General features: G+C 45.0%; 1 protein-coding gene across 1 annotated transcript; it reads left to right on the plus strand.

Moving 5' to 3' along the window:
* The first annotated feature begins 11632 nt into the window (after positions 1–11632).
* LOC120998763 (neuroblast differentiation-associated protein AHNAK-like) lies at positions 11633–48437 on the plus strand. Its single transcript, XM_040429585.1, has 5 exons — positions 11633–11722; positions 32388–32439; positions 35430–35582; positions 44963–45129; positions 45212–48437. The coding sequence occupies exons 3-5, from the start codon at positions 35510–35512 to the stop codon at positions 47159–47161; spliced, it is 2190 nt and encodes a 729-aa protein (XP_040285519.1). The 5' UTR covers positions 11633–11722; positions 32388–32439; positions 35430–35509; the 3' UTR covers positions 47162–48437.
* Positions 48438–72089: the final 23652 nt, after the last annotated feature.

The raw sequence follows: 72089 nt of genomic DNA on the forward strand, positions 1-72089 counted from the left end.
TTCAATAAAGCCTTCCTATTTTCTCTTATCTCTTGTTGTACGTCTGGTTCATGGTTCCGTGACATTAGGACCAAGCCATGAATTCTGACGGTACAGGGCCATCCTCGCTACCCACGCTGGTTGCCAGACTTGATCAGCAGGATCACCTGTTGGGTCGGTTCGCTGTGGCGTTGCAAACCCTGCTTGAACGCACGGCTCATTTCGCTCCCGTTGCCGATGGGTCGGTTGTCGCTCCTGGGCTCGCTCCTACTGCCGCTCCGGTTGTTGCGCCAGAGTCTACCCCGACACCTGTTGTTGCGCCTGCGGTGATTCGGGGTATGACCGGTTCTGCCCCTCTTCCACAGCGCTTTGGGGGAGAGCCAACTCAGTGCCGAGGTTTCCTTAACCAGGTGGGCATTTATTTCGAGTTGCTGCCACATGCCTTTCCCACTGAGAGATCAAAGGTGGGCTTCTTGATCTCGCTGCTCTCGGACAAGGCCTTGGCCTGGGCCAGCCCTTTATGGGAGAACAACAATCCGGTGGTTGCCGAGTTTTCCGGTTTTGTTGCTTCTCTTCGGAAGGTATTCGATGTGCCGGCTCGTGCTGCCTCTGCTGCGAAGCTCCTTATGTCTATCAGACAGGGTTCACGATCCGTAGCTGAATACGCCATTGAGTTTCGTACCCTGGCAGCAGAGGTGGGCTGGAATAATGAGGCTCTGGTCGCTGCTTTCTCTCATGGTCTCTCGGATGCCTTGAAGGATGAGGTTGCAGCTAAGGACCTACCAGTTGAGCTCGAGTCTCTTATTTCTTTCCTGATTTTGATTGACACCAGACTCAGGGAGAGACCTTCCTTTAAGGAGAACCTGCGGAGGTCTTCTAACAGATTGGTGCCTACGTTTGCTGTCCCACCCGTGCCTCCCTCTCCTCCCACGCCTCCTGGGGATGACTTGTCTGGGGGTGAACCCATGCAGCTGGGGTTTGCTCGCCTGTCCGAGGGGGAGAGGGCACTCCGGCGACGCGAGGGCCGATGCATGTACTGTGGTCTCGGTGGGCATTTTCGGTTGGCATGTCCGAATCGTCCGGGAAACGCTCGTACCCTGAAATCCTGTCGGGGGCAGATCTTGGGTGGAGTCTCCTCGTCCCCGGTTTCCCGTGTTGACAAACCACTGATCACTGTTGTCCTCTCCTGGGTCGGGGGCTCGGTGACGACCCAGGCGTTGGTGGACTCTGGTGCTGGTGGTTTGTTCATTGATAGTGTGTTCGCTGCCGCCAATTCCATTCCTCTGCAGGCTCGAGGTTCCCCACTGGCTCTTGAGGCGATAGACGGCAGACCCCTTCTGCCGCCACACGTGACTCATGAGACCCTTCCAGTGGGGATAGCCATTGGTGCCGTTCACAGAGAGTCGGTCTGCCTCCAGGTTATTTCGTCTCCACACTACTCGGTGGTCTTGGGGTACCCCTGGCTCCAGAAGCATAATCCGACTTTCAATTGGAGATCGGTCGAGATCCTCTCGTGGTCACCGCAGTGTGGGGCTAGTTGCATCCATGGGTCTGTCAAGTTGCTGTGTACTTTCTCGGACTCTCTGTTGCCTCCTGAATACGAGGAGTACCGGGATGTATTCGATAAGGTGCGCGCGGTTGCCCTACCTCCGCACCGCCCATACGATTGTGCCATAGAGTTACAATCTGGTGCCGTTCCTCCTCGTGGCAAAGTCTATCCACTGTCGGGAGCGGAGAATGAGGCCATGGAGGAGTACGTGAGGGAGGCGCTTTCACGCGGACACATTCGCAAATCTTCGTCCCCGGCAGGGGCTGGATTTTTCTTTGTGAAAAAGAAGGGCGGTGAGTTGAGGCCTTGCATCGATTACAGGGGTCTCAATCGCATCACGATCAAGAACGCTTACCCGATACCCTTGATTTCCGAGCTGTTCGATCGCCTTAAAGGGGCCACGGTCTTTACCAAACTCGACCTGAGGGCGGCATATAACCTGGTAAGGATCAAGGCGGGCGATGAGTGGAAGACCGCGTTTAACACCAGGACCGGTCATTACGAATCCTTGGTGATGCCCTTTGGGTTGTGCAATGCGCCCGCAGTCTTTCAGGAATTCATCAACGATGTTTTCCGTGACCTGTTGCAGCAGTGTGTGGTAGTCTATTTGGATGACATCTTGGTATATTCTGAATCCATGGAGGCCCACATTCTGGATGTCAGACGAGTGTTGCAACGGTTACGAGAGAACAAGCTGTTCGGTAAGCTTGAGAAATGCGAATTTCACCGATCCCAGGTAACCTTCTTAGGTTACATCATTTCCGCTGAGGGGTTCTCCATGGATCCTGAGAAGGTTTCGGCTGTCTTACAGTGGCCCCAGCCCAGTGGTCTTCGTTCCCTGCAGCGCTTTTTGGGCTTCGCCAATTATTATCGGAAGTTCATCAGGGACTTTTCCATGCTGGCCAAGCCACTCACGGATCTGACCAGGAAGGGCAGTAATTCCCAGGTCTGGCCGCTCGAGGCCATCCGAGCTTTTGAGGCCCTAAAGTCCGCCTTTGTGTCGGCTCCGATTCTGTCGCATCCCAACCCTGGGTTGCCCTTTGTCCTCGAGGTGGACGCGTCTGAGACGGGAGTAGGCGCCCTTCTGTCTCAGCGTAGAACACCAGAGGGTCCTCTGCTTCCTTGTGGGTTTTACTCCCGGAAACTGTCTTCCGCGGAGTGCAACTATCAGATTGGTGACAGGGAGTTATTGGCCATCGTGCAGGCCCTTAAAGAATGGAGGCACTTGCTCGAGGGTTCGGTGGTTCCGGTTCTCATCCTGACGGACCACAAGAATCTGACCTACCTTTCTGAGGCCAAGAGATTGACACCACGTCAGGCCAGAAGGGCTCTGTTCTTGTCACGTTTTAATTACGTGGTCTCCTACCTACCCGGTTCCAAGAACATCAGGGCGGATGCCTTATCACGGCAGTACTCCGAGCTGTCCAGGGAGGAGTCGATTCCGACTTCGGTCATACCTCCGAATCAGATCCTGGCCGCCATTCGCACCAGCCTGACCTCTCCCCTGGGTGAGAAGATTTTGGCGGCTCAATCTGGTGCTCCCTCTGGGAGACCCAACGGCAGATGTTTTGTGCCTGAGGAGTTGCGCACTCGGTTGTTGCGAACCTACCATAACTCCAAGACCGCGGGGCATCCTGGAAAGAATCAGCTGTCCTGGGCTGTTTCACGTCTGTTCTGGTGGCCTTCCCTACGTTCCGACATCGCCGCATATGTAGCGGCATGCTCCGTTTGTGCCCAGAGTAAGTCCCCTCGGCACCTCCCGTTGGGCCTTCTGCAACCCATAGCCACCGGGGAGCGCCCATGGTCACACCTGGGGATGGATTTCATTGTGGACCTCCCATCATCCCGAGGCCATACGGTCATTCTCATGATTGTGGATCGGTTTTCCAAAATGTGCCACTGTGTTCCTCTCAAGAAGTTACCCTCTGCACAAGAGTTGGCCACGATTTTTGCCAGGGAGGTCTTCCGGTTGCACGGTTTGCCTAAGGAGATTGTGTCGGATCGGGGGAGTCAGTTTGTGTCCAGGTTCTGGCGCGCCTTTTGCTCCCAGTTGGGGATTCATCTCTCCTTCTCCTCGGCCTACCACCCTCAGTCCAATGGGGCCGCAGAACGATCCAATCAGGCCTTGGAGCAATTCCTTCGTTGCTATGTCTCCGATCACCAAGACAATTGGGTTGACCTCCTGCCTTGGGCTGAGTTTGCCAGGAACACGGCGGTGAACTCTTCCTCTGGGACGTCTCCCTTCATGGCCAATTATGGGTTCCAACCTGCCGTGTTGCCGGAGGTATTCTCTCCCCAGGATATTCCGGCTGTGGAGGATCACCTTTCCGTCCTACGTGCTTCTTGGGTACAGATCCAGAAGTCCCTTGAGGTCTCTGCGCAGCGCCAGAGACTCCAGGCTGATCGCAGACGAGCGCCTGCTCCTTCCTACCAGGTCGGAGACCGTGTATGGTTGTCCACCCGCAACCTCAACCTTCGAGTGCCCACTCCCAAGCTGGCGCCTCGCTTTGTTGGTCCCTTCCGAGTGCTTCGCAGGGTAAACCCGGTAGCCTATGCCCTTGCGCTTCCTCCTGGCATGCGGATCTCCAACGTGTTTCATGTCTCCCTGTTGAAGCCACTGGTGTGTAATCGTTTCACTTCCTCGGTTCCTCGGCCTCGTCCGGTCCAAGTGGGCAATCGTGAGGAATATGAGGTGAGCAATATCCTGGACTCACGCCTGGTCCGCGGTCGGTTGCAGTTTTTGGTCCATTGGCGTGGTTATGGTCCAGAGGAGCGTTCCTGGGTTCCCTCCGCAGATGTCCATGCTCCTGCCTTGCTCCGAGCCTTCCACGCACGCTTCCCTCAGAAACCGTTTTGTGCTCCGCGGAGGAGGGGCCCTTGAGGGGGAGGTACTGTCATGGTCTTACCTGCTTGCTGCTCTCCTTCTTTGACATGTGCTGGCGGCCATCTTGGTTTCTGGGTTTCTTGTAGCCTTCCACCCTGCGGCTCCTCCTTCCCCTAGGAGGAGCTGGATGCCTAGCTCATATATATAGGAGGTCTGTGGCTTCAGTTCCTTGCTTGGTCCTCTTGTGTTCACATGCTTCTAAGACTGCTGCTGCTTCTGGTTCCTGATCCTGGCTTCGTCTGACTACCCTGCTGGTTCCTGATCCTGGCTTCGTCTGACTACCCTGCTGGTTCCTGATCCTGGCTTCGTCTGACTACCCTGCTGGTTCCTGATCCTGGCTTCGTCTGACTACCCTTCTGGTTCCTGACCTCTGGCTTCGCAAAGACTCTGCTCGGTTTCACCATCCGTTTGGACTTTTGCTTTACAGCTTTATTTTCAATAAAGCCTTCCTATTTTCTCTTATCTCTTGTTGTACGTCTGGTTCATGGTTCCGTGACACTGGCATATTATTGGGTGGCACTATGGGGGCACTTCTTACTGGCACATTATTGGGGGCATCTACTGAGGCTACAAAGGAGTATTTTATATGGGGGCTCTATATAGGGACATTTTATACTGGGACACATTATGGTGGGTATTATGGAGAAGGGGGGAAAGGAGTACTATGGGGTCATCTACGTGAGTACTAAGAAGGGGTATTTTATACTTGCAAATTATGGGGGAAACAGGGCATCTACTGGGGCACTATAAATGGGGCATTTTATACTTTATTACTACTGTGGGTCTAGGGGGAACATGATTACAAGTATGGGCACTATGGAAGCATTATTACTTCTGGGGCACAGTGGTGACATGTTGTGGGCACTGTAGAAGCACTATTACTACCATGTGTGCTCTAGCAGATTCCTATTGGTGGGACTTTTGGGAGCACTATTACTGTGGGGGCACCTTGGCACAGTATCCGCTTACCACAATTATTTTAGGGGGACGTTATGTTTACACTATTAGTGTCAGGGGCATTATTTGTGGGGGCACAGTTATTTTAGGGCACTGTGTGCCAATAATTATTGAAGGGCACTATCTGCATGGTACTAGTATTATTACCAGGGGGTTTATCTGTTTCTGCAGTATAATATTGGGGAGCACAGCAGGCAGAGTATTGGGGATGGTAGGATGATTTGTCCAGAAGATGGGAGGATGATGAAAAAGTAGTAAACTATGATTTTTTTTTTGTCAAACGAGATGAGAAATGGCTGAAAAATGGTGGTCTGCTCTGAAGGTCTGAATGGAGAAAATGAGGGAAAAGGGAAGGAATATCTACATCAAAGGAGACATCACTGGATGTAAGAGGTATGGGGCGCTGTATTACCCTGTATGTTCTGTAGTGATGGGAGGGTGGATATAGAATTTGGCCCACACTGTAGCAGCCTGGCCCCAGACTTCAAGTCACACTGTGCGTGTTCTGAAATCTGGGGCCTCACACCCATCTACTACATTATCTGTACACAGAGAGATATCACTGTGTTATCTGTGGTGTTACATAGGACTGCAGGTGATGTCTACTACATTATCTGTAAAAAGGGGCCTGGCCACAGGTGGGGGGGCGCAATACTTGGCTTGCCCCGGGTGCTGGCAACCCACGCTACGCTTCTGGATTATACATATAGGGCAGCGCCCCATTTTTGGTTTAATCCTTGTATGAATAAAACATTTTTTGTTTTCTTTTATATCATCCTTTTCAGGCAGTATTTAGGACTTGTCCTAAAGTAGCGTAATTCTGGTATCGTATAACCCTCCTAATTTTGAAGGCAACCAACTCGCTTCCTAGCCCCCTGTTGTTCTGGTAGCAGAAAAGCCCTCTGGTTATACTAATAAAATCCATATAAAATCAAATTCCAGCCATTTATGACTGCTTGCATCCAACTTGCAACTACACAGTAAGTGGAAATCTTGGTATTGTTATCTTGGTATTGATGACCTGTTTCCTAATGCCCTGCGAGGTGATAGTTTGGTGTTTTGTGCCTACATTTTATTTCTTTTTTCTCAAGAATTATTTTTTTACCTAAAATACCATATGGTAATTTAGTGCAAGTGAATAGCATAAAAGTTACATGGCACACTAGTTTACCAGATTCTCGTGGTTTTCGTACTTTTGATGTCAGACACAAGGTAAAACTGACAAATAAAATAAAGACAAAATAGCTCATAAGGCTGGGAAGCAGCGGCATAACTTCCATCACAACCAGGGGTGGACTGGCCATAGACCCTACAGGGAAAATACCTGGTAGGGGCGATGACCAGGGGTTCACTCAAGGCCTCCTCATGGCCGCACATTACTATACAAATTGAACACTAGGAGGTGCCATTATTATGAAAGGAATATCTTGAAAATGGAGCATTTTTTTAATGGAAAGAAACTTATAAAAGTAATTAGGTTTTCATGTTGAATTATTTTAAAATAATATATATTTAATGCTGGGATAACCCCTTTAGAAGCCTAGATATGGGCCAATAGTTGTTTATGAGCTCATAAACACTATACTGAACTAACAATATCATTTTTTTAATGTTATATGATTTCTAAAATGTATCTAATATAATTGATATAAAATCCTAGGGCCATAATTGAAAAAAAATTCAGAAATTAAAAGTCAGGGATGATTACGGCAGAATTCTGACATCTCATAAATTTTGCAATCTACAGGCAGTATCTTATAGAACAGGAGGAGCTGAGCAGATTGATTTATAGTTTTGTGTGAAATGATTCAGAAAAACTATTTATACATTCAAATCTCTGCTCTTTCTGAGCTCAGTTGTACATGGGGGAGATGACAGATATGATTCTCTGTGTAATATTCTACATATACATATCTATCATAGCTATCAATCACTGATATCCTCCTCTTGGAAGATGACTATCCAACACTCACGTGGTGGAGAGAAGTATATTGTGGTTTTACGTTCCTATGTTTTTTCATTTTATGGCACATATGGAAGTCCTGCTTAGTAAGAAGAGCTGTAATTACACTGCACCGCCTCTACAATGGAGATGGTATGCTGGGGATACATCGCTCCCACAATCACCTCAGCCCCTTCAAACAACTGATCAGTATGGGTGCAGGGAATTGGATATTGATGACTTATCCTGAGGATACAGTAGATCATCAATATCTGTAGACTGGACAACAAGGTCTTTTCAATTCTTAAAGAGAACCTTTCAGCTCTCTTTAGATGTCTGTTTCAATACTTGTACATGTGTACCGTATGTATGAATAAAGTATCAATTGGGTGTTAACATTGGCCTTATCAATAAGGTGTGTCCCTACGCTTGAGTAAAAATTAGCAATGTTGGTGTGCCAGGCAACTGTCATGCAGGCCCTTCAATATTGTTTATTTTAGAGATAACATAATGATTAGAGATGAACGAATTTCTAAAAAACTTGATTCGGCCGGTTTGCCGAATTTTCTGAAAAAATTTGCTTTGATACGAATATATTCGCAACGAATCGCGATAAAAAAACGGCTATTTCCAGGCTCCATAGAGCCTTTATATGGGTGTAGAACACTGTGCCTTGCAGTAACACGCATAGGGAGACTGCTGTGGTAGTGAAATAATACTGTCAGTCAGTATTACATGCAGATGACAGGTGTCGCTATTATTTTTCACTGCACACTTCACGTATTTGGGCAGTCATGGGGCCAAAACTGACCAAATAACTCAAGTATTAACTCAGCCTTACAGGTCCATGTTAGCGACAAGAAGAAGCACACTCCTTTTACACCATTGTCAGCTGATTGCACATAGATGTTATCAGAACCTGTTCTATTAAACGCTTATACAAGTAGAGCCCCCCGACAGAGTGGAGAGGGTGTCAGCAGTAAGTTTGTGTTGAAGTCATTGATTATTTTGCCCTTCCTCTGATCCATCAGAACAATAACTCACAAAAAAAGGATCCTGTCTGGGGAGCATCCGCCTTCACTCGGTCAGCATTTTCTCAGTAATCCATGAGTATTGGTAATGGCAAAAAAAAAAAAAGAGTGGATCTAAAACAGAGATGACACGTGAAGGTAATATTTGCATGTCTTCTGTGTTTTGTACCCACTCCTACTTTTGTGTACCAAATCATAAGCCAATTCTGATGCGACCATACAGGCCTCACAGCTCCTACACAGACAGGATCCGTTGTGCGTGTAATTTTTCCTTCCTGCTGACCGATCAGAAGAAAGGTCAAATAAATGGTGATTTCAAGAAGGCCAAACAAGGACAATAGTGACCCCGTCATAGAGCGGGGAAGGTGGTAACAGCATGAGAAGTCCACAGAGTGGCCCTATGACATAGTGTTGAGGTGGAAGCAGTGTTGACATAGTGTTGAGGAGACCACCAAGTGGCACAATGACAGGGTCTGGAGGTGGCGGCAGCATCAGGCGGCCACAGAGTGGCACAATGACAAAGTGTGAAGGTGACAGCAGCAGTATGATTAGGCCACAGAGTGGCACGGTGACATAGTGTGGAGATGTCAGCAACAGCAGCAGCATGATACCACAGAGTGGCAAGGTGACATAGTGTGGACATGGTAGCATCAGGAGGCCACAAAGTGGCAAGGTGACATAGTGTGGAGATGGCAGCACCAGGAGGCCACAGAGTGGCATGGTGACATAGTGTGGACATGGCAGCAACAGCAGCAGCAGCATGATACCACAGAGTGGCATGGTGACAGTGTGGAGATGGATGATCTAATCTGATGCATCAGGCATTGGTGGGTGAAAATCCTGGCTGATCCACGACTGATTCATCTTGACAAAAGTAAGTCTCTACACATTTTGGGTGGACAGGCGAGTTCTGCTTGGGGTAACTATGGCTCCCGCCGCACTAAACACCCGCTCTGATGCCATACTACTGGCCGGGAAGGACAGCTTTTCCAGGGCAAACTCGGCAAGTTGCGGCCACAAATCCAGTTTGGCTGCCCAGTAGTCCAGCGGAACTTCTATCATGGCTAGCAGGGTGCTGTCAAAGTATGCCACCACCTGCTAGTTCAGGTCCTGCTCCAGGTCTACCTGCTGCTGCTGGTGAGTAGTTTCTTCACTATGCGGGTGAAGAAAGCTGCTCATCAGCGACTCTAGACTCAGGCTGCTGGTGCTGCTGTAAAGTCGAAGATCCAGTCAACCAATCAAGAACCGCTGGGTTGCTGGTCAAGACACGACCGCTAGCTGACATGTGGTCCTGAGGCCTCGGGAAGAAACCCCTGCTGCCACGCCCCCTTACTCCCGGAATCATTTACGCCTCTGACACTCCCCTGTGCAGGGCCTGGCACTTCTCTGTCTGGCATGCTTTTAGCTGAACAAAATAAATTAAAAGCAAATTAAAACACCCCTAAAAGCACCAAATATATATTTCTTTTTTTACTGAGATAGGCAACTAAAGGATTTGAAATTGACAACGAAACGATTTCAGCGTAAATAACAGCAACAGTGAACTGTGTATATATTTCTCGTGTTGGACTAAAATATGCCACTAAACGATTTCTAAGTAAATAACAGAAAAAGTGAACTGCGAATATTTTTCTCTTTTCCTCTAGAAATATGTCAATAAATGCTTTCAGCGCAAATAACACCAAATGTGAACTGCGTCTAATTTTCTCGTATTGTAGTGAAATATGACAAGAAACGCTTTTAGCGCAAATAACACCAAATGTGAACTGCGTCTATTTTTCTCATATTGTAGTGAAATACAAGAAGAAATGCTTTTAGCGCAAATAACAGCAAATATGAACTTAGTCTATTTTTCTGTTTTTTTCTAGAAATATGGCAATACATGCTTTTAGCACAAATAACAACAAAAGTGACCTGCGTAAATATTTCTCGTATTGTATTGAAATAGGCCACTAAATGATATCAGCGCCGTTAACAGCAAAAGTGACCTGCATATATATTTATCCTTTTCCTGCACTAGTAAATCTCTTCTTTCCTTTTTTTTTAACAATTCGTTTTTCTTTCACTCTCCCATGCGCCTGCATACACGTCTGTCCCTGAACAAAGTACGATAGTGAATGGCAGACTCTAAGATGGCCGCCGTATTTATAGGGCTGTGACATCACCGGGTTGGCTGGCTGCTAAGTGGCTGCATGCATGGCATTATGGGTCATCCCGCCTTCCCAGAGTTCCTTGCCCCATGTCCTCACATGTGTAGCCGTCATTTTAGCCCCCATTGTAGCCGGCTAGCCGGCATGTTAGGAAAAACCGTGTTTCGTTACCACAAAGCGCGAGGAAATTTGCGTTTGTTCAGAATCAAATTTTTCCTGAAATTCGGAACGAATTTGACTTCGATTCACTCATCTCTAATAATGATCTTTAGACTAACTTGCTATTTATTATATGTATGCTAAGAAAGCATTCTTCAAATGTTATTAATTTGGTGGCTTTCTCTTTACAGCACTATTGCACCTAACATGTATCCAACAATCTACAGCTCAAAGTAAGGGTATAGGTATATTACGGTGCTTTCACACAAATGGAACCATCTTTCTGCTGTGCGCCCAAATATCACATGGCATTTTACAGTGAATTTTCACAGGCTCTTATTGAATGAAACAACGGTAAAGCACTTGTTTTATGCATAGAAACCATGTTGCCAGAAACCACACCCTTATAGTCAGACCGTGTATCTGCTATGGAACCTTTGGAGAAGATGGTGGCAGCATTTCACGTTGATCTGCCCTTGGCTATAGGTAGTGTGAACCTATGCAGGACCTCCACATTTGCCTCAGAACTGATTTGTGAAAAAAGTGATATGAAAATCACAATATTCTTCTCTTCTCTTCACAATATGAAGTGTTGGGTTCTTCTGTTCCATGAATGGGAAAAGAAGTGTCGTATGCCAGCACCACCATATTGACTTTGGATAGGACCTGAATCTCTTCTGTGTAGCAGAAGGCTAAAGTTGTGACATTAAGTCTTATTAATAGTTGCCAAACCCAATCATAAATTAAGAAACGTTCACGGGATAATCCATAGGCTGATTAGTACAGTTGAAGGGAAAGGTGCATCTCATTGGTGACGCCTTTGTAACTTTTGTAGTTTCGCTGTTCACATCTCCTGCGTTTGCATGTGTTCCTGATGTAATTTACTGGGGAGCTACTTCACATTTTCCTGGCCCATCCCTTTATGTCACAAAGTTGTATCCACCCAGCATATTTCAACTTGCAATACTTGTTTGGCTTCTTCAAAGTATAGTCCAAATTGTGACAAGTTTCAAGAGCTCATTTCCCTTGAGTCAGGATCACCAGAGACTTCACCTTGGGCATCTTGTAAAGGTAAATATACATACACATATATTCCCACTTTGCAACTTAAACTATTTCAATTTTATTAATTTAACTTTTGATTAGCTAGCAAAGGATAATTACATCACCAGAAGTATTTAGATATATAACTGAATATCATGTGCAAACATTCTACGGTCATGTGTTTAAGAATTTTTACCACCTTGCAAATGGTTGGTGGCACTTTTTAAAAACATGCTGTACAAGTGGAACAGTTACCAAGTGGGACTCTCTGTGCTCTATGCTCTGCAATGCATTGTTACCACCATTTTATCCAAAAGAAAACCTAAATTATGAGAATACCACTCTGTAAACTTAAGAATAAGAAGATATATGCCTACATGTATAAGACATATTTTCTTTTTTGCATTTAAGATAGCCCTTATCTGCCGTATCTTCCAAAGGTCTTGCGGAAGATGCTCCACATGATAAATGCAATTTATTTCTATTTTTATAGGTGAGGGTAGGATGGTGTTCTTCTTTTGTGTTTTGTGTATAATCTTGGTGTCAGAGACTATGGTTTCCATAAACATATTAGTCTAAAGTTGAACAACCTAAAGAGCATTTGTGTTTTGTGTTTTATCTTGGTGTCAGGGATTACGGTGCCCATATAGATATTAGTCTAAAGTCTGACAACCTAAAGCATGTTCATCAAGTCAATATTAACAGCCTAAAATTATTTTAGCCAAATAATGACACCATCATCCATCATCTGGAATGAAGTCAGTGGTGTTGGAAATTTTCGCCCAATAGATGGACAAGGTTTCCTACATTGTCATGAAGTTCTTTTATCTAATAATTATCTTTCTTTGAATGAACGTTCCCATAAAGATCGTTCCTTTAAAAGTTGGTCAACAATCCACCTACTTCTATCTAAGTGTAGCAAGTTTTCTGGATAAGGTAGGCAGTTGTCTGCGTTATTATTACGATCTGCCTTGCGTGACCAACCCATCGGGTGACAAGCTAACAGTGGACAATTGCATAGGACAACTTTCTTTTTATTGTCCCATCATATGGATTGAAGGTCAGTTTCCCTGTGTTATAATGTTCTGGAGAGTCTGAATCAGGGGATTATATACCATATATCCAACCTGTGCCCACTGCCACCCTAAAATCAGCTGCCTGCTGCCTCCTGTCTATTAGATTGCATGCAAAGGAGAGAGCTAATTAATTTTAAGGCACAGTTAATAGTAGATTGTTAGAGAGAAATAATTAGGTGCACTATAATAAGTGACCGGAGAGCATGGGGCCCATATATTGTTTTTGCACAGGAACCCTATGTTGTCTGTTAGCCCCTATTCCAGATATGTATGGAGAGAATGTCAGAAGCTAGAAGCCTAAACTCTACATCACCCCTCCCTTCACTACACACCACTGTGGGACCTACAGCATTTGCTTCCAATAATACAGTACATAGCAGAAGATCCAAAATTATATACTGACCCATTCCATTGTATTCCTTTTGGGTGACAGAGCTATGTTTTTCTCCAAATCCACTTGTTTCCTTCACAGAGATATATAAAATTTTGACTCCCTTGCTGCCTATGCTGCCCAAAAGGTACCCTTACAAATTAGTCTAAAGATGAACAAAATTAACAATTTTGACCAAAATGATCATTCGTTGGGTGACATTCAACAATGAACAATTGTTTTAGCCAACGATGAAAGGCTGTCATCGTCTGAAAATAAGTTGTTTGCCGTTTTTTAAGACTTTCACACAAAAGATCTTTCATTTTAAGAACATTCCAGAAAAGTTATTTCATCCTTCAGTTATTTGTCACAAGCAGAAGATCCCGGCTTCGCACGGGTATATTTAATCTATTTCATTTAATGTTTGTGTGTGTCGTTAAAAGATATCGACAGTATCCACTATAACAGTGACCTCTACAGCACCCCGCCCCTTTAACAGTAAACTCCACAGTCCCCCACCCCTTAACACTGACCCCCTCCACAGTGCCCCGCCACTTTAAAATGGGACCTCTACAGCAGCCCATCCCCTTAACTTTGACTTTCACAGCAGCCCACCCCTTTAACAGTGAGTTTCACGGCACCCCACCCTTGACAGTGACCTCCTAAGGGGTCCTCCCCCTTAACAGTGATCTCCACAGTACCCTTCTGCCTTAACAGTGACCTCCACAGCATTTGCCCCTTTAATAGTGGCCCTGCCCCCTTAACTGTTGTGTGTTTTGCGGTCCGCATATCGCGGATCTGCAAAACACGGATGGCGTCCATGTGCGTGGAATGGCACGGACAGCCTTTAATATAACTGCCTATTCTTGTCTGCAATGCGCGGACAAGAATAGGACAGGTTATATTTTTTTTACGGAGCAACGGATGCGGGATGCGGGCAGCACACGGAGTGCTGTCCGCATCTTTTGCGGCCCCATTGAAGTAAATGGGTCCGCATCCGAGCCGCCAAAACTGCGGCTCGGATGTGGACCAAAACAACGGCCGTGTGCATGAGGCCTATAACATATAAAAACTGGCAGAAGGAAAGAAACTGTGGCAAAATCCATAGGACTCTGTATGTATGAGGCATTGCTTCTAGGGTAAAATATTTCCATGTGAAAAACAGCATGGCACAAGTGACAAAATGTCATCCTCCTATCAGGTTGTTTTATTTCTCAGCTACCCCTCTATAACCTGCTGCCAGCATATCACACTGCATTTTGTGCTGACAGATCCTCTTTAACTGTTAAATGGGTGTTCCAGCCCATGAAATCTTTTGCAAACAGCTAACAGTGGTATCAAATACCACAAAAAGGAATACTTTACCATACCAGTCACCTGCTGCTCCCCACCGACACCACCGACACATGACTGCCGTGCAGCCAGTCACTGACTGTAGTGGTGATGTATCGATACCACTGAGGTCAGCTCTGTAGCCAATGACTGTCTACACATGTACAGATGACACAACCTTGCTGGAGCAGGTTACACAGTGACCGGCAGTGGGACCAGGGAACATCAGCATAGGAGTGGTAAAGGATTAGTAATGTGAGTATTAGTCTTTTCGTTATTTACCGTAACACCATTGTCAGCTGTTTGTAAAAGATTTCAGGGGTACCGACTAGATCAATGGAGTTAATTAAGACTGGGGCTACACAGCAACATTAACCGTAAAACATGTACAGCGTCCAAAAATCGCAGCATTGCAATGCTGCTGTATTGTACATTGCATTGTAATCAAAGTGAATGGGGTCACGTTGCAAGTTGTAGAGGTGCCATGAAAGCAGGTTTCGATTTCTTGTAATTATTGGGTCGTGGCAACTTGAAAGTGCAACCCCATTCACTTTCATTATTCTGCAGTGTACAGTATAGCAGGGGCGTTGCTAGGGTCTGAAAACATCCGAGGCACAAGCCCACTGTGTTGAAATCCCCCAACCCCCTTGTACTTGTTCCGCTGATCCACTACTTGCGGACTGCGCAGGCATAAGTTCAGTCATTTCAGTGCGCAATCCCGTCCTGCGGCGCGTGATCCTGCGAGACCCGTGACCTCCCTCGGCGGGTCTCGCTGGGTCACGCACCACAGGACGGGATTGCGCACCGAAGTGACTGAACTCATGCCCGGCCAGCCCGCAAGTAGAGGATCAGCGGAACAAGTACAAGGGGGGTTGGGGATGATCTGTGGGGTTGCCCAGGTCCAATCAATATTAAAGGGCCCTGGAATAGCCAAATAAAAATAAAATGCTGCCTACTAGCAGAACATTCGGGCCACTGGACAAAACATCCGGGGCTCAAGCCCCGAATGTTTTGACCTAACAAAGCCCCTGCAGTATAGTATCATTGTGATGTTGCGATGCCTTAAAAGGGAGCTGTCACGTCTCCTGACATGGCTGTTGTAGTAACTACTTGCATTCCCCATGTAATAAAAATTCTGGAGCATCTTTTCTTATGACTCTATGTTGTACCATTCCTCTATTATTTCTACTAGCAGTTATGAATGGTCAGCAGCTTGCAGTAAAGGTACGGCTGGGTGTTGCCAGCTGGGGGTGTGTCCCTGCACAGTCTGACACCAGCAGCACTGATTGGACAGAGTCAGACACAGCAGCTACTGGTGTTACCCAGCTGTACCTTTACTGTAGACTTGTGATGAGCAAACTGTCTTCATGCTGCTGAGGACTAACCCTGTTCATTCAGCTATATAGCTCATATTTCTGCCCGATCTCTAGCTCCATACATGCCTATAATGTATTGCCTAAAATGAGACTTTTTAAAGATGGCGGCAGGTAACACGAGACCAGTAGTCTTATGCATGCGCCGTTACTGTGAGTAGCAGCTCATGCATTAATGTACATACATTACGGAATCTGACCTGGGTTCGTTAATGATTATGGCGCGCATCCATGATCCCGGGTTCGGATTCTTAATGTATAATATTAACACTAGCGTTGCCACTTACAGTAACTTTGCATGCACGAGACTACTGAAGTCTCATGTTAAGAACTTCATAGGAGGCAATACATTACAGGCATGTACGGCGCTACGGGTCAGGAAGGAATATGAGTTATGTAGATGAATGAACCGGGTTCGTTCACAGCAGCACGAAAACTGTTTGTTCATCACTACTGCAGACTGCTGGCAATTTATTTGCAAACTTCTAGCAGGAATAGTACAGGAACGGCACAACATAGAGCCATAAGAATAGATGCTCCAGAATTGTTATTACATGGGGAATGAATTGATGAGATTAATGCAAGTCTTACTAAAACAGACATGTCAGGGGAGGTGACAGGTCCTCTTTAAACATAGACTAAGGGGGGGGGGGGGGGGGGCTTGGAAAGTCAACTAACTGTTGTGAAGCAATGTGAAGTATTCCGAATTTCCATGTTAGGTGTGACAGATATAGGTATGCCTGATATGTCCAGGATGACATGAAATATGGGTCCTATGTGGGTATCGCTGATTAACAAGTGTTGGTTAGACCTCAAGTATGTGATCAATGCATGAGACAAAGGGAGTAAAAAGTGTGAAAGTATGTGTGTCACTGAAGAACCACTGCGAGGACTGACTAGTGGAGTGAGGGAGAGGTTAGACGTGAAGATGTCAGGAATGTTGCCGGGCGAGTCCACAGCAGAAAATCCTGGTATAGTGTATGTAAACAATAAAGGGTTAAATTTATGCAACTTGCGCTAAGGGTACTTTCACACTTGCGGCAGAGGATTCCGGCAGGCAGTTCAGTCGCAATCCAGACGCAAACTGATGGCATTTGTCAGACGGATCCGGATGTGGATCAGTCTGAGAAATGCATTGCAATACCAGATCCGTCTCTCCGGTGTTATCCGGAAAAACGGATCCGGTATTAAATCTTTTTTGGCATTTTTAAAGGTCTGCACATGCGGATCCGTTTTGCCGGAACACTTAATGCCCTTTAATGTAATTAAGGCCGGATCCGGCATTCCGGCAAGTGTTCAGTATTTTTGGCCGAGATAAGACTGCAGCATGTCTGCGGTTTTTCTCCGTCCACAAAACGTAAAAGGGACTAAACTGATGCATCCTGGTGCATTCTGACGGAATTCTCTCCATTCAGAATGCATTAGGATAAACGGATTAGCTTTTTTTACGGTATTGAGCTCCTAGGACGGAACGCAATACCGGAAAACAAAAACGCTAGTGTGAAAGTACCCTAATACTGCTAGATTGCTATACTGCAACATAGTTTACTACAAGCTGAGGTACATCTGCTGGATACAATTTAGGCTGAGTACACATCACTGTTTAGCTTTCCGTTCTTCTGATCCGTCAAAAGGAGAGAGAGAAAACAAAACAAAAAACAGGATCATGTAAAAAAACAGATGCATGCAGTACTCTCTCTTCTTCTGACAGATCAGAGGAACGGAAAGCTAAACGGTGATGTGAACTCAGCCTAAGGCCTCTTGCACGTTGTGTGCCCATGGCCATATACACGGATCCGCAATACACGGGCACCGGCCCATGTGCACTCCGTATCATGGAATGGGTCCGCAATCACGGCGATGCGGAACAGAAGCACAGATCGGAAACCCACGGAAGCACTACAGAGCGCTTCCGTGGTGTTTCTCTCCGTGCCTCCGCACCGCAAAAAAAATAGAACTCAAGTTGAATGGGGCTCAATCCGTTTCAGCCGCATCATGGACGTTGCCCGTGCATTGGGGTCCCCAATGCACGGAGTTGATGCATAACAGAAACGGCAACACGTGATCAGATTCACTGCAACTGTCAACCAAGGGATCTGATTGAAGATGGGGACAATGGGGTCCTTCTGCTTCTGGTCCTCCAAAGGATACTTTGTTTTGAAGGGAAAAATTGTGCTACATGTAGCAGTCTGCAACGGTCACTCCAAAGTGAGCTGCTGATGTGAACGAAGCCTAACTATTTCATGAGCTTAGCACAGCCATTTGGATAACACTAGACTACGAACGGATTTACAATTTCTTTCTCAGAGAGTATCAATAACTACTTCACTAATAGACCTTATGGAATATTTTATGCAAAATTTCGAAAATTTGCTAATTACTCGATTTTCATGAATTTTGTTGACCTCAAATATTACCTATAATGAAGCGGATGTGAATCGGTTCTTTCACTTGAAAAGATTTGGCTTGGGGGTACTCCTAAGGGTGCGTTCACGTCACCGTTTATTTTTTCATTCTTCTGATCCGTCAGAAGAACTAAGAAAATAAAGAAAAAAGCGGATCCTGTAAGAAAACGAATCCTGAGCATCCATCGTGCACATTTGGCATTTGTTTGAGCCATTTCCGTCTGAGATCCGTTATTTTAGATGGAAAAAAAATCCTACATGCATGCAGGACTTTTTTCAGTTTAAAATAATGGATTTCAGATGGAAATGGTTAAAACGGATGTAAAATGTGAATGATGGATGCCTAAAATACAGGATCTGTTTTTTTTTTTTTTTTTTTTTTCTGAACCCAGCCTAAGGGTATTATCTAATTATCCCCCTTCCCCCTGAGTCTTCAACATTTGCATGCAGCAATCTCCTCCACAGTATGGGGAGGAACGATCACTAATGCCAACGTTCATCCCCATACAGACTTGTTTGTTGGCAGAAGAGGCTGTTTACACAGTATACTCTGCTGCCGGCAAACGATGATTTAGGTGCCTATACAAACGATCCAATTATCTGATGAACGAGTGTTGTTTCACTTGTTAAGTAGGTAATTGGCGGCACCTTTACACCTCCATATAATTGCTAACGACTGTTCCTATGAACGCACATTAGCGATTATCTGGCGGATTCTCAGCCCGTGTAAAGGGCCCTTTATACAGATCAGGCAAAACCATAGTGGGGGACAGGCCAAGGTTAGGGCAGGCTGAGTTCATGCAATCCAGTAAACAATCTGAAGTCAGGGCAGTACAGATCTATCCAAGACACAATGGAAATTGTACTGTATTGGATGATGATGACAAGTGACCTATCTGAAAGAATTTGACAGCTTGGAAAATGCTGTGATTTTATCAAGTTTATATACACTATGGGGGTCATTTATTAAGACCGGTGTTCTAGACTCCGGTCTTAATAAAGCCCTGCACTGGCGGTGGATCCGCTGGAGTTATGTAGAGGCGTCGGCCTGTACATAACTTTGGCGGATCCACCGCCTGCTTCTAAATGTAAGACAGCTTCCTAGCCAGCCCGTCCCGTTACCCACCCATGTCAAACCAAATTTTTTAGACCTGACGTGAGCAGGGAGAAGTTGCAGATTGTGGTGCAAAGGACCTTTGCGCCGCAATCTGCACCAGAAATACACCTAATTTATGCATATTTCTGTTTAATAAATGACCCTCTATGAGTCACTAAGTCCTTTATATCAGCTAGTAGCAGACACTTCATAAATTCCTCCTTTTTGTACAGCCTCATCTGGTATGTACAATTTATAATACACGTCTAATAGCTCTAATCTGAATGAGTTTGTATCTGTTTTTACTTTGCCCCTTATATTATGTACCCGTTATGCTGTATTCTCTTAACAAGTATCTTGGCATGTGGAACATTTGGCTTCATTTTTAGTGAAAGCAGTCTGTCTGGTTTGACTGCATTTCAGGTGGGGTGCGCCTGTGATTTCTTTTGATCAATTTTTTCCTATAGAATGTACAAGGAATCTTTTTTTCAGACTGCTGCCAACACTGGTCTGTTTCACGGTATGTTTGCTCGAGTACGTAGCTATGAGCATGACCATAAGTGTTCAAACTGCGGATCTGCAAAACACGGATAGCGGCCATGTGCACGCCACATCACGGTGCGGACCCATTGACTTCAGTGGGTTCGTGGACCGCATGTTCCGGCGAAGTATAGGACATGTCCTAATATTTGCGGCGCAGCCATACGGATGCGGAAGCATGTGGAAGGGCTTCTGTGTGCCTCCCCATCTGTGCGACCGCACTGTGTTGTGCATGTCCTATGCTTCGCCACAACATGCGGACGCATTAAAGTCAATGGGTCCGCACTGTGATGCTGGTATCTGTGTTTTGCGGATCCGTGGTCTGAAGACAGCAAAACACTTACGGTGGTGTGCATGAAGCCTAACACTTTGAATAGGTCGTATCTGTACCCATGTTTATATTCATTTTGGATCCATTTAAAGAGGACCTGTCACCCAAAAAATGCAATGCAATTTTGAAAGCAGTATGTTATAGAGCATGAGAAGCTGGGCAGATTGGTATATATTTGTGGGAAAAGATTCAGTAAAACTTGTAATTTTTACATTTACATCTGCAGCTCTGTGAAGTGCTATCGGTACAGGAGGGAGGAGTGACTGACCGCTATCTCTGTATACACACAATGCTATCAATCACTGATAACACCTCCCCCTGTACCAATAGCTGTTCACAGGAGGTAGAAAAAAAAGCAGAGATATAAATGTATAAATTACAAGTTTTACTGAATGTTTTCCCACAAAAATATACATCAATCTGCTTGGCTTCTCCTGGTGCTGACAGATTGGTGACAAGTCCTCTTTAAGCTAAATATTGTGAAACTAAACCATCAGTAATTTCCTAATAAAATTCTCTTATTTTTATCATTCCTGATGATGGGGGGATATTTAATTGATCAGAGAAGAACAGTGGGGAAATCAAACTCAGTGTAGAATACAGGTGCGGTGCGGAGCAGACTGTAATCAGTGAAGGTGCTAGTACAAAGGGCATTTCACTACCATTAACCACCTTGCCCATAAAGGTTTTCATTGAATATCAGTTTCTAACGTTGTGCCCCCTCAACCTGTAGATATCTATCTGTTGTGACACTACAACACCCAGCATTCCTGTGCATTATGCTAGAAGGTGTAGTTTTGCAACAGCTGGAGAACCACAGGTTGGAGACCATTTCTCTAAGATACAACTGAAATTGACCGCCAGGTTAAAGGGGTTATCCAGAGTCCTGATATTGATGATCTATCCTCAGGATAGGTCATTAATATCCTATGGATGACTGTTTGACACTCCACACCCCCACTGATCAGCTGTTCCCTGCAGCCGCCGGACCTAGAACTAGTACTTGGAATGGAACAGGAACTGACCATCCCTTATGGTATAAGAGGAGGAGAATTTAAGGTAGTAGAGAAGAGCACCAACAGGGAAATCAAATTCAATACATAATACAGGTACAGTAGAGTAATCTGTGAATGATCGGTTAGGGTCCGACACCCTGCACCCCCACTGATGAACTGTTCCCTACAGCTAGAACTAGTAGTTAGAAAGGAACAGGAAGCACAATGACCATGCTGGGTTACTGCATCTCAGCTACCATTGAAGTGAATGGGAGCTGAGCTGTAGTAAGTTAGCATGGCCATTACAGCATGCTTCCTGTTCCATTCAGAGGACTAGTTCCGCTGCCAGAGGCTGCAGGGAACAGCTGATCGGTGGGGGGTGCATGGCAGAGCTGCAATCAGGAATTTCAGGGCCCCATACAGGCACATTTTGTGTGGCCCTTCTGTGCCCCCGCCCCGGCTTCACCCCTCGACCTGTGGGGTGGTCACCTCAGGGATGTGGGGGGGGTCTCCTCTTGGAGATGGGGGGGAAGTGCATGTTGTGGGGGTCACTGCATGTTGTAGGGGTCACCTCAGGGATGTGGGTGGCACTGTACGTTGTGGGAGTCACCTGAGGCATGTTGTCGCTGTCTCCCCCTTTTTCCAGGAAGCCCAGGGCGGGAAGCCGCTCTCCACTCTGCACGGCAGCTTCTCCTGAAACATCAGCAGGCCCCCGAATGACAGGAAGCTGTCCTCCCAGCCCAGGCTGGCGTCTAAAAGCTAATTTGACTTCCACAACCCGCAGTCCTGGCTCTGCCGCCTCACACATCTGTCATTTCTCACCTTTCTCACGACATGCCCAATGACTTCATGACTCGTCCATTTAGAGCTGCAGCTGCTGTCGCCTGTTCCGTTACCATGGAGATAGGGATGTCAATAGCTTTGTGTTGTCCAGCGTCCTCTCTTGGAGACGTGTGGCAGTGTAGCGTCTCATGCATGTGCGGCCCCTCACTTAGTAATAGTGATAGTAATCCAACCAGGGGCTTAGCTAAAGGCTCATGGGCCCTGGTGCAAGAGTTCAGCTTTTGGGCCCCCCCCCCCCCCCCAACCCTTCCCTCCGTGCTATGGGGCAGGGGTGCACCTAGCCTTTTTGCTGCCGGAGCTAAAAATTGAAACAGCCCCCCCACGCCAAATTTTCAACATAACCCCTTCCCTCCTGTACTCCTACTGTTAAAGGGGTTGTCCTCTTTTTACTACAGATCATCAATATCAGATTGGCGGGGGTCCTACTCCTGGCACCCCCGCCGATCAGCTGTTTGAAGAGAAGGCAGTGTTCATATGAGATATGCTTTCTCTGCTCTGTTTACCTGCCCCATTTATTTCTATGGGACTGCTCCTTCTGTTCAAGTGAATACCACAGAACCATCCTATAAAAATGAACTGCTGCCTTATCTTCAAACAGCTGATCGGAAGGGGTGCAGAGTTTCTGATCCCCGCCAATCTCATATTGATGACCTATCCAGGCTGGACTTTTTTGGAGTTTCTACTCTAGGGGTGCATCAGGGGGGCTTCAAATGGGACATGGTGTCAAAAAAAACAGTCCAGCAAAATCTGCCTTCCAAAAACCGTATGGCATTCCTTTCCTTCTGCACCCTGCCGTGTGCCCGTACAGCTGTTTACGACCACATATGGGGTGTTTCTGTAAACTACAGAATCAGGGCCATAAATATTGAGTTTTGTTTGGCTGTTAACCCTTGCTTTGTTACTGGGACAATTGGATTAAAATGGAAAATCTGCCAAAAAAGTGAAATTTTGAAATTGTATCTCTATTTTCCATTAATTCTTGTGGAACACTAAACGGTTAACGACGTTTGTAAAAATCAGTTTTGAATACCTTGAAGGATGTAGTTTCTTAGATGGGGTCACTTTTATGGAGTTTCTACTCTAGGGGTGCATCGGGGGGCTTCCAATTGGACATGGTGTAAAAAATAAAAACAGTCCAGCAAAACCTGCCTTCCAAAAACCGTATGGCATTCCTTTCCTTCTGCGCCCTGCCGTGTGCCTGTACAGCGGTTTACGACCACATATGGGGTGTTTCTGTAAACTACAGAATCAGGGCCATAAATATTGAGTTTGGTTTGGCTGTTAACCCTTGATTTGTAACTGGAAAAAAATTGAGTACTTGTAGTGTAATAGTTACATAAAGGTAAAACACATTTTTCTATAATTACATAGTATTACATTTTTCTACTTTTAAACACACTTAGTCATTGGCTTTAATTAGAAGAATATAGGTTATGATCTAGGTTGTATCTGAGTTAAAGTGTATCTCCATATTTGTCACAATAGGACATATACAGACATAGACCTATACAGAGTGTTATGGATCAGTGGTTGTAGAACCACTGTGCCAAGTAACCGGTTTGATGCTGGGCTAAACCCTAAGGCCCCTTTCACACGGGCGAGTATTCCGCGCGGATGCGATGCGTGAGTTGAATGCATTGCACCCGCACTGAATCCCGACCCATTCATTTCTATGGGGCTGTTCACATGAGCGGTGATTTTCACGCATCACTTGTGCGTTGCGTGAAAATCGCAGCATGCTCTATTTTGTGCATTTTTCACGTAACGCAGGCCCCATAGAAATGAATGGGGTTGCGTGAAAATCGGAAGCATCCGCAAGCAAGTGCGGATGCAGTGCGATTTTCACGCATGGTTGCTAGGAGACGATCGGGATGGAGACCCGATCATCATTATTTTCCCTTATAACATGGTTATAAGGGAAAATAATACAATCTACAGAACACCGATCCCAAACATGCCGATTTTTCTCACGCGAGTGCAAAACGCATTACAATGTTTTTCACTCGCACAGAAAAATCGTGCATGTTCCTGCAACGCACCCGCACATTTTCCCGCAACGCCCGTATGAAAGAGGCCTAAGGGTGATATTACGGCACTCCCCTAGTTTTCACCCTTTAACCCTATACAGGCATGTGGGGTTCGCTGCAGGGAGCAACTGAATGTCTACCTCCTGGGATGGTCCCAGTGTACTTGGCAGCTGACTCCCCAGAATCAGGAACTCTGGTGCAAGCAACAGGAGGCTCAGGAACTAGAAAACGCACCAAAACTTAAGACATGGTCTGAACAGGCACAAAGACTATAATACAGGGCCCTGGGATCCAGATACAGATTTGACAAAAAAACTAGCAGGCTTTAAACACCAGACTAGACAACTAAAACACAAACTGAACTAAACTGAGGCCAGATGAGCAGAATAACATAGACTGAATACAGCAGGAACCCAGGGAGGATTATATAACACATGGTCTGAACAGGCAGAAAGACTAGAATGCAGGTTTCTGGACCAGATAGCGCACAAACACAAGCAGGCTGGAAACTGCAGAATGGACAACTACGTAAAACACAAACAGAATTAAACTGAGGCCAAATGAGCAGGGTAACATAGACTGAATACAGCAGGAACCCAGGCAGGATCATGTCAGACATGACAACGGACACAGATCAGAGGTACAGGAGGTCATTTATTAACAACAACCATGCCAATTTTTGGCTTAAATAAGTCATTTGCAGCCACTTTGGAGTGGTGAGGGAGAGGCAGGGGTGGATCGGGGCTGGGACATCAGCCCAGCAAATTTACTTAAAGGGTATCTGTCATATATTTTTTTATTTGCTAGGCATATATACCTGAGTTAGTCACTCAAAGATTGTCAAAAGATCTGGAATGACCTTATAATAACAGCTTTCATTAATGTCCTCTGTCCCTTTCCATTGCTCCCTTAAAAGACTGTTGCTATGGCTTGTCTGTCTTCCCTGTAGTATAAACAGAAGACAGAGGGGAGGTCCTTCACATTGCATTCCATGCATTAGGCTTCAGAATGAGGAGGCGTGTCTTTGATTGGCTTGCAGGGAGCAGCAAGTGTGTATGGGAAGTGAAGTAAAGCAGTTTTGGCCCCAGAACTGGCAGAGGAGCCATCTTGAGAAGATCCTCATATTGTAAATGTTTAAACAGTCGTAACTAAGGGAAAAACTCAAGGAAAACAGTGGTATGTGAAGAAACTAAAGATTGCTTTATGCATAATGCTGTTGCAGCAGTAACATTCCCTAAAATTGATTTTTTGATGAAAACCTGACAGTTACCCTTTAAATTTAAACCTGAAAACAGGCGTAACAGAGGAGTGAAAACTACCCCAGGAACTGGCATCGTTTTCACTCCAGGTGCACAAACTGCCTGAGGTGCACCTAATTTATAACGAGGCCTGTGCCAGTCTTTGACAAAGTCCCCGCCAAAGGCTGGCAAGAACTGGACAGGCGAACAGAACAGAAGCACATACTGTTACTGATGCTGTTGCTTAGCTAAGGGGTGGGATAGACAGAGTTTTTACTGGATGGCTCTGGATGGAATAGTGTAGTCAACTATGCTATTCCATATAGTTTAAAATAAGGTATACCACTGTATACTGACATGACACATGCCAAATAGACACTCTTTTGGCATCTGACAAGTGGATGGAGCCCCATGCATATATTCATCAAATGAATAGGGTGAACAGATCATTATCTCAACTACAATTATTACCTTTCAGCAACCTCTACTGTAGTGGGCAGGCATGAGCAATCATTTCATGCAGTTATTGATGTGTCTGTCAGTAGCGGACATCACATTCAAGCTATAACTCTGCCCTACTTTTCCCTGATTCCAGCATGAGGGCGAGCTTGGGCACTAGAGGGAGGCGTGCCTGGGCTCCTTCCTGCAAGAATGATGCCCCTCTGGGCACCTTACTGACTCATTTGCATACCAAATAAACTGGATTTTCAGAAGATAGAAAACATCTATTGCTGAAACAAAGGCACATCTAGAAATTAGGTACTAAGTGCTATTAGGGGCCATGGCTTTACTTCAATAGCGATTATTCTGGTGACAGATTTCCTTTAAAGGAATTTTCCATGACTTTAACACTGATAGGCCAATAATACTTGATCAGTGGTAGCCTGACCTCCTGGGCCTCTATCTGCACAATGAAGGAGTGCAGCTCTGGTACTGCACCTAGTCCCTTTCTAGTGGTGATACAAGCTTTATTACTAGGAATAACCACTCATAAGGATGAGCCTCTGTGCCTACACTGGGCTGATTGGTGGGGGTCCAAGAGATCAGACCCCCACTGATCAAAAATTGATGGCCACTAAAGCCAATACTGTACACAAATTATTAAAGGGCCAACAACCCCTGGGGTCCTAACCTTTGCCCCAACAACCCCTTTACACCTCGACTTGATTTAGTCAATAGAAGAAAATAAGGTTGACATTTATGTTGCTCCACTGTCTTACCATTATTTATTCAGGACTGAATATGTCATATATTTTGTGTCATATATGTCATATATTTTGTAGGAGCTGCACTCCTTCATTGTGCAGATAGAGGCCCAAGAGGTCAGGCTACCACTGATCAAGTATTATTGGTAATAATTGTAGTTGAGATAATGATCTGTTCACCCTATTCATTTGATGAATATATGCATGGGGCTCCATCCACTTGTCAGATGCCAAAAGAGTGTCCATTTGGCATGTGTCATGTCAAGAAATAGCACCAAATAGCACCACTAATCCCTTAGTATTTGTAATGTAAAATACATAGTAATAAAATCATAGGACTTAATGTAAAGTAGATACTTGATGGCATCTTGCAATAAAACAAAGTTATTGCGTCACAGACTAAAACTGGATTCCTGGTGAATTACTGGATCTTTAATAACACTCTGGTCCTGAATATTCATTCTGCTTTCATCATAATACAATTTTTATTCTGAATGAGAATAAATTAAGAATGTATTGTCTGACATACTTATATTACTTATATTCTACCTTGACTATCTATCTATCTATCTATCTATCTATCTATCTATCTATCTATCTATCTATCTATCTATCTATCTATCTACAGTACCCCAGACTTGGGGGAACTGCAAAGGTTTGTAATGTAACGCTTTTGTAATGTTCATGTTGTGTCACACTTCATGCTATACACTTTGTACACTAGCAGATGTAGTACAGTTGGCAGTGGTTGGCAAAAGGAATGGGACTTACTATCCCATTTCTTCCCTCTTAGTAGGAGTGAGTTGGTCCAACTTCCTACCAAGAGAGGGGCAGAGAAAGTTTGGGGAAAGTGTGGAAGAGAGTGGGGAGTGAGGGAGCATGCGATCCAGCTGCCACTCCTCTGGGCCGTGAGAACCACAGAGTCAGCTCACCTGGGAAGACGACTACTCCAGAGAGCCTGCAGGGTTCTAGGCTACAGAAGATCTGTAAAATATGGCATATTATTGTCAGCAGAGTCATCAAGCAATCAAGTTATACAGATTCTGATGCAAGGTGAGGGGAAACACATTAAGACACCACCACAACAGTTCAGGACAGTCATAGCTAGAAGCTGGCATCATACAGTGGACACCCACAGCCACAGGTGCCAGAGTACAGCTGGAAGGCAATAAGGAGAGAAATATTGTCAGCTAGCAAACCTCTGAGTATCATTTTCTGCCACATTTCCAGCATACCCCATTATATTTGAGGAGAAATTGCACTTTGTATGAACTGCTACTGGATGTGCTGCTTTTTTGTTTTTGCACTCAGTAAAAGAAAGGTGTTCATTGCACTATAATCTTTGCCTGGTTCCTTGACATGACTTATTTACTGCACCAAACCCCAGGGAGTGACGGAATGAGGGAGTGTCCAGTGACACAACACATCATCTCATCAGGGCCACTAGAGCTCCCATCCTCCTCAGCGGCTTGCTACATATCTATCTATCTATCTATCTATCTATTGAATGTAAAGTACACCCCATCTGATATCTCTAAGCATAAGCCAAATTAATGGTACCAAGCTTTTGACTCCAGGGGCCACTGTGTCTTCTGTACCGCTCAGCCCCAGCAGAAGCAAGCTGTCTGAAATTATTGCTTCGGGACTGAGTGTGTTCATGTTTTTTTAATCACAGGTTGACATTTTGTGAAGCTTCAGGAATGTGGTTGTGTTACATTTTTGCACAGGCTTTACTTTATGTGTACAAGCTGGGAGAGAAATGTCCTCAAGTTAAGGTGTATCTTATACTTCAAGTAATAAAGAATGTAATGTGTCAGAGCACAGAGCTTTAAAAATAAAACCAGAATATATTTTTAGAAACTCATCATGCATTGCAAACGTACAGTACAGTAGACCACAATGGTGGAACTTAAAGCTCCTGGCCCTAGTGCAGAATCTGCAACAGGGCCCCCACCTACCATGTGCCATTTATGACACTGATGTCTTCTTTTGTGACAGATGGGCCTTTGCACCCCCTCAGGCACCATTCCCTAGGTATGACTTCTGCCTCTGCATCCCCTATAGCTTTTGTCCTGGTAAAATATCAGCTATCCAGTGATGGAGAGGAAGTTAAAACAATCATGTTGGTTGTACTGATTGTCCCAGCGTCAGACTGAATTTCCTTGGGTGCACCAGAGGAAATTATTCTTAGGGCCCACCCTCTGTGTATACAGGGCATATGCACAATCACTTTTAAGGCATTTTTGTCATCATTGCACATTCAGGACCTATCATAAATACGGTTATTGATCATTAAGATATCTGGTGGTTATTGGTTCCAAGGTCAACTCCAAATTATGTTCTGCCAGAGCCTAGGTACCATGTTTTATAAGGGGCTCATTATTGTGTCAGAGCTTAGACCCACCCAAGGTTTCATTGGCCAGCCCAACCCTCCATTGTTCTTCAACTTCACATTTTAGACTCATATCCATAAAATTGTAGGCCAGACAATTATTAATTTGAAATATCACCTCTTCCTCTGCCCCAGTAGGGAAACTACATGGCTTTGACTTGAAATAGGCATAACGAGTGTTTGAAGAGGATTTGAAAGAGTATTCTCATCCTGACCTTTCATGGCCGAGAAAGGACTAACCTGTGTAAGGTCCGGCTGGGGATGCCCAGAGTTGCGGAAACATCCAAGTTGGCTGTGTTCTTCTGTTTCCATAACTCCCACAGCAGTGAATAGGAGCTATGCAAATAGCATAGCACAGCAAGTTACACTATTTCCGGTAAAAGGAGTGTATTTGTTGAGCTACTCCTATGGGAGTTACGGAAGCAGCAGCGCACAGCTGGTTCAAATGTTTCCAAAACTCTGCCCTCCCTGCCCTGAGCTTACTCTGGTTATACGCATCTAAGCCATGAGAGGTCAATATGGGAGTACCCCTTTAATAGAAATATGAGATTGTTTCTGAGAGCAAGCATAAAAAAGGGCCTTCATTTTGTCCAGAAATTGTGCTAGTGCTAGTTTGTCTATGTATTACAGCTCTGCTCCATTTACTTACACATCACATGGCGCTATTTTTTTTAAATAAAGCAGACCCTTTAAAGGGGTTTTCCAACTGTTTTATCTGACCAGTGCTTGAGGAGGCAACAGCACTCCAGTGAGTGCCATGGCCTTCTCGTGTGGCCTGGGTGCAGCTCAGTCCCATTCAAGTGAAAGGGGCTGAGCTGTGATACCAAGCACAGGCACTATAAAATGTATGGCACTGTGCTTGGGGAGCAGAGAGAAGGCTGCAGTGCCTGCTCAAACAGCTGAATGGCGGGGGTACCGAGTGTCAGACCCCCGCCGATCAGATACTGATGACGGATAGGTTAGGCTAGGGTTCACATCACGGTTTTGTCTTATGTTTAATGTATAGAAAAAAGCGTATACGTTAAATGGATGCTTTGACGGGTGCCATACATGGCATCTGTCACCATGGAGTTGCATTGTAAAAAAAAGTATACTTTTTCTTTTACTGGACTCTGCGGGATGAAAAAACGTAGTGTACTATGTTTTGGATCCTTTTTTTTTTTCTAAATGTAGGGCAGAAATGTGATGTCAACCCAGCCTTATTAGTATAAAACACTCAGAAAACCCCTTTAAGGTGATCAAATATAACCCCTTTAAAGGTGAAGACCTTCTTTGAGCAAGACAATGTATTTGAATTATGGACTTGCAATTATTTTGACAGTCAGACATAGGAGATGGATGGTGGGACTAGTCATAGATTTTAGGGATCGGCAAATATCTGCTAGATGATTGATATTAAGTAAAATATAGAAAGTATGATGTAGGTTCAATGGCTAGACAATATGATGAGTGGGCTATATAGTATTCTTGTGGGTCACAGTTATGTGATTTTTGAGTAGTGGAACAACTGTTTTATAATATAGTTGACAAATAATGAGCAATATCCTCCTAAAACTGCTTTGACAATCTAAAATCAAGTTAGAGCAGGAGGTAAGTGTGCTATTTCATCTTGGAGGGATAAGATACAAGTATTCCCAACACCCTATTATTCAGAGTTTAAAAGACGCCTTTTGTCATAAGGACACCAATTACATTTGTTATGAGACAATAACATCACAAAGATCACAGTGTTTGAACTTTGACAAAGTATAGTGGTCATTTTACAGATTACCGCTTTCAAGTTGTCACCAAGATTATAGTCTGAAAGATGTGCTTCCATAAATCAGCTTTATTTTATAAGGTTCATATAGTGCTAATAAAAAAAAGAGGAAAACTAAGTCAGGAGTGTAACGGTCACGTACACACACACACACAGGGGGGAGGATAGTGACCACTGTGCTCCACCCTCACCCCTGGCCCTGCCTACTTGCCTGACGAGTCCTGATGACGGGACAACTGGATGGCAGTCCCTAACTTAGGATACGTGCGGGAAGGACAGACAAGACAGATAACGGATAGTGAACGGACCGGGTCAAAACCAAGAGGACAACACAGTACAGGGGGATAAGCAAAGAATGGTCAGGAGAAGCCGGGATCATAAATACCAGGAGAGTCCAGAAGTACCAAAGGAGTCCGCAAAGAATAGTCAGATGGAAGCCGAGGTCAAAATATCAGGAGGGATGCTCAGTACAGGAGGAGCAGGCAAAGGATTGTCAGGGAACAGGATCAGGTAAGTATACAGGTATCCAACAAACGCCAGGAACCTAAAATTAACAGGCAACCTGTGGCCAGCAGGCTGCCTGTATTTATAGTGTGGAGTGAGGGTCATGTGACGTGGCCAGCGTCACATGACCGACAGACCGACCAGTCGAGCACCGAGTGATCAGCTCGGTGCTCAAGGCAGACCTAGGAGCAGGGAGCCTCCCAGCTAGCAAAGCCACCCTGGGAACGAGGTCAAACGCAGATCCTCGCTCCCGAAGCTAAGCAGCAGGTCTGCGGCTGATGGGAGACCGAGTGTGCCTTCGGCACCCCGTTACAAGGAGGACATTTTAGACCAGCTCAGGAATGAATATTACCCTGTGATGTGACTGTAATGCAATGTTTACATGGGCCCCATGCAAGTTCAGCTTGCACTTCTACCAACCCAGTAAGTAAAGGGTATAATGTCAGTAAAACTGGTGGGCCTGGTGGTCTAAGCCAGTGAAGGGGTTAATGTCAGTATTAGGGATGAGCGAATTTCATATTTTGAAGTTCGTGTTCGGGTTGTGGTATTTACTGAATTGCGTTATGGATTCCGTTACCACGGACCCTAACGCAATTCCTTGACGGAATGCATAACAGAATGCCTTTAGAGGCATTCCGTTATTTATTCCGTCATAATAGAAGTCTATGGCCTGCATAATGGATCCTTCCGGTTTACGTTATGCTGGAGTCCTCTCCGCAGTGAAACTTTTTTTGTTCCTATATAGGTCTATTTAAAAAAAAAAAAGATGTGGCATGAAACCACCCTTAGGCCTATTTCACACGGTCAATATTTGTAAGTCAAAAACAAAAGTGGGGACCTACAAAGGTATAATAGAAATACTAGAGAAATAAGAAACTTATTTTGGCTTGCAAATAGTGATGCAGAAATACTGACCAAATACTGACTGTGTGAAAGATGCCTTAGGGTGGGTTAATACATAGGTTTTTAAAGGTGTTTTCATGTTCTTTAATGGCATTTTTACCACTACATAAAAATGCTGCTAAAACACAAACCAGCATGCACAGTGGTCCATGGCTTTCACCTACTTCACTGCTTGCTACATTTGCAGACCTAACTGTCGGGGGGCTGCATATTTCACAGTGTGTGCTGCTACATTGTATCATGACATTTAAGTCTGTGTTTATCTGATAATTTGATCTAAGGAATTTACCTTTGTTTTGATAGATATGTGAGAAGATCCTGCATAGCATGAAAGTGTGACATTGTATGCAAAATGGTGAGTACTGTATATATACATAGTTTAAGGTAACTGCTATGTTATGCTAGATGCTTAAGTTTGACACATCACGCACATACCTTTTTCTGTGATTATATCTCAAAATATGCTGTTGCTTCATATGACAACTGTGTAAAACCTTAGCGACAAGTCACAGGTAGCTACTTTCACACTTGCGTTTGGGGTTCCGCTTGTTAGCTCCGTTTGAGGGCTCTCACAAGCGGCCCCGAACTGATCCGTTCATTCCCAATGCATTCTGAATGGATAAGGATCTGTTCAGAATGCATCAGTTTGGCTCCGTTCCACCTCCATTCCGCTCTGGAGGCGGACACCAAAACGCAGCTTGCAGTGTTTTGGTGTCCGCCTGGCCGTGCGGAGCCAAACGGATCCGTCCTGACTTACAATGCAAGTCAGTGGGGACGGATCCGTTTGACGTTGACACAATATGGTGCAATTGCAAACGGATCCGTCCCCCATTGACTTTCAATGTAAAGTCAGGAGTCCCTATTAATATACCATCGGTTCAGAGTTTTCTCCAATCCGATGGTATATTTTAACTTGAAGCATCCCCATCACCATGGGAACGCCTCTAGGTTAGAATATACCATCGGATTTGAGTTAGATCGTGAAAACTCAGATCCGACAGTATATTCTAACACAGAGGCGTTCCCATAGTGATCGGGATGCTTCAAGTTAGAATATACTGAGTACTGTGTACATAACTGCCCCCTGCTGCCTGGCAGCACCCGATCTCTTACAGGGGGCTGTGATCCGCACAATAAACCCCTCAGGTGCCGCAAAAGCTGCTGTGGCCAAAATTACAGAGTAGCAGTGATCCCATACAAATCAATGGGATCGGAACGTGAGTCGCAAATAATCCAGCAGTGACCAGTGTCGCCAAGTAGACCTAGCCTTAAGTATTCCTCTGAGACCAGGAACTCCTTTTTTCATATGTGCCAGTAGAGTGCAAGGATTAAAAAAAATAGACTCACCTGTCACCAGTGCTCTGGTTCCAGCACCAAACTCCCTTCTCTTCCGCGTCTGGTCCCTGCTGGACCAAAACTGTGACATGCCATCTACATGTTCGTCACTGCTGCCAGACAATCAATGATGCCATTGATTGGTCTATATGGGTGACATGCGTGTAGACAGCACTTCTGGAGAATGGAGCTCAGCGCTGGAGTGCTGGTGTTAAGTGTCGAAAGGGTTCCGGTCTCAAAGATCCCCTTTATTGTCCTTCAATAGGGTGTCTACCCCCATTCCATGTACCTAGTTCTAAATGTATTCAAAATAATTTTCATACATATTTTTGATTGCTACTAGTAGTTCTTTACATTTATACATGATAAACAAGATTTACTAATGTGTCTGTGCCAAAAATCTGTTTAAAAAGGTAGTTCAGGTTGGTGCATCTAGGGTCCTACACTTTTTCCCTACACACTCAACAAACGGGGTGGGGTTTAGCAGAAAGCAGGTATGGCTTCACAGGAAAGCGATAGGGTCTAAGATGTGCCATTTTGCACCAAAATTGTGCAACAATTCTGGCATAAAAATCTGTCTCTGAGAAAGCCAACCAATAATTAGTATTAGTTAGTTAGTTAGTGCCTATCCTTGCACCAAATTTAAAATCCAGCGTGAGTCCCTGTGATCCATCTGGTGCAGGTGTAGACAGCCAGTCTAAACTAACGCTATCTTTATGATTAGATAATCTAGGCCCATCTGCTTTGGGTTTTTTCCTACACGCTCAACAAAGGGGGTGGGGTTTATCAGAAAGCAGGTGTGGCTTCACTAGAAAGGGATGGGGTTAGGGTTATGTTGTGCCATTTTGCACCAAAATTATGCCATAATTCTGGCGTAAAAATCTGTCTCCAAGTAAGCCAACCAATAGTTAGTATTAGTTAGTGGTAGTACCTCTCGCTGCACCAGATTTATCACCCAGCTTGAACCCCCGTGAACCAGCTGGTGCAGGTCTTGACAGCCAGTCTAAACGGAACACTAACTTTATGATTAGTTGATCCTAGGCCCATCTGCTTTGGATTGAGATTGTTGTCAATTATTAAGAGTGCACAATAAATTTCACCCTTTGTTCTTTAGGTGTGACCCATACACCAGCCTGACACTGGTAGGTGAGGATTTGCAATGTTCTTGTCACCTTTTAACTATTGATTTGATTAGGTTCCCTTTTTGCTCTGTGAGTGATGTCAACTAATGAAAAAAATCACATTTGCTTGCATCAATTTAGTCTGTCACCTGCTGATTAAACAGAATAAGATCATACTACTGATCTGATAGTTGATACAAGACTGGTACACATTGGCATCCACTAGTTCAGGGATCAGCAACCTTCGGCACTCCAGCTGTGGTGAAACTACGACTCCCAGCATGCACACTTGCTTAGCTATTTTCAGGACTCCCATAAAAGTGAATGGAGCATGCTGGGAGTCGTAGTTTCAACACATCTGGAGTGCCGAAGGTTGCTGACTGCTGCACTAGTTGATTCCCATAGAAAGGAACAGAATTTGTTGGCTGATCATTTTTCAACATAATACATCATAGCCAAAACATATGAGTACTGTAAAAGGCAGATGGTTAGACTGAAATATATTCAGTATGCTTTAGGGTACGGGCACAACATGTTTAGGTTTCTCAATGCCATTTTGGACACCAAATTCAGAAGTGGATCATAAAAGTAGAGAAAGTAAAAAGGACCGATAAGATTTCTCTTTTTTAAATTCACTTCTGATTTTGGCTTCCAAAATTGCGTCAGGAAACCTGAGCATGTGACCATACCCTAAGTGTGAACATTTTGTGTAAAAGGTTACACAATCTATAGTTGGAAGGACTTTTACTTGCACGAAATACATTGCAGAGTAACCACTGCTTCTGTCACTAGCACATTAGTATATTATCCTATTCAGTTTCTAGAAGATACAAGAACCCATCCTATGTCCAATTGAAATATCTTGATCTCTACTCTCTTATTCTTTCAGAGTTATATATTGGAAAACAACAATAAGGTGCTCCTCACCGGACGCCCTGGAAGCATTTTCTGATCTGCTGACCTTGAACGATGACAATGGAGTGTTGTTGTGCTGGGATAAAACATAATGACCCTATTGCAAGTTCTTTGGGACTGAAAGAAGGTATGTCATGTCAATTCTTTTCAAGTATTTTGGCAGACAAGAAATCTCTATTTTGTACAATTTTACATTTGGCGGCTACAGCGTCTGGTTCTACTTGTAAACTTTTATAAGACTTGAAGGTAGTTTAAAGGGTCACTGAGCTTTCAAAAAACAAACAAACGTGTCATAGTGACATAACAAAGGTTTTGATTGGTGGAGGAACGAGTGCTGAGACCCCCACTAAGCGCTAGAACGAGGAGAGAGAAGCGCTCCAATATTGCGCACTCTCTCCTCACTGCATCAAGACGGGCTCTCAGTCTTTCTATTGAGCCCGTCTCTTGCATGAGTGAGAGAGAGTGCACTATGTGAGCGCATCTCTCTCCTTGTTCTAGAGGTCAGTGGAGGTCTCAGTCTTCAGACCGCCATCGATCAATACCTTTGATATGACACTATGACTTATCAAAAGTTTTTTGAGAGCTCAGCGACACTTTAAGAATTTTCTTGGGAGGTTCTTGCTCCAAAAACAGAAATCTATGCTTTCTGGCGTAAGTCTGGTTAAGACAACTCCTTTTGACATGCCCTACAAGGTATTTTCATAGAGAGGGTACTCCCACCAATCAGAGAAGAATGCTGCGCCACACTGCAACGTCTGTGCAAAGACATGATTTCAATGAGTGACATGCACTGCTTATTCAGGCTGCTCTCCATGATGTCATCATCTGATTTTTAGGGGTCCCAAAAGTGATATACTCTTTAACCATTACATTTTTCCTGATTACTAAATAGTTAAAATCCCTATGGACATGAGGTTTACTCTAGAGAGGTAATGGTTTCTCTACACATAACATTAACAGAAATTCACTATTTAATGCCAATGCCAGTCCTGTCCTTCAGCAAAACAGCATTTATCAATATATGTTGCCGCATAAAAGACACTGCATATAATACAGAGCAGTCCATACAACAGGTAATATATGTTATTTCAATTTCAGAATCGATATGGAGAATACAAATTGCCTCCAGATGCAGTAAAGCTGTAACAGCCAGAGGCAGTGGCCAAATCAGGGTTTATTACTTAGAGTAGATGCAGAATATGCCCTCTCTCCTTCTGTACCAGTTTGTAACTTGTCTTGTTTATGATGAGTGCAATTGTCTGTATTATGTATGTGCACCGCTTATCATATGTACAGCGCTATGGAATGAATGGCGCTTTAATAATAAATAATAATAATATCAACCTCAAGTCACTGCAATGCTCATGGCATATGTGAGTTACAGAGATACTGGTTGAAGGGGTTATGCAGGTTTGGGGGCATAAACAGAAATCATAGGGCACCAGAAGTTATATTACGTATGAGCCCTATAGCATTTCTCTGACATTTTTTGGCTTGTAAAAAATGTCATATATTTTGGAGTTCCTTTTTAATATTCACACATTTCCTTTTACATTTTTCTGCTTTTTTCCTGCATTTTTTCAGCAAAAAACTCTACTTACCCCATAAACGCACCACAAAAATGCACTGTTTGTAGCACATTTTATATTTCCATACTGACCTAATGCTAACATCTGATTGCAACAATTAACACAGGAAAATAATAGCCCAAAATGTTTTTTTCCCCAAAAAACATTTTCTATTAAAACACATCCGTAGTGGTGGATTAAAGAAGCTAGAACTGAGCGTTGGGGAGCAGGTAAGTATGCTTCTCTCCACAAGCCCAGAGGGAGGGGGGCTACCCAAACATGTTTAAATGCTGGATAGCCCCTTCAACATGCCCATTTACTTTTAGAGAGAGCGTTTGCACACTGCAGAATATGCATACACGAGGAGATCGAAAAAAGCGGCTGCCAACTGCTTATATCCCACAGGAAATAAAGAACTGAGCATTTCCAAATCCAACATGTTCGAACCTTCTTTCCCACGTACAGTACAGACCAAAAGTTTGGACACACCTTCTCATTCAAAGAGTTTTCTTTATTTTCATGACTATGAAGGCATCAAAACTATGAATTAACACATGTGGAATTATATACATAACAAACAAGTGTGAAACAACTGAAAATATGTCATATTCTAGGTTCTTCAAAGTAGCCACCTTTTGCTTTAATTACTGCTTTGCACACTCTTGGCATTCTCTTGATGAGCTTCAAGAGGTAGTCCCCTGAAATGGTCTTCCAACAGTCTTGAAGGAGTTCCCAGAGATGCTTAGCACTTGTTGGCCCTTTTGCCTTCACTCTGCGGTCCAGCTCACCCCAAACCATCTCGATTGGGTTCAGGTCCGGTGACTGTGGAGGCCAGGTCATCTGGCGCAGCACCCCATCACTCTCCTTCATGGTCAAATAGCCCTTACTTTCAAAGTTTTCCCAATTTTTCGGCTGACTGACTGACCTTCATTTCTTAAAGAATTGATGGCCACTCGTTTTTCTTTACTTAGCTGCTTTTTTCTTGCCATAATACAAATTCTAACAGTCTATTCAGTAGGACTATCAGCTGTGTATCCACCTGACTTCTCCTCAACGCAACTGATGGTCCCAACCCCATTTATAAGGCAAGAAATCCCACTTATTAAACCTGAGAGGGCACACCTGTGAAGTGAAAACCATTTCAGGGGACTACCTCTTGAAGCTCATCAAGAGAATGCCAAGAGTGTGCAAAGCAGTAATCAAAGCAAAAGGTGGCTACTTTGAAGAACCTAGAATATGACATATTTTCAGTTGTTTCACACTTGTTTGTTATGTATATAATTCCACATGTGTTAATTCATAGTTTTGATGCCTTCAGTGTGAATCTACAATTTTCATAGTCATGAAAATAAAGAAAACTCTTTGAATGAGAAGGTGTGTCCAAACTTTTGGTCTGTACTGTATGTGCTGTCAGATTGGGCATTGCAGATTTACACCAATTTACATCTAATGTGCATGGGCACCTTTAGAGAAATAGCTTTGTACACAGACAGAAAAATGCAATGCAGAAAATGAATGTTAGTGTGCTTGCATTATTTCTTGAAAACATCTCCCCAGTTCAGATGACCATATACAGAGTTGATGTTTGAACCGCACCAAATCCCTATCTAGAGGTTATAGAAAAATACATGTAAACACCTCCATAATAAAAGACATAAAATACTTTATCCCATATACTCACAGAAGTCAGATAAATAAGTACTTGCAAAAAAAACAAACATTTAGTGCACTGAATCCTAAATCTACCCTGCGTTTAGCCTAATGATTTCTTCATCCAGTAGGTCCAGAAACACCGAAAAAGGGTAAAAAGTCATAGCACAATGCTACCCTTGTACTACAAGGGATAGGAAGATGACATGAAAGGACAACAAACTTATAGTGAGATGTTATGGCATGTGTGACACAGTGAGAGGTTTTGTCTGGGAAAGCAGGTATTTTCCTCCCAGCATGTGCTGCGGGGCTGATTTACAGCCAGGTGAGGTCAAATACTGGACCGGATTTTAAGTGCCGATCCAGGTTTTAGCAGCACCTGGCTGTCCTTAAATAGGCAGCTGGGCTCAGAAGCCTTGTCTCTGTGTTGGGATCTGGGAGCCTTGTATCTGGATGAAGGCTTGCTACCTGTTTGGCGTGAAAAAAGGTTGGTGCTGCTATGGTCAAGGACTCTTTGAGGCAAAATTGCCGCATGGTGCAAATTACCACCAACACCGCAAGGTGTCTTTTTGTTTGATTATGACTGCTTGTTTTGTCACTTGCCTAAAGTGTGAATTAAACACTGAACTGTGTAATCCAAAGAACTTGCTGCTGCTTCTATACTGCGTCCGCTAATCCTGTCTACCAGACCGAAACCCCACAATTGGTGGAGGATGCGGGCGTGAGCAGTGAGGCTGGCGTGAACGTTGATATTTTTTTTGGTTTCTGCATTTTTCAGGCACGGTTGTATGTCGTACATTAAACCAGCTGTATTACAACCAGTGCCCCACGACAAAATGGAGGCTGTTGTGAAGGCCTTCATGGAGGCTAATCTGCACCAGTGAGAGACAAACCTGCAGCAATGCGAGGCTAATAAGCAGCAGCAGGAGACTAACCAGTTTCTGCTACAACGCGTGATGGCTTTGCAGACAGCAGGATCAACCCCGAGCGTCCACGATGCCCGGAAAGCAGTCCGTGCTGCGATGACCCCCGCAGACGACATCAAAACCTACCTGCCGATGTACGTGAAAGTGGCCATCATGGAAAAGCTACCCCGCCCCAGTGGGCTGAGGTAGTCACTCCGTTCCTGGCATCCGATTCCCAGCGGGTGCATTTCGACTTGCCGGACGATCAAGCGGCCAACTACCAGAAAATCAAGGGTGAGGTTTTGGCAAGACTGGGGGTGAATGTGTTGGTCCGGGCCCTGCGGGTGCATCAGTGGGGGTTCAACCCGGCTGAGCCTGCAAGACCCCAGTACTATAACTTACTTCACCTCTTGCACAAAAGGCTACAGCCTGACGTGCTGAGTCCCACTGCTATGCTGGATCATCTGTTGGCCGATATGTTCTGGAGGGCTTTGCCATACCCTCTCCAGCACTGGATCGGTCAGGTGTCTCCTGGCAATGCCCTTGAGATGGTTGACCTGGTGGGGCGCTATGAAGCTACCAGGAATCTAAAGGGGGTTCTGTCGGAAGGGGGGTCGTCAAACCCCAGAAATCTCCACCCCAAGCCCGGAGATTTGAGCCTATAAAACCCGCCCGGGATGTACCCATGGCAGACCTGGCTCCAATAGTCTGTTGGCAGTGTCAGGAGCCTGGCCATGTAAGGGCTGACTGTCCCCATCGGGGACACTAACTATGGCTACCATCAGTTGCTATATGCCAGGAGGCTGTGTGCAACAGGTACCCCAGAGTCTCTAGATTATTTCTGCAAGGTGGAAGTGGGAGACACTCCGGCGGAGGCTCTGCTGGACTCAGGTAATCTGGTGACCCTTGTAAGGGCTACCCTTGAGCGGTCCCCTGAGTATACTGGCTGGAAAGTCGGGGTGATGTGCATCCACGGAGACTTAAAAGACTACCCCACCATTCTTGTGTCTCTAACTACGGTGGCCGGTAGATGGACCCACGAGGTGGCTGTCGCCACAAATCTACATTCTAAACTCATAATAGGAAGAGACTTCCCGGGCTTCCCGGCACTATGCCTGCTATGAGAGTGACTGATGCCCATGAGACAGGGGTAACCCTAGCAGAATGGCCCGGCTCAGGGGGAGACCAGAAATTTTTTCCTGAGTAGAACTACCTAAAGAGGTTCTGACCGACCAAGGGACCCCTTTTATGTCCAAGGTGATGAGGGAACTCTGTAAGTTGCTGCATATAAAACAGCTACGGACGTCCGTTTAACCATCCGCAAATTGACCGTCTGGTAGAAAGGTTTAACCAAACATAAAAAAATATGTTGAAAAGGGTGGTGGCTAAAGATGGGAAGGACTGGGACCTGCTTCTGCACTATCTCATGTACACAGTGCGAGAAGTACCCCAGGCCTCTACTGGGTTATCGCCCTTCGAACTGCTAGATGGCAGACACCCTTGTGGTGTCTTGGACGTGGCCAAAGAGGCATGGGAACATCAACTCACTCCACATAAAAGTGTCATTGAGTACTTTACCCAGATGCAAGATCGGATAGAGACAGTGTTGCCTCTTGTTAGGGAGCATATGGAGGCAGCTCAGCGAGCCAAGAGTCGGGTCTATAATCGGCAGGCTCGGGTCTGGATCTTTAACCCGGGTGATCGGGTTTTGGTTCTGGTGCTGACCTTGGACAGTAAGTTCCTGGCTAGGTGGCAGGGGCCCTACAAGGTACTCGAGAAAATTGGAGATGTAAACTAAAAGGTACACTAGCCAGGCTGGCGAAAGCCAGAGCAGGTTTACTATGTGAATTTACTCAAACCGTGAAAAGATAGGGAAACCTGTACAGAAGACAGCCCGCGGCCGGATTTTCTAGGAGAAGAGGTACCGGCCCCTCTGTCTGATGCAAGAGAGGCGGCTGCCACAGTAAAAATTACTGACAGCCTCTCCTCTAAACAGACTCTGGAGGCCAGGGAGTTTGTTATTCGGAACACGGATGTGTTCTCGGACCTCCCTGGACGCACTTCCATAATCCAGCATGACATTGTCACCAGGGCCGGTGCAAGGATTTTTGCCAACACAAGCTACATTTTGGCGCCCCCTTCCCCTTCGCAGCTCACCTGGCCCTGGTCCCGTCTGCAGCATCTGGCTTCTCCTCTGTGTGGTCCTGGTATCTTCTCTCTGCTTCAGACAATCACTGGTTTGAGGACCATATTTTTCACCCTCTAGTACGCACCGGCCCATAAGACGCACCTAGGTTTTAGAGGAGGATAATAAGAATTTTTTTTTTCCATTGCACCTCAGATCAGACCAGCAATCAGACCCCCAATGTTAATCAGACCTCAGATCAGACCCCCAATGTCTCAGATCAGCCCCCCATGTCAGCCATAAGCCCCCCATGTCAGCCATTAGCCCCCCATGTCAGCCATCAGCCCCCATGTCAGCCCTAAGCCCCCATGTCAGCCATCATGCCCCCATGTCAGCCATCAGCTTCCAATGTCAGCCATCGGCCCCCCATGTCAGCCATCATGCCCCCATGTCAGCCATCAGCCGCCCATGTCAGCCATCAGCCCCCCATGTCAGCCATAAGCCCCCATGTCATCCATCATGCCCCCATGTCAGCCATCATGCCCCCCATGTCAGCCATCATGCCCCCATGTCAGCCATCATGCCCCCATGTCAGCCATCATGGCCCCATGTCAGCCATCATGCCCGCATGTCAGCCATCAGCCCCCCATGACAGCCATCAGCCGCCCATGTCAGCCATCATGCCCCCATGTCAGCCATTATGCCCCCATGTCAGCCATGAGCCCCCCATGTCGGCCGTCAGCTCCCCGTGTCATCCATCAGCGCCCCTTGTCAGTCATCAGCGCCCCATGTCAGCCATCAGCCCCCCATGTCAGCCATCAGCCCCCCATGTCAGCCATCATGCTCCCATGTCATCCATAAGCCCCCGATGTCAGCCATCAGCCCCCCATGTCAGCCATCATGCCCCCATGTCAGCCATCATGCCCCCATGTCAGCCATCATGCCCCCATGTCAGCCATCATGCCCCCCATGTCAGCCATAAGCCCCCCCATGTCAGCGCCATCATGCCCCCATGTCAGCCATCATGCCCCCATGTCAACCATCAGCCCCCATGTCAACCCTCAGCCCCCATGTCAGCCATCATGCCCCCCCATGTCAGCCATCAGCACAAATAATAAAAATAAAAAAAAACTTACATCTACTGCTCCTGGACACCGCCGCTCCTCACCACCAGCGCTTTCTCTCTTCTTCCTGGTTCTCGACTGTCAGCTGTGAAGGCTGCGCACAGTGAGGTCATATGGTGCGCAGCCCTTTACAGCAGACAGCTGAGCGAAGGACCAGGAAGCGGTGAGTACAGATCCTTCACCCCTTCCCGGTCCTCCGGTATTAATGAAGCGCTTCATTAGTATTCGCCCCCCAATAGGAAAAAATACGCCCCCTCCGTCTCTGAGCCCTAAGGCAGCCGCTTGGTCTGCCTTATTTTAGCGCCGGCCCTTATTGTCACTGAGCCTCAGGCAAAAGTCCAATTAAAACCATAGCGGGTACCCGAGGCTGGGCAACAGGCCGTATCGGAGGAGGTGCAGATAATGTTGCAGCTAGACGTCATTGAGGAGTCAAAAAGTGAGTGGGCCAGTCCTATAGTATTGATACCCAAGCCGGACGGGACGTTGCGGCTTTGTAAAGACTTTCGAAAACTTAACGAGGTTTCCAAAATCAATGCTTATCCCATGCCCCGGGTGGATAAGCTCATAGAGAGGTTAGGGCAAGCCCGGTATTTTTCTGTTTTGGGCCTCACAAAAGGGTACTGGCAGGTGCCCTTAACGGAGGCTGCCAAAGAGAAAACTGCCTACTGTACATCTCGCCTGAGTGGCTGTATCAATATAAGGTCTTAACCTTTGGTCTGCATGGCACCCCCGCCTCTTTTCAGCGACTAATAGACATCGTGCTTCGTCCACATCGTCGGTACGCTTTGGCTCACCTGGACGATATTGTTATCCACAGTACTGACTGGGAAAGTCACTTACCCAAAGTGCAGGCTGTAGTGGAAAGCTGGCCTAACCGCTAACCCAAAAAAAGTGCGATAGGGTTAGAAGAGACTAAGTACCTGGGGTATATCATTGGGCACGGAGTCATCAAACCCCAAGTGAACAAAATAGAGGCAATACGGAATTCGGAATTGGCCCCGACCTGTCACCCACTAGGCCAAATAAAGTAAGCTCCTGGGAATGGTGGCCTATTAAATAAGGTTTGTTCCCCACTTTGCTACTCTAGCCGCGCCTTGACAGGCACTCTTGAAAGGACACAAGTCAATGATAGTTCGCTGGATGATCCGGCAGAGGAGGGCTTTCTCTACTTTGAAGTCGGCCCTGTGCGGGTCCCCGGTTTTGGTGACGCCCGACTTCAAAAGGGAGTTTATAGTGCAGACCGATGCCTCCGAAGCAGGCCTCAGTGCTGTACTGTCTCAGGAAGTCAACGGGGAGGAGCATCCTGTTGTCTTCCTCAGCCGTCAGCTCACCCCAGCCAAAACCTGGTTTAGTATAGTGCAGAGAGAGTGCCTGGCTATCAAGTAGGCACTCGAGTCTCTCTGCTATTATTTATTGGGGAGAAAATTCCGCCTGGTGACAGAAATGCCCGGGTAACCGCAGTTAGTTGTTCTCTCTCTACAAAATTTTAAGTTTTCAGTGGAACACAGGGAAGGCCGGTTACAGGGAAACGCGGATGCCCTGTCTCGGGTACACTGTCTGGCATATGTTTAGCCCTTAAGGGTTGAAGAAAGGGGGGGTATGTAACGCAGTGATAGGTTTTGTCTGGGAAAACAGGTATTTTCCTCCTAGCATGTGCTGCTGGGCTGATTTACAGCCAGGTGAGGTCAAATACCGGATAGGATTTTAAGTGCCGGTCCGGTCTGGGCTCAGAAGCCGTGTCTGTGTTGGGATCTGGGACCCTTGTGTGTGGATGAAGACTTGCTACCTGTTTGGCGGGAAAACAGGTTGGTGCTGCTATGGTCAAGGACTCTTTGAGGCAGAATTGCCGCATGGTGTGAATTACGACAAACACCGCAAGATGACTTTTTGTTTTATTATGACTGCTTGTTTTGTCACTTGCCTAAAGTATGAATAAAACACTGAACTGTTTGATCCAAAGAACTTATTGTTGCCTCTATAGTGCGTCCACTAATCCTGTCTGCCAGAGCGAAACCCCACACATGTTGGAGCCTATTCTTGCATGTATGCTTTATATAGATAAAGCTTCTTATGTAATTAGTTACATAGACAAAATTACCCAATTTATGTATTAATGAAGCGTTCTTGCATTTTAGGAGATGAGCTTCTTGGGGCCACTATATATTTCGATAACCTACACAAAGCAGAAGTACTTAACATTTTGAAAGCTGCAGAGCCTTACAAAACTAGTGTCCAGCTGCATACAAAAAACGAAGCACCGCTCTCTCCAGTCAGTCCATTCTCTCTAAAAACAGATAAGATGGTGAGTAAGCCTCCATTGATCAATTATACTACAGTAAACTAGTTCCACAGGAGTGAAACTAATAATAATTTTCATTTTATAGGCTGTGAATACTTTGGCATATGATGAAATCTTCAACAGCAAGATTCGCAGATACCTTAAAGGTTCAGTCTCTATGCAAGATTTGTCCCAACAAGGCACTAGAGAAGGGCAACGGAAATCACCAATGACAAACGACAAAATGACTGCATTTGGCTCATCCATGCAGATGTCTGGAATTACATATCCGGAGCTCAATGCTCCAAATGTATATGGGCAAATCAATGATGTACAGATCAAAGCACCAAGAATCAATGTTAAAGGTTCAGCAGTTAAAGGGAGTCTTCCAGATTATCAAATGTCCTCTGTTAATGTTTCAGTGCCAAAAATAAATACCCCTAATATAGATACAGATTTTAAAGCACCTTCATTTAACATGTCACAGGCACAGAACGGTGTTCCAAATGTTGATGTGAATCTGAAAGCTCCAAATGTGGAGTTTCCTGGTGCAGCAGTAGATGGTAAAACAAAATTTTCAGGAATGGATCTCACCACACCAAGTATCTCAGGTAAAGGGAATATCTCCGATGTAAGCTATGGTTCTACAAATATAAAAGGGCCCAAGTTTAAAGTACCCTCACTAAACCTTTTCCATTCTAAAAAGTCTGATCAGGATGTGGATTTTAATGTTCCAAACATATCAGGATCTGTCAAAGTTCCTGAACTTGATGATGGTTTCCCAAATGTCCAAGGTCCTAACTTGAATGTGACTCTGCCTAAAGCAGATATACAAGGCCCTAAATTCAAAAATCCAAAGGTAAATGTTGACTTTCCAAAAATCAAAGGTCCAGAAATGAATGTAAACATCCCCAAAACTAGCATTGAATCTTCACAAATCAAGGCACCAGAACTTAATGTAGATCTTCCTAAAATGGATATGAAAGTAGGAAAATTTCCTGATGTCAGCATTGATGTTCCTAAAGCGGACATAAACATTCCAAAGGTGAAAGCACCAGAGGTAAATGTGGACCTTCCTAAAGCTGATTTTCATGTTCCAAAACTTAAAGGTCCAGACATGAATATTCAGTTTCCTAAAACTGATGCAAAAGTTCCCAAACTAAATGGCCCAGATCTCAACGTTAATATCCCCGATATCAGTTTAAATAGCCCTCAACTTAAAGGACCTGAAATTAATGTGGACCTACCAAAGGGTGGTATTAAGGGCCCCAAATTTCCTGATATGAAAATTGATATACCAAAACCTAACATAAACTTACCAAAGATGAAAGGCCCAGAGCTAAATGTTGATCTGCACAAACCAGATTTACATTTGCCAAAGCTGAAGGGTCCAAATGTTAACATAGACCTTCCTAAAGCTGATATCAAAGCACCAAAACTTAAAGGTCCAGATGTTGACATTCCCAGTGCTTCTTTCAAAGTTCCTGATGCTGATCTTGGAATTCCTAAATTCAAGGGACCAGAGATGAATATTGATCTTCCTAAAGCCGATATCAAATTTCCAAAATTTAAAGGTCCAGAAGTAAACATGGACATTCCAAAGGCAGATTTAAACATCCCAAAATTTCAGGGTCCAGATGTGAATGTTGACCTACCTACTTCTGACATAAAACCCCCCAAAATGAAAATTCCAGATGTAAATCTTGATTTACCGAAATTAGACATGAAAGTTCCAAAACTAAAATTTCCAGGCGTAGATTTAAATCCTCCAGAATTAAAAGGTTCAGAAGTCAATGTGGATCTTCCTAAAGCAGACTTAAAAGCACCTAAATTAAAGGCTCCAGAGCTCAATGTTGATCTTCCTAAATTAGATGTGAAAACTTCCGAATTTAAAGGCCCCGAAGTTAATGTTGACATGCCTAAAGGTGCAATAAAATTTCCATCACCAAAGACTCCAGATGTTAACCTTGAAGTTCCAAAACTAGAAACAAAATCTAAATTTAAGATGCCTTCTTTCAACTTATTTAGCAAAAAGGAATGCCTGATGCTGACTTAATTTTAAAACCCACAAGTCAAAACTGGAACTGTGAATGCAGATCTTAAGGCCCCCAGCCTTGATGTAAATGCTCCTAATGTAAATGTTTCAGTTCCAAAAATAAAGGGAGATCTGACTGGCCCAGATGCAAATATTGATTTTCCGGATGTAGATATGAAAGGTCCTAAATTTAATTTGCCCTCTTTCAATATTAAGGGTCCTAAGAATAAATTACCTTCACTTGAAATGTCTGGGCCAAACATTCAGACTCCTGATGTAGGTGTTGATACATCCTTTTCGGCTCCTAAAGTAGATTAAATGCACCACACAGTCAACCTAAAAGGTCCTGATGCAGATTTAAGTGCTCCTAAGTTTAAAAAAACACATTTACCTTCCCTTCTTTTCAAATGAAGAGCCCAAATATAAAAACACCTGATTTAAAAGTGGATGGGTCTTTAAGAAGTCCACAATTAGATGTTAATTCCCCTGATATTGATGTTAAAGTACCAGATGCAAACATAAATCCCCCTAAATTTAAATTGCCCTCATTTAAAATGCCTTCATTCCAAATGTCTGGTCCTAAGGTTGAAGCCCCCTAATTTAGAAGTTGGTGGGTCTCAAAAACCTCCACAAGTTGAAGTAAATGCACCCAATATCAATGTTAAAAGGTCCAGATGCACAGGTTAAAAACTCCCACATTAAAATGCCAAATGTTAAATATTGTCAGGCCCACAGTTAGAACACCTGATGTAGAAGTTGGTGGTTCCTTAAACACATCCAAAAGGTAGATTTGATGGCCCCAAACTTGATTATGAAAGCTCCTGATGCAAAGATGAATACTTCAAAATTTAAAATGCCATCATTTCAATTGCCTTCATTCCAAACGTCTGGTCCAAAGATTGAAACTCCTGATTTAAAAATTGATGGGTCATTAAAGTCTCCAAATATGGACATGAACACACCAAATATTGATGCAAAAGGTCCAGAAATACAGTTAAAAGCTCCAAACTTTAAAATGCCTTCATTCCAAATGACAAGCCCAAATGTGCAAGCACCTGATATAGAAGCTGGTGGCTCTTTAAATGTACCAAAAATTGATATAAATGTTCCACAGGTTGATGTGAAAGGACCAGATGCACAAATGAAAGACCAAAAATATAAAATGCCTTCGTTCCAACTCAAAGGCCCAAATTTTAAAACTCCAGATGCACAACTAGATGGCTCATTTCAAACTCCTCAAGTAGGAATAAATACTCCTGAAGTAAATTTGAAAGGTAAAGAGCAGAAAATTAGCCCACCCAAATTTAAAAAACCCACATTTAATATGTCAGGAGGTAATATTGATGGACTTGAGTTACAAAGCAACCACGCATTGAAGACAAAGAATCAAAATTTAAGTTTCCAACTTTACGTATATTTCACCCTAAATCTAGCTTTCCCAGATGTATGATTTAGGCATTGAGTCTGCAAAGTTAGATACCCCTTCCCTTCCAAATTTACAAGGAAGTGCAACTTTGCCAAACATTAGTGCTAGTGCACCAAATGTCAATCTTAAGGCATCTGATAAGAAGATGACTATGCCAAAGTTTAAGATGCCAACATTCGAAAATCTAGAGCAGATGATCTTGATTCAAAGTGAGAACACCTGATGCTTCATTGCCAGATGCTAGTGTTCAACTAAAAACTCCAGAGTTAAATGCAAACTTACCAAGTGCCAGCATCAAACCTCCAACATTTAAAGGACAAAATGTTGATTTGAAAGTTAGAGTACCGGAATTGGAAAGTGGAGTTACTATACCAAATATTCAAGCAAAAGCACCAAAAATTAGTCTAGATAGCTCAGGAGGAAATATTGCATTGCCTTCCACTAAAGTATCAGCCCCTGAAATTGACATACCTGATAGCCAGGTAAAAGTACCTGGTGTAGACATAGTTCAAGCACAAATAAAGGGACCCAAGTTCAGCACAGGTTCACCATCTGCCAACATCAAAACACCAAAAATAAAAGCCCCAGTGGTGCCAGATGTGAGTATGTCTGCTCCAAAGTTAGAAAGTGACGGACTAGATGATCTGGATATAGATGTCAATCTTCCATCTGCACGAATTAATTAACCCCAAAGTGGAAACAACCATTCTCTCGGTCAGAACAGAAGGACCGGGTGTTGATATAGACATTCCAAAAATGAGAGGGAGACATTAAAGCCGCACCACCTAAGCTGCAAATGTACCAAGATGATGATGCCTCTTTGGATTAAATTTTGCCTTCTGTACAACTGAATGCTCCAAAGTGGAAAAAGCCTTTTCCTGGTCAAACAGAGGAACCAGAGATGACATAGATGTTACAGTGCCTCCTGCTGACATTGACATAGACCTTAAATCACCAAGGACAAGGGACATTTCTTCATCAAGGTTCTCTTCTTTGTTTTCTGAAACCACTTTCTCGTTAACCCGATGTTGGCTTTGATTTCACACCTCCTCGTATAAGCACATCATAAACGGTTGGAAAAAAAAAGAAGCTCTGTAATCAGGAAAAAGTACAGTAAAAATAATCTAGTTTAGGTTATCCAGGCTAATAGAGGTTATCCAGGCTATGAGGTAATCTAATTTTGTATATAATTTAATAAAGGAATAAGCAATAAATCTATTTAGAGTTACAAAAATGTATTACATTTTCAATTTGCTTACCATACTAAAGTGACATCTTGGGGTATTGGATTTGTAATTTAAAAATGTATAGGTGAAGTTAATGTAGCTTAAACCTTACGGTCTATGATATCATGTGGAATTAATTTTGTGTAAATAATTGTACAGTAGTGTTGAGCAAGCATGCGAGTACCAGTGTGGCTCGAGCATCGCTATGCTCGGCACATCGCAGAGTTCGGGCCGAGACACCACTTGTGCTCGTCAGTGTATTTAAATCTAATTTAGCCTCTATTTCTATGCAGAAGATCGCTGTACAGTGAGGAATCCCTCATGTGAGTCCGCGGCTTAGAGTCCCTGCTCTGACTCCATATATAGTTATGTCCATATATGGAGTCAGTGCTTGGGGATACCCCAGTGTTCTAATTTAGCCTGTATTTCAGAAAAGTTTCTGTCGGGATTCAAACTGCATAGCCAGTTACTTAAAAATAAATAAATATATATATAAATAAATATATGAGACTTCTACTGTACTGTACTTCTACTGAGACCTATACAGTAGAAGTCTAATATTTTTTTTTTTAACTGACTGGCTATGCAGCTATATAGTGTAGTGGTTAAAGTTCTGGGCTATGATGCAGAAGCTGTTGAATTCAAATCCCATCACAAACTTTTTAAGAATAGAGTTAAATTAAATTTATATATATATATTTTTTGTAATTGTAAAAAATGTATGGCACAAAATAAATGTGTAATTGCAAAAAAAAAAGTTAAGAACTTTAACCACTACACTATATAGCTGCATAGCCATTCACTAAAAATAAAATATGAGACTTCTCCTGTATAGGTCTCAGTAGAAGTACAGTACAGTAGAAGTCAAATTTTATTTTATTTTATTTTTTTATTTTATTTTTTTAAAAGAACTGGCTATACAGCTGTTGTAGCTGAGTGGTTAAGTGCCTTGCCTCTAATACAGAAGGTTGTGAGTTTGAATCCTGGCAGAAACTTTTCTGAAATACTGGCTAAATTAGATTTAAGTACACTGGGGTGTCCCCAAGCACTGACTCCATATATGAACATAGCTATATATGGAGCCAGAGAAGGGACTCCTAAGCCGAACTAGAGTCCTGACACCCTCTCCTCTTCAGAGCAGGGGGTGTCTGGGGTTCTCCCATTGACTTCCATTGTGCTCGGGTGCTCAGTAGAACACCTGAGCATCGCGAAGTGTTCTACTTGAGCACACGAGCACTTTGGTGCTCGCTCAACACTATTGTACAGTCATTTTATTTACCACATTCATATAAAGATGAGTGTACAAGTAGTAATATACATAACTGTAAGACCTATATTAGACGAGTAGATCATCCAGGCGATTTGCGGGAGGAAAGCGTCTCTTTCCTGCAATCATGTGCAGGTCAGCGGAGGAGATTGCTGCTATTACATGCAGCGATCTCCTCCACTGTATGAGGGGGAGCGAATGAAAATTAGTCATTATTTGCGGTAGCAGATCGTGATTAGACAGCATGAACTGCCTTTGGCAAACAATGATTTTTAAACCTGCTGAAAGATTCTGATCACCCGATGAGCAAGCTTGTTCATCAGGGGATTGGCGGCAGTATTAGACTGCCAAATCATCGCTAAGAAGCATTCATTGCTTGTTTGCGATGATCTGCAAGATTATCTACCCGTCTAATATAAGCCTAAGTACCAATAATTAATTGCCATTTAGGAAAAATATTCTTTTTTTCCACAAATTGCAACACTTTTATCCATGGTTTCTCACTTAACAATCAAGTAAATGGAGCTAAGTTCCAATACCAGATACAGTGCATGAGCGTCGCTATTTCTGGGGGAAAAAGGAGACCCATTATTCTGATCTCTTTGCATGTGCTTTAAATATCATGGAGGCTCCTTGAACATTGGGAATAAAATATAGACATGGAAAATTAATATCAACAAAAATTCTTGAAAAGTACGATTAACATAAAAACTTGATTTAAATCAATCTGATGACACATTCCCTTTAACCAGTCCAATGTGGTAAAACAATCATAACTAGGAAAGCAAATATCATAAACCAGTATAAATATGTCATTAATAAGAGATGTATTACTGTATCTGCAATATACTATAATATCACTTAAAATATTTGAATGTGCAGTATGATCAAGTATGAATGTATTTGTCCAATACAATGTACTATGTAACTATGTATATTTTAATGTTGTTCTTTGCTATAGGACATACATATTTTATTTTCCTTAGATAAATCTTGCATGTTGCCAACATTTATATATTCTTTATACTTATTCTTTATACTTATTCTCAGAAATATCATAATTATTTCTCATTAATAGAGTTGAACAAACAAATAAAGAACAAAAAATGCGATGCACAGTCTTCTTTTGGTTTTATTAATATAGGGAATATCCAGTTGTGAAGTTGTGATCTTAAAGAGGTTTTCCACGAGAAGAACATTTTAAAGAGGGCCAAGGATTATTCACCTCACCGATCCTCCACCACTGCCATTCTGATGCTGCACTGTTCTCTGCTGCTCTGCACTTCCTGGTTCAGACTCCACACACAGGAAATGGCAGCAAAGCGCACTCAGCCAGCCCCGGGGAGCATCAGTGACCTGCCATAGCTAGTATTTCCCTCTATTTCCTGTGTCAAGCCGGGACTAACAAGGAGGAGCTGCTGGCATTATAGCAGTGTCAGAACAGCAGCCATGAGGTATTAGCGGGAAAATAATATAAGTCAATGCCTATGGGTGAAGCTTACCTGCTGTTTAGTTTCCACAGATGCTGCTGTTTATTTGCTTTCTTGCTCTGTTCGTTTCGACATCTGTGACTACATCTTACCTACAGTGTTTACAGGGAATCTGAGGTAGTCTGAAATCTGCTTACTCTCATCATTAGTTAGAACTGCTGCTCTGTTTTCCGACTCAATAATTAAGCAGGAAGGGTTGAGGTTCATGAAACAATATGACTACGGTTCTCTGTATTGACGTGTGCTACTTTCTCCTCAACCATCATCAGCTTAAACTCCACTGAAATATATGTATGAAGAATCCAGACGAGATATATTTCCAGGCTGAATCCTTGTCATTATGCACACACGGTTGGGGAAAGTTTTATTTTTAATTTTTTTGCAAGAGTTAAACAGTGTTGACAGAGCAAACATTTATGTAAAAGGCCAGCAGGGGTGGACTGGCCATAGAGCCTACAGGGAACTTTCCTGGTGGGCCGATGCTCAGGGAGTCACCCGAGCCCTCCCCCTCCTCATGGCCACCACCTGAATACCTAACAATCTGATGCCCTCAATAGAAATGAATGCTAGGGGCATCAGGTACTTATGCACTTATGACTGGTGGCTGCAGGTGCCCTCCTAAATTGAACTGTATTGTACTCTGCTATGATATTGCTGCCCCCGACTAATTCTATTGCCCCGTCTTCTGTCAATTTGGATCTGCCAACAACATGGGGCCTCTTTTAGGTTTTTTTCCAGGGCCATTTTAAGCTTCCACTCCACCCCTGAATGGCAGCAAACATAGGAAGAATGAAGGGGGCTGATTACATACCTGGATATAGGGAGATTGCAGGGACAAACTTCAAACAGCAAGCACACTGCAATAACAACAATAAGTGCATACAAAATCATAAAACATGGGACATGGCACTCTAACTCCCCACTGCCTCTTCAGATTGACTGCTGTGCTTGAGCATAAGCTGACCAGGATGTCAGTTCATAGAGAACTGATATCCATAATAGCAAGGAAAGCATGGCAGAATCTACTGATTAAAGTAAAAGTTCTCATCAGAGGAACATCTCTGTCTCTAATGCTGGATTGTACTCAGGTATATGGTATCTTAAACAGGTATAATTAATTATAAGGAGTCGTCCATTCTGCCTATAAAAGTAACACAAGCTCCAGGTCGAGAACATAAATATTTGCACAAGCATACCTATTTATTTTCCATGGATGCAGGTTCAATTGTTGGCAAAAATCAAGTTCATGAAATATGCAAAAGACCCGGCAGTGCCCAGTGGGTGGTCCGGAGCATGGCAAGTGCCCAGGCTGACCTCATTATTGGAATCTATATCTGTCCTACATCACACAGGTTTGAAATTAAATCTCACTGATGTGCTGCGAAAACCCTGGACAGCAGATGCGCAGTACATTCCTTGGGCATCACCTGATTGACTGACTAAAAAAGAGCAATCCCGGCATTGTTCTTATTTATTTAACAGTGTTCTCCATTCGGATCAAATATCATCATAATTTTACAATTCTGGGCACTTGGATGCAGCAAACCTCCACCATCCTTCACTGTTGCCTGCAGACACTTACTATTGTACCGCTCTCCAGGCCTTCAGCCACCAATATTGCCTTCTGTTTATGGCCAAATGTTTCAAATTTTGGGTCATCAGACCACAGGACCTGTTGACATTTTTCTGCACCTCAGTTCCCATGTTTTTGTGCATAGTTGAGTGGAAACAAATCTAAGTGACTCAGCTATGCATGGAAATATAGGAACAGAAAAACGGTAGCTGGTGCTGTGGACTGATGAGTCAAAATGTGAAATATTTGGCTGTAACAGAAGGCAGTTTGTTTGCCGAAGGGCTGGAGAGTGGAAAAGCATGGTAGAGGATCCTTGCAAGTCTCCAAGATGTTTGAAACAACCTCCCTTCAAAAACTGTGTGCAAATGCATACCTCCCAACTTTAGAAAATTGCAAAGAGGAACAATATGTGCGGCATACATAGCAGCGCAATGTATAGAAGTACATTGTGCTGCTGGGGAGCTCCGGCAGCTGAGCGGAATAGTGAAGCGAGGAGCAGACAGCTTGTTGTGTCACCATTACAATCAGACATACCTCAGCTGTTCCAGGACAGCCACCGAAATCCAGGGCTGTCCCGCCAGATGTGGGGCGGTTGGGAGGTATGCTGTGGCACAATTTTATTCATACAAAGCCACGCCTCTAACTCCACCCAAAGCATAACTATACACATCTAGTCCCCTTAATGCCCCCACATAGTAATTATTCCCCCTTTGTGTCAGCACAAAGTAGTAATGCCCACACTATGCCCCTTTACAGTAATAATGCCCACATGTGCCCCCTTCGCAGTAGTGATGCCCATATGTTTCCCCTTGACAGTTGTTATTCTCATATATGCCCCTTCACAGTAGTAATGCTCACATTGTGCCCCCTTCACAGTAGTTATGCCCATATGTTCCCCCCTCACAGTAGTAATGCCCACATTGTGCCCCCTTCACAGCAGTCATGCCCAGATGTGCCCCCTCACAGTAGTTATGCCCAGATATGTGCCCCCTCACAGTAGTTATGCCCAGATATGTTACCCCTCACAATAGTAATGCCCAGGTATGTGCCCCCTCACAGCAGTTATGCCCAGATATGTGCCACCTTCACAGGAAGCAAAAAAAAAAAAAATGTAAATGCTCACTTGGTTCCTCCAATGAATTCTGGGACTGTCCTGCCGATCCGGGACGGTTGGAAGGTATGGAGAGATGTATATGTAGCAGTGCTGTGTTGTACAGTGATGTACAGCAAGATGTGAGCTATACCATGTGAGGAAGCAGGGGAAATAAGCCATCTCATCAAAAATCACTCCACTGTGTCCTGTACCCTGCACTCAGCAGTGTAGCGGACAGCGGCTCTTGCTACACTAACCTGCGCATTTGGCTCAGCTGCTCCTGCTTCACTGTCGCCAGCGGGTCCTGCTGCATTCAGCACCTATGTGGAAGCACTGTACAGGGATGTACAGCATGATGTGGGCGGTACCAATCTGAGAGGTGGTGCTCACCGGCTTCTGCGCACAGTGATTCTTGCTGCATTCAACGCCCAAATTGAAGTGCTGCCCAGGAATGTATATGTGATGTGGGTGCTAGGAAGCAAAAGGTCCATGCTTAGCAGTTTCTTTGCCAAGCATGATGGTGGAGGGAGGGATAGATTCAGGGGCGTAGCTAAAGGCTCATGGGCCCTGGTGCAAAAGTTCAGCTTGGGTCCCGTCCCCCCCTTCCCTCAGTGATTTGTGGCATGGGGCAGTGGTGCACCTAGGCTTTCTGCTGCACGAGGTAAAAATTGAACCCCCCCCCTCATGACAAATTCTCAACCTAACCCATTCCCTCCAGTCCTACTGTTAAAGGTGTCCTCTTTTTACTACTGATGACCTATCCTCAGGATAGGTCATCAATATCAGATTGGTGGGGGTCTGACCCCCGACACTCGTGCCAATCCACTGTTTAAAGAGAAGGTAGTGCTCATATGAGAGCTGCTTTCTCTGCTCTGTTTACCTGTTTTCCGGAGCAATTGCAGTGGTGAGCAGGTACACAGCGCAGAGAAGGCAGCGCTTGTATGGAAAAAAAGCAGACAACCCCTTTAGAGACATACAGTACTTGGAAAACATTACATACAGCGCTGGAGAACATACAGGGTAATACAATGCCACATACCTCTTACATCCAGTGATGTTTCCTCTGATATAGACATTCTGTTTCTTCATCTTCTCCCTTCAGACCAGACCACCATGATGATTTCTTTCAGCTATCTCTTCTCTCTGCAGAGTTTGACAAACAGACACCTTAGTTTTCTACTTTTACATTATTCTCCCACCATCTGAACATCCCATCCTGCCACCCCCAATACTGTGTCCGCTGTGCTCCCCAATACTATACTGCAGAAACAGTTCCCCTGAAAATACTGGTACCACTCTTCTCAGGCCAGACCCCCTTTAGACCTCTATTTAGACCCCCTTTAGACCCCCCAATATCAGACCTCAGACCAGACCTCATTAGACCTCTCAGACCCCCCCAAATCAGATCTCAGATCAGACTTTAAAATAAATAAATTTACTTACTCTCCAGGGTCCGGCGGTCTCCCAGGATCTCTTCTCTTCTCGGGGCCCACAGCACAGTCACCTGACGGTCATGTTATAGTGCGCTCTGTACGTCCGGACATTGTAGGTAGCCAGGACACAGCAGTTCGGGCCCCAAGAAGAGCAAGCAGGGAGGAGGGGTAAGTAGAGCGCACACAGCTTCACCCCGCCCACCTCCTACATACTGGTGAGTGCTTCCATAATGGAAGTGCTCACTAGTACAGTGATCCCTCAACATACAATAGCCTCAGGATACAATATTTTCAACATACAGTGGTCTTTTCTGGGCCATTATAAGTTGAAAACTAGGCTCAACATACAATGTCTCAGATCCAACCAATCGAGGCTACTTCTCTGGTAAAATAACTGTATTAGTTGCTAGTTAGCAGCTATTCTTGACTGTTATATGTAAAGACTTGTTTTATCTATATTAGTTATCCGCCCTTTTTTCCTAAATCTTCATTTTCTATTATCTTGGATGACATTTTGGGGCTTTGGAACCGATTACTCAACTTACAATGGTTTCAACATGCAATGGTTGTCCTGGAATCAATTAATATTGTAACTTGAGGGACCACTGTATTCCCTTTATAAGATGCACTGCATCTTATAAAGGGAAAAATACAGCGACACTGGCAAGGGGGCTCTGTGGCAACAAGCAACAAGCAAAGGGACATCAACTTTGGTTTGTCCTGGGTATTTTGTGTACTATCCTACATATCCTGTTATCTTACAAAGTTGATCCAGAGTCACCCAATTGTTACCGGACAGAAATAAATCTAAAAAAAACCTCGACCCACAATGAGCCATAAATGTCGCCAAAAAATGGACCATAATCTTCACAATGTGAAAATGGAAAAGCTTTATTAATGATATATAATAAATACATACATAATAATAAAAGGCAGCACAAAGGTGGAACACAAAGATGAGGAACAGGACCCAAGGAGGGGCCGAGAGGTCAGCACACCAAAAAACAGGGAAAAGAATGTAAGATGAAAAGCACCAAGGCACCTCTGGACAATAAGCCCCAAACAGACTGCAATGGAGGCAACTGTGAGGATAGCAAGACTTGGTGATTAAAGAGAATAAGCATACCCTTAGTGGTGTGTCGATCTCTCAGAAGAAGCCAGGTTACTGGCGAAACGGCGTTGGGTCAGGAGGCGGCTGAGAGATCGACACACCACTCAGGGTATGCTTATTCTCTTTAATCACCAAGCATTAATTTTTCACCAATATCTTGCATTGATGATGGTAGAGTCTGACTGCTGCGCAAAGCCTTGTCCAGCACATCCCAAAGATTCTCAATGGGGTTAAGGTCTGGACACTGTGGTGGCCAATCCATGTCTGAAAATGATGTCTCATGCTCCCTGAACCACTCTTTCACAATTTGAGCCCGATGAATCCTGGCATTGTCATCTTGGAATATGCCCGTGCCATCAGGGAAGAAAAAATCCATTGATGGAATAACCTGGTCATTCAGTATGTTCAGGTAGTCAGCTGACCTCATTCTTGGAGCACACACTGTTGTTGAGCCTAGACCTGACCAACTGCAGCAACCCCAGATCATAGCACTGCCCCCACAGGCTTGTACAGTAGGCACTAGGCATGATGGGTGCATCACTTCATCTGCCTCTCTTCTTACCCTGATGCGCCCATCACTTTGGAACAGGGTAAATCTGGACTCATCAGACCACATGACCTTCTTCCGTTGCTCCAGAGTCCAATCTTTATGTTCCCTAGCAAATTGAAGCCTTTTTTCTGGTTTGCCACACTGATTAGTGGTTTTCTTACGGCTACACAGCTGTTCAGTCCAAATCCCTTGAGTTCCCTTCACATTGTGTGTGTGGAAATGCTCTTACTTTCACTATTAAACATAGCCCTGAGTTATACTGTGGTTTTTCTACGATTTGATATCACCAAACGTTTAAGTGATCGCAGATCATTCAGGATTGTTTCCCCGCCACATTTCTTCCTCGAATACCAAGGGGCTCCCACTATCCTTCCAGTTTTTAATAATGCGTTGAACAGTTCTTAACCCAATTTTAGTAGTTTCTGCAATCTCCTTAGATGTTTTCTCTGCTTAATGCATGCCAATGACTTGACCCTTCTCAAACAGACTAACATCTTTTCCACGACCACAAGATGTGTCTTTCGAAATGGTTGTTTAAGAAATGAGAAGCAACTCATTGCACTAGTTGGGGTTAAATAACTTGTTGTCCAGCTGAAAGATGTCACGGATGTTGTAGGGGAGAACACCAAAGGACAACAAGAAGGAAGGGAAAAGACACTAGGCCTCACCGCTAGGGAAGGAAAAGGGTCACCACCTATAAAACCCTGCTCCTGGCCCTAACTCCTATCCGTATGGGCACCTCTCGATGGTAGAGATGCCCATACACAGGAACCTAGAAAACCCTGGTGGCCCTCAGATGCCCTAATAGTAATGACCGGGCAGAGACAACCCGCTCCTTCCCTGGTGAAGGAACCAGCGTCTCGCTGAGGCCTAGTAAACAACAAAGGTGGGGGGGAATACAAAACACAACAAGCGGAACACTTAACTTCTGAGGCTGATGGATGATGGACGAACAGGACTTCACCATGAACCACACTCCAGCTCTTCCAAAAACCAAATGAAGCTATCCAGAGCAAGGAGTGATGGGTAAAGTCAGACTAAATAGGGGGAGGTGAAGGTCACATGATCCACACCTGAACAGGTCGTGTGGACATACCAGCAACACACAGACAAAGTAAAACCAAAAGAGGCTGTCAGATAACTAATGTGCAGATATTCTTTCAGACCTTCTCAAACCTGTCACCGGCGTGACAAAAGATAATCGCCCATGCAGTAATTATCCAATAGGAGGCTCATAACTATTTGCTTATTTAAATCCAGGTGGCGACTTTTTTTTTGGACAGGCAGTGTATGTATATATATATATATATATATATATATACAGTGGGATGCGAAAGTTTGGGCAACCTTGTTAATCGTCATGATTTTCCTGTATAAATCGTTGGTTGTTGCGATAAAAAATTCAGTTAAATATATCATATAGGAGACACACACAGTGATATTTGAGAAGTGAAATGAAGTTTATTGGATTTACAGAAAGTGTGCTATAATTGTTTAAACAAAATTAGGCAGGTGCATAAATTTGGGCACCACAAAAAAGAAATGAAATCAATATTTAGTAGATCCTCCTTTTGCAGAAATTACAGCCTCTAAACGCTTCCTGTAGGTTCCAATGAGAGTCTGGATTCTGGTTGAAGGTATTTTGGACCATTCCTCTTTACAAAACATCTTTAGTTCATTTAGGTTTGATGGCTTCCGAGCATGGACAGCTCTCTTTAAGTCACACCTCAAATTTTCAATTATATTCAGGTCTGGGGACTGAGATGGCCATTCCAGAACGTTGTACTTGTTCCTCTGCATAAATGCCTTAGTGGATTTTGAGCAATGTTTAGGGTCATTGTCTTGTTGAAAGATCCAGCCCCGGCGCAGCTTCAGCTTTGTCACTGATTCCTGGACATTGGTCTCCAGAATCTGCTGATACTGAGTGGAATCCATGCGTCCCTCAACTTTGACAAGATTCCCAGTCCCTGCACTGGCCACACAGCCCCACAACATGATGGAACCACCACCATATTTTACTGTAGGTAGCAGGTGTTTTTCTTGGAATGCTGTGTTCTTTTTCCTCCATGCATAACACCCCTTGTTATGGCCAAATAACAAAATTTTTGTTTCATCAGTCCACAGCACCTTATTCCAAAATGAAGCTGGCTTGTCCAAATGTGCTTTAGCCCACCTCAAGCGGCACTTTTTGTGCTGTGGGCGGAGAAAAGGCTTCCTCTGCATCACTCTCGCATACAGCATCTCCTTGTGTAAAGTGCGCCGAATGGTTGAACGATGCACAGTGACTTCATCTGCAGCAAGATGATGTGGTAGGTCTTTGGTGCTGGTCTGTGGGTTGACTCTGACTGTTCTCACCATTCGTCGCTTCTGTCTATCCGAGATTTTTCTTGGTCTGCCACTTCGAGCCTTAACTTGAACTGAGCCTGTGGTCTTCCATTTCCTCAATATGTTCCTAACTGTGGAAACAGACAGCTGAAATCTCAGAGACAGCTTTCTGTATCCTTCCTCTAAACCATGATGGTGAACAATCTTTGTCTTCAGGTCATTTGTGAGTTGTTTTGAGACCCCCATGTTGCTACTCTTCAGAAAAAATTAAAAGAGAAGGGGAAACTTAAAATTGACCCCCTTAAATACTCTTTCTCATAATTGGATTCACCTGTGTATGTAGGTCAGAGGTCACTGAGCTTACCAAGCCAATTTGAGTTCCAATAATTAGTTCTAAAGGTTTTGGAATCAATAAAATGACAACAGTGCCCAAATTTATGCACCTGCCTAATTTTGTTTAAACAATTATAGCACACTTTCACTTCTCAAATATCACTGTGTGTGTCTCCTATATGATATATTTAACTGACATTTTTTATCGTAACAACCAACGATTTATACAGGAAAATCATGACGATTAACAAGGTTGCCCAAACTTTTGCATCCCACTGTATATATATATATACATATATATATACCGGTATATATATTTAAAGTTTGTAAATGGATGGAGTTTTACAGTTAGCTGTAATAATATAGAAAGGCTGACACTCAGTGGCAAATTCTGGAACTGCCCAAATTCCAATATATGATGTTTCAGTGTTTCATTCTCAAGTTGACCTCTAGTCAAGAGGAACGATTATAGTGAAAAAGTGTGCAATAATACGTTTTACAAATATCAAACATTGCAAGCAGCAGCCGCGGTCCATGCTGTGGGCTGCTTATATCCAGGGCCGTCTTTAATATTGTTTGGACCCTGGGCAAAAATTTACTTGGGCCCCCTGGATCCCGCCTTCCTTAGCAGGCAATCATGCCCTCCACCACAACACACACACACAAAAAATCCACACACCTAGTAGAGTCCAGTGAATTACTGTAAATACTTCCAGTTCTGAAGACTCCAGCGGCTCAGAATCAGTGCTCTGGGCAGCTGGGCTCAGGCTGGAAGTGGGCACCGCTCTGCAGGAAGGAGACCAGGGCTCGGCTCACCCTAGTGTTACAGTGCACCCCAGCACCCCACAGTATGCAGTATAGCACCCTATAGTATACAGCAACCCACAGTATGCAGTATAGCACCCTATAGTATACAGCACCACACAGTATGCAGTTTAGCACCCCACACTATACAGTACCCCACAGTATATAGTAGAGCAGTATAGCAGCCCACAGTATAGAGCACCCCACAGTATACAACACCTCACAGTATATAGCACCCCAAACAATACACGATACAGCCCCCCACACTATACAGTACAGCAGTATAGCACTCCACACTATACCGCACCCTCAGTATACATTATACAGACCCCCACAGTATACAGTACAGCAGTATAGCCCCCCCACACTATACAGGCCCCCCCACACTATACAGCCCCCTACAGTATACAGCCCCCCACAGTATACAGCCCCCCCCCCCACAGTATACAGCCCCCCCATAGTATACAGGCCCCCACACAGTATACAGGCCGCCACACAGTATACAGGCCGCCACACAGTATACAGGCCGCCACACAGTATACAGGCCGCCACACAGTATACAGCCCCCACACAGTATACAGCCCCCCCCCCCATAGTATACAGGCCCCCACACAGTATACAGGCCCCCACACAGTATACAGCCCACCACACAGTATACAGCCCCCCACTATACAGTAGTTTACAGTATATTAACATAACAGCCTCTGTCACCTTTTTCTGATATAATCTTCACACAAAAAAGCTCCACAGTTAACTTCTGCAACACTCCACAGGACCTGTGATGACCTCATAGCCATGTGACCAGTAATTGCTAGGTTACTGGTCACATGGTGATGATGTCATTAAGGTCCTAAATCACAACTTTAACACAGTACGATCATGATGCCTGGAATCCTGGTAGAGCTGACAGCCTGACACCCGGGGCAGTGGCTAGCAGGGCTCAAGAGGCAGCTGCCTTGGGCCCCCCAGGAGCAACTGGGCCCGGGGCAGCTGCCCCTTTTGCCCCTTGGTAAAGACGGCCCTGCTTATATCTATGCACTACAAGGCAAAGTAGGACTCTTTGTCTCATAGTGTATAGATATGAGCAGCCACGGTATGGACTACGCCTGGTCATTGCTGCTATTTAGAAGCAGAATCGTCTATGTATGATATCTACAAAAATGAGCACGCTCCTGCACTATAATCACTGCTTTACATAATTGGAGGTACACTTTAAAGTGGTTGTCCACCTTTGTAGTGCTCTTTTTCAGACCCCCCCCCCCCCCCCAGTGTGGCTATACCTGTAGTGGGAATCATACTTACCTGATCCCCCCCGCTGCCAACCATGTGTCACATGACCCAGTGACATGACATGTCACCGTGGCGCAGATTCTGTCACATGCCATGTTGCAGCAGAATCTGCGACTTCCTCCCCACTCACGCCAGGTCTAAAACAGGAGGAGTGGTGTGGACGGGGAAGGGGGTAGTCTGGGAGGTCCATCTCATTTATCATTTTCTACGCTTGGTTTAGGTGTAGAAAATGGTTTAAATGTAAGACAGCTAGGAAGCTAGCTTACATTTAGACTGGCACTGAATGCGCCAAAGTTATGGAGAGGCCTGCACCTCTTCATAACTTGAGCGATCCACCGCCAGTGCTGGGCCTTATTAAGACCGGAGTCTAAAACGCCGGTCTTAATAAATATTGCTTAATATTTCCAAATAATTCATAATACATATCAAATAGAGATGAGCGAATCGAAGTTGACGAAGTGGAATTCGATCAGAATTTCAGGAAAAATTTGATTTGCACCTAATCCGAATTTCCTCACGCTTCAAGGTAATGGATCACATTTTTTCCTAAAATGGCTGCTGCACATGTTAGGACATGGAGCAAGGAACTCTGGGAACAAGGGATCACCCACAATGCCATGCATGCAGCCAGACAGACCTGTGATGTCACAGCCCTATAAATAGCCTCAGCCATCTTGGATTCAGCCATTTTCCAGTGTACTTAGTGCAGGGAGAGACGTCAGCAGGCGCTAGGGACAGTGGTAGAAAATACTTTTTTGGCTTGTATTAATGGGAAAAAAGGGCTTATTAGCCGTTGTGTGGTAAAAAAAAAAATATATTTGCCATTCAGCGGTGCAGTTACTGTATATGTTCTAAAGCCCTTTTTGGCATGTATTAGTGGCACAAAAAATAGTATTTGCAGTTGTGTGGTGAAGTGAGAAAATTACAGCCCTTTTTGGAGTGTATTAGTGGCAAAAAAATATATATTTGCCGTTCAGCAGTGCAGTTATATGTTCTAAAGCCCTTTTTGGCGTGTATTAGTGGCAAAAATATATATATTATTTGCCGTTCTGCGGTGCAGTTATATGTTCTAAAGCCTTTTGAGGCGTGTATAAGTGGAATAAAGTAAGGGCCTATTTGTCGTTCAGCAGTGCAGTTATATGTTCCAAAGCACTTTTTGGCGTGTATTAGTGGCAAAAAAATATATATTAATTGCCGTTCAGCGCTGCAGTTATATGTTCTAAAGTCTTTTGTGGCGTGTATTAGTGAAAAAAAGGCTTATTAGCCGTTGTGTGGTGAAGTGAGAAAATTACATACTTTTTTGGGGTGTTTTAATTTCCTTTTCATTTATTTATTTGATCTAAGGCCTTATGCACATGACAGTGTGTATTTTGCGGTACGCAAAAAATGGATCTGCAAAAAATACGGATGACGTCCGTGTGCATTCCGTATTTTGCAGAACATAACAGCTGGCCCCTAATAGAACAGTACTATCCTTGTCCGTAATGCGGACAATAATAGGACATGTCTATTTTTTTGAGGAACAGAAAGACGGACATACAGAAACGGAAAGCACACGGAGTACCTTCCGTTTTTTTTGCGGACCCATTGAAATGAATTGCTCCGCATACGGTCCGCAAAAAAAACCATAACGGACACGGAAAGAAAATACGTTCGTGTGCATGAGGCCTAACAGTATGTAAGAGAAGTGCCGGGCCCTGCACAGGGGAGTGGCAGAGGCCTAAATGTTTCTGGCGCAGGCACAGGTCACAGCAGAGTAAGGGGGCGTGGCAGCAGGAGTCGCAGCGAGAGGCCTGAGCTCCCGGTGTCATCTAGCGGTCTTGTCTTGACCAGCAACCCAGCGGTTCTTGAATGCTTGACTCGGACATCCACTTCGTCCCAAGTGACATCAGACACCCCCAGCCAAGAGTCGGTGGGTTCGTCAGACACAACCCTTAGTTGGCATGGCCCGGGAGCAGGCCCTGTGCCCTCACCTATTCACAGCCTGCCTCTGTCCTTTTCTGTTCCCTCAGCCAGACAAGTATTATATGCTGTGGGCTCAGCTCACTATACAGCGAGGACGAGCTACTAGAGGACAGTCAGCAGCTACTGGCCAGCCAAGATGTGGAGGAGACATCTGCCACTTCCTCCAGTAGGTGGGCAAGTAGTGATGAGGAGAGTGGCGTGGGAGCTGGTGTTGCGAGCGGTCAGGCTCCTGACCCAGAGACCGTTGAGGAGGACATTAGTGATGTGCAGACACTACTCGATGATGATGATGTAGCTGATCGCACTTGGGAGCCAGGTGAAGAGGGTGGCAGCTTGCCCGTGAGGCAGCGGCAGAGCCAGCAAGTCACTAGCGTGGCCAGGATCCAGCAGAGTGGCAGCAGTGGGAGGTCGGGAGGCAAACGTGCCTGGGGTAGACCACCCGCTTCGCAGGAGCCTACCTGCCCGGAAAGTAGTGGTGTAGTGGTTCACGGAAGCAGCTGCGGTAGCAGTCAGTCAGTGCAGAGTGTTGGGGGTAAACAGGGGCGTAACTAGAAGTGACTGGGCCCCACAGCAAATATTTGTAAGGGCTCCTCCAGCGCGCTTCGCACCGCCTTCCTCCTGTGTAAACCCCACTCCTTTGGCACAGTGTAGCGGTATACTGTATATTGTGTGGCACAGTGGATGCTGTATGTGTATAACATAAACATATTTCATATGAAAACTTACAGTTACTTGACCCTTGGGGATCTCGGACACCACTTCAACACTTGGCCGGGGGCTCGGCGGAGCTGATGTTGTGTTTTATCCTAATGAGAAAGATTTCATAATAAGGATTTGGAGAAAGGGCAGAGGGATAGCAGAGCAGGGAGAGGCTGGTGCTGCTACTAGGGGGTCATACCATGGGCGAGTAATAAAGCCCACTATAATGCCCCCCCCAGTAGTAATAATTCTCCTTATAATGTGACCGTGCAAAAATACCCCCTTGTAATGCCCCCAGTTGAGCTAATGTCCCCATAGTGCCCCCATAGTGCCCCCATAATGTCCCAGTATAAAATACCCCTATATAGTGCCCCCAGTAAATTCCCCCATAGTGCTCCTCTCCCCCCTTCCTGCTAGTGCCCCCCATAATGTACCAGTATAAAATGCCCCATATATAGTGCCCCAGTAGATGCCCCTCAGTGTCCGGCCTCTGATAGGCTGCCGGCCTAGTGTCCCCCATAATGCCCCCCAATAATGTGCCAGTAAGTGTCCCCATAGATTCCCCCCATCATGTGCCAGTATCAAGTGCCTCTCTCCTCCCCCCCACATGTCCCAGTATCATAGTGCCATCTCCCCCCCCCCCAATGTGCCAGTATCAAGTTCCTCTCTCCTTCCCACCCCCCATGTGCCAGTATCAAGTGCCTCTCTCTTCTCCCTCCATGTCCTAGTATCATAGTGCCACCCCCCCCCCCCCCCCAAAAAAAGTGGCAGTATCAAGTGCCTCTCCCCCCATGTACCAGTATCATAGTGCCAAACCCACCCATGTGCCAGTATCAAGTGCCAACCCCCCCCACATGCCAGTATCAAGTGCCTCTCTCCTCCCCCCCATGTCCCAGTATCATAGTGCCACCACCCCCCATGTGCCAGTATCAAGTGCCTCTCTCCCTCCCACCCCCCATGTGCCAGTATCATAGTGCCAAACCCCCCCATGTGCCAGTATCAAGTGCCTCTCTCTTCCCACCATGTCCCAGTATCATAGTGCCATCCCCCCAAAAAAAAGTGCCAGTATCAAGTGCCTCTCTCCCCCCATGTACCAGTATTGTAGTGCCAAACCCACCCATGTGCCAGTATCAAGTGCCAACCCCCCACATGCCAGTATCAAGTGCCTCTCTCCTCCTCCCATGTCCCAGTATCATAGTGCCATCTCCCCCCCCACAAAAAAAGTGCCAGTATCAAGTGCCTCTCTCCCTCCCCCCCATGTGCCAGTATCAGGTGCCAACCCCTCTCCCCCCCCCCATGTGCCAGTATCAGGTGCCAACCCCCCTCCCCCCCAGGTGCCAGTATCAGGTGCTCTTCCCCCCCCCCCCATGTGCCAGTATCAGGTGCCAACCCCCCCTCCCCCCCAGGTGTCAGTATCAAGTGCCTCTCCCCCCCCCCATGTCCCAGTATCATAGTGCCATCTCCTCCCCCCACACAAAAAAAGTGCCAGTATCAAGTGCCACTCTCCCTCCCCCCCATGTGCCAGTATCAGGTGCCAACCCCTCTCCCCCCCCATGTGCCAGTATCAGGTGCCAACCCCCCTCCCCCCCCAGGTGCCAGTATCAGGTGCCTCTTCCCCCCCCCCATGTGCCAGTATCAGGTGCCAACCCCCCCTCCCCCCCAGGTGTCAGTATCAAGTGCCTCTCTCTCCCCCCCCCCCATGTCCCAGTATCATAGTGCCATCTCCCCCCCCCCCCCCACCCAAAAAAAGTGCCAGTATCAAGTGCCTCTCTCCCTCCCCCCCCATGTGCCAGTATCAGGTGCCAACCCCTCTCCCCCCACGTTCTCACGCCGTTGGTCCTGCGACAATATTTGCTTCTACCTCCTCATCCTCCACTGAGTCCTCAGCCTCCACTGCAGGGACAATTCAGAGTGCCCCTCCAGCATACCACATGTGCAGGACACGGCGGTGTCACGCTGTTCTGCACCTCGTTTGCCTGGGCAAACGGAGGCACACAGGGGAGGAACTGCTCTGTGTCCTTCATCAAGAAATCAAATCCTGGCTTTCTCCATGACAACTCAAAATCGTAACCATGGTGACTGACAACAGAAAGAACATGGTGTTGGCGCTGCATCAAGGAGGGCTAAGCCATGTGTCCTGCATGGCACACGTGTTCAATCTGGTTGTCAAGCGGTTCCTGAAGTCTTCCACCCATCTGCAAGACATCCTAAAAATGGCCAGGAAACTTTGCATGCACTTCAGCACTCGTCCACCGCAAAGCACACCCTCCTTGAGCTGCAGTGGCAGAATGGCATCCCCCAACATAGGCTGATATGCGACGTTTACACCCGTTGGAATTCCACCCTCCATATGTTGGACCGACTATACGAACAGAGAAAGGCCATAAACGATTTCTTGATGATCCAAGCGGACAGGAGTACTCCTCTGTGTAAATTCGATGTTAGCCAGTGGCAGCTCATGTGTGACACCTGCCGTTTGCTAAGGCCCTTTGAGGAGGCCACGTTATTTGTCAGTCGCGGGGACTATGGGATGAACGATGTCATTCCACTGCTTCGTGTCCTAGAGCAGATGCTACTAAATCTAGCTGGTCAGGGGACTGGAGATGTGGCGCCTAGATCTCACAGCCACATGAACCCTGTGGGGGCTGAACTAGAGGAGTAGGAGGAAGACATTGGAGCACAAGCAATGTGTAGATAAATGGGTGGTTTTTCTACAAAGGTGACAGGAGTGGAGTAGGAGAAGCCAGAAAATCTACAGGGTGATGAGGAAGACAAGGCAGAGGACCCAGACACACCGTGAAAGTATGCAGTAGAGATGGAGACAGGGAGTCCCTCCGAGTCACTTGCACAAATGGCCCGTTGCATGCTCACCTGCTTGCGTAGTGACAGCCGAATTGTCAGCATTTGGCAGAGGGATGACTTCTGGCTCTCCACCTTGTTGGACCCTCACTACCAGTCCAAAATGGGGGCCTTTTTTACACCCGCTGAGAGGGAGGACAAACTGAACTACCATAGAGACATCATGTAGTCAGTTGGCCGCTGCCTATCTGCGCCATCGTCCATCCTCTCGCAGGTCTGACCGGGGGGGCCCTCTGCACTCACGTTCCTCTGCCATGGCTGCTGTGGCAGGGTGGAGGGGTAGGAGCAGTTCCAGCTCCATCAGCAGCAACTTGAGTCAAGAGTCGCTGATAAGCAGCTTTCTTCACCCGCCTAGTGAAAAAACTACTCACCAGCAGCTGCTAAACCTGAAGCAGGACCTGAACCAGCAGGTGGTGGCATACTTGGACAGCACCTGCCACCCCAGATTGAAGATCCTCTGGAATTCTGGGCAGCCAAATTGGATTTGTGGCCGCAACTGGTAGAGTTTGCCCGGCCAGTAGTGTGGCATCAGAGTGGCATCAGAGCGGGTGTTTAGTGCCGCGGGGGCCATAGTTACCCCAAGAAGAACTCACCTCTCCACCCGAAATGTGGAGAGACTTACCTTTGTCAAGATGAATCAGGCGTGAATCAGCCAGGATTTCCACCCACCAATGCCTGATGCATCAGACTAGATCACCCATGGTGCCACACCAACACTTTGACAAAAGAGACCGGTTTCTTCTGGCTACCTGACTCAGCTACTATTCTGATGCCAAGTTCTCCTACTTTCACCCACCATCTTCAGCTGGTACTGGTATTGCCACCCACCTCCCCACTCTGTCAACGGGTCACTCTGTGGTCTCATGATGCTGCTGCCACCTCACCACTCACGTCTCCTGATGCTTCTGCTGCCACCTCCACACTGTCATTGTGCCACTCTGTGGCCTCCTGATGCTGCTGCCACCTCCACACTGTCATTGCACCACCCTGTGGCTTCCTCCGAATGCTGCTGCCACCTCCACACTAAGTCATTGTGCCACTCTGTGGTCTCCTGATGCTGCTGCTGCCACCTCCACACTGTCATTGTGCCACTCTGTGGCCTCCTCCTGATGCTAGAATAGAAGGAAAACCGCGGCACTCCAATTTCTCAGATCAATTCTGTGTTTATTTCTCCCCCAGCGTGCGACGTTTCGACTCCAACGAGTCTTTATCAAGCTTGATAAAGACTCGTTGGAGTCGAAATGTTGCACGCTGGGTGAGAAATAAACACAGAATTGATTTGAGAAATTGAAGTGCCACGGCTTTCCTTCCACTCTTGCATTCTGGGGATCCTAAGAGGCCAGGATTTGACACCACAGGCAACGCCACTAAATGGACACACTGAGACATCTCAGCAGGTATTGCTGTCTTACTTCTTTATTTGAACTACTCCTCCTGATGCTGCTGCCACCTCCACACTCTGTCATTGTGCAACTCTATGGCTTCCTGATGCTGCTGCTGCCACCTCCACACTGTCATTGTCCCACCCTGTGGCCTCCTCCTGATGCTGCTGCTGCCACCACCTCCACACTCTGTCATTGTGCCACTCTGTGGCCTCCTGATACTGATTTTACTTTATTTATTGGAAGCCATTTGGCACCAGGAGAAGTATAGAGTGAACCCAGCATGCATGTGGAACCTGCACTCCCTGAATTTTATGGTGGCCATTTTGGCACAGGTATTATTTAGTGTTAGGTTCCCATCTTATAGATATCGCCTTGACGTTTGGCAGACGGGCCCAAATAATTTTGTACAAAATGTATTTGCCAAGAATCTCAAATTTGCAAAATAAGCATAGAATTAGCACCAGAATGTTTTCTTTAATTATGGAATTAATGTACTTTATTTGTGTTTGCAGAGTGCTGTTGCATTGTCTTTTTTTCTTTGTGTTTCTAGCCATGGCAGCGTGCACCTGCACATTGGGATGTGCTGACTGACCCCCGTTTTTGGTAGTTCTCCTGATACTGCTGCCACCTCCACACTGTCATTGTGCCACTCTGTGGCCTTCCCCTGATGGTGCTGCCACCTCCAGACTCTGTCATTGGGCCACTCTGTGGTCTCCTCATGCTGCTTCCACCTCACCACTATGTCATAGGGCTACTCTGTGGACTTCTCATGCTGTTCCCACCCTCCTCACTTCATGACTGGGCCACTATTTTGCCTTTCGGCCTGGCTGACATCATCATTTATTTGACCCTTCTTCTGATCTTTCAAAAGGAAGGAAAAATGAGACGCACAATGGATCCTGTCTATGTAACAGCTGTAAGGCCTGCATGACATCGTCTGTATTTTGGATCAGAATTGGCTTATGATTTGGTAGCCAAAAGCAGAGTGGGTAAAAAACACAGACGACATGCAAATATTCCATTCAAGTGTCATCTCTGTTTTGAATCCACTCCTGTTTTTTTGGGCTCTAGCAATACTGATGGATTACTGACCAAATGCTGACTGAGTGAAGGTGGATGCTCCACAGACAGGATCATTTTTTTTTGGGGTTATTGTTCTGACGGATCAGAGGAAGGGCAAAATAATCAGTGACGTGAACACAAACTTATGCTGACGCCCGAGTCATCAGTACAGCTTGAGGAAACTCACGCCGCTGATAAGGTATAACTCCTAACTGCGTAATCTCGCGAGACTTTGCTGTTGCCAGCCCGAGGTGTGCGACGGAAGACGCCGAGTGCTACCTCGCACCGCTCGCCCCTCGTGGAACAAGAGCGTTGACATCTCAGCAGAACGCCCTAACAGAAGACAGGTAGGAACCTGAAATTGTTTTACCTTCCATCACTATACCGAGTGATTAAAAATCACTAGTATATGCGGACATAAGACTGTTACAACGTAATTCAGAGAATTGGCCTTGTTAGCAACTGTAGCAGCTGAAAGGCAACTATAATGGTGAACTCTGGATAGACTTTACATTTCTGACCACCTGCTATGATCTACGCATGTTAAGTCACTGACACAAGTGACCTGTCGTACAAGCATATAGAGCATTGCACTCCTTCATTGGCGGTTTGAGACATTCGCATACCAAGTTTAATGCACTAACAAGGGTTGCTCACGATAGCGACATTTTTAACAACATCAACAACCCTTGTCACCTATTGTGGGAAAAGAGTGTACCACATCACTCCCTCATCAGTGAATCCTTTTAGTTTTTGGTACCATTTATTTTATCAGTATAGTTTTATAATATTTGTGTGATACATGCATTTTATGTGAAGATTTTTATTGTAAGTGTAACCCTCTTATTAAATATATCCATTATATCCACTATGGTCCAAATGTTGTGAGTGCTCACTCACTCTCCATTTTTTCCTATATTATGCTGACGCCCACTGGAATTGGTGTAAAAGAAGTGCGCTCTTTCACGCTATAGTAGGATCTTGGGCCTCTGCATGGTTCTTTATACCTGGCGCTAACATTGACCTGTAAGGCTGAGTTCAAATAAGTGAAATGTGCA

The sequence above is a fragment of the Bufo bufo genome, chromosome 4, assembly GCF_905171765.1.
Source record: "Bufo bufo chromosome 4, aBufBuf1.1, whole genome shotgun sequence".
Taxonomy (NCBI): domain Eukaryota; kingdom Metazoa; phylum Chordata; class Amphibia; order Anura; family Bufonidae; genus Bufo; species Bufo bufo.

What these genes read in the sequence shown, in the direction of transcription:
- LOC120998763 (XM_040429585.1), top strand. Translation starts at nt 35,510, where the DNA reads ATGACAATGGAGTGTTGTTGTGCTGGGATAAAACATAATGACCCTATT. An exon ending in TTCTTTGGGACTGAAAGAAG is followed by an intron (nt 35,583 to 44,962) that starts GTATGTCATGTC and finishes CTTGCATTTTAG; the next exon opens with GAGATGAGCTTCTTGGGGCC. An exon ending in CTCTAAAAACAGATAAGATG is followed by an intron (nt 45,130 to 45,211) that starts GTGAGTAAGCCT and finishes TTCATTTTATAG; the next exon opens with GCTGTGAATACTTTGGCATA.